The following is a 60,948-nucleotide window of genomic DNA, read 5'->3' as shown; positions in this document are numbered from 1 at the left end:
ACCCTGGAAGCTTCTTTTCTCCCTCTGCCTTAGTTCTCAAAAATGGCAGGAATCACACAACATTTTGCATGGATTTTGTAAATAGTCAGTAGAAGCCTCTCCATTTTAAAGGCACAAATAATTTCCCTCAAATTCAAAATTATACAAGTATTTTAATTTTACATGCTCTAAATATTGCTTTCCCACAATTCACGTAATTCACAATAAATTTCACAATTCAGCAATGTAAGCTTAGAACTGAATCTGAAAAAATATACACACTGCCTCTTTCAATAGTTTCTTCATCATTCATCTTCGAACCCACAGACACAATAACACTGTCATTTTCTTCTCTTTGCCCCTTTCCTTCCCAGTACATCCATACCTTCCTCCATCTGCTTCTGGTTGCTTTCAAAGACAGGTAAAAGTCAGCACACTTTGAAGTCTCACCACCACATGTTATCTATAACCACCGGAAAAAGAAGGTGATTTGGTCCTCTCTAGTGTTTATTGAAGATCTTTTGTTCTCTCTCCCATGACTATGAATGCAGACCAGCTCCTTTATTTAGCAAAATGTTCAGTAGTACGAGTAGTCTCCCAAGCTAAAACTCCTATCTCACAGCAACTACTGTAATAATTTTTTAAGATGTTCAGTAATGCAGCAGTAATGAGCTGATTTGCCCAGATATGGAGGGTAAACTTAATTTCATTGGCTACAACATGATCAAAAATTCTGGAAGCTCTGGTTTTAAAAGCAATCTGTTAAGAAGCCTCCAGCAGACAGCCCTGGCTGAGATACTCTGCTGATCTCTATATTCTTCATGCTGATATGTAAATTACTGTTAAATTACTGACCACATGCATCCAGAATTACATGCTTCCATACTACGTTGGAAACTTACTCCATTAACCTTCAGAATTCAGTTAATATCAATCCATGTTTACCACATCATTGCATTTATCTTTTTCCCTAAGATGCATAAGAAATGATATGACACACTGATCCAAGAATAACAGGAAAAATAAACTAGCATGTCACTCCGAATTTCACAGGTAGACTCCATGTGCAAGTCTCTGATAATTGAGACTTGCATTTATTCACTCACGCCCTCTAAGTTTATAATATCAGGGAGTCTTACTTGAAATAAAAGAAAATTTAATGTATTTGGCACATGCATTTCTGAAACAATCTTTAAATTCACATACACAGAAGTTACATAACTAAAAGGAGAGAAGACCCATTTTAAGTGTTTCCTGCATGATGCCTGTATTCACTTATCCAGCTGTCAATCTTACAAGCTTGCATTTTACGTGTAATCAATTTACTTATTTTCAGTATTTCATTAGTGAAATAATAAAGCAGACTCCTTTCTCCCACACAAAATTACTTGAATGCAAACCAAGTGAACTAAATGTAAAGGTGAACTTTTTATGTAGTGTACACACTCTAAAACCATGCTTATGCCCACAGGAATTGCATGTGGCTATTTAACATGATTAATGGAGTGAATTTATATAGTAAGCCTATTTTTCTATATTAGTGTGTGATAAAACTATGTTCAGCACATGATAAATGCCTTTTCTTTTCCTTGATTGTCTCTAAGCAGACGACATAGAGAAAATGGTCACTGAATGAAAAAGCAATTGTACTCAATAGAAGCAGTAGCAGCAGAGCTGGCTAACATGAGACAGCACCAGGCTTCTTGTGCAAACTGAAGAAATTCTTTTTGCATGCAGCTGAAAATTACACAGATGTTATCTACCAGAAAGAAGAAGAGGATTTAAGAAGAGGATTTGTGCAGGTAAAAGCATTTGAGGGTATTTGTCCTAGTGTAAGGATGCAAAAACCTTCCTTACTAGGTAATCCAGCATGCCTCGGAATACAGGAATGTTTGCAGTGGGGAGAGTTCTGACTACACAGTATCATCCATAGAGAAATGCACAACATTATTTGAACACTGTTGAAGCATTTGGAGTATCTGAGATGTGGACAAGGGTGAAACACAGACTTATCTTTCTCAAAGCCTGGTCAGTGAGGTTCAGAGAGTCCCTGCATCTTGCTGACATGAATTAAAGGTAAGAACTCTCACTAGGTCACAGAAAGAAGACCTCAGCTACAGAAAACATAATCAAGTTACTGAAGTCCAAGAGCAGTTAAACATGGGCCTCCATTAAACTATACAGTCAGAGCCCTTTGCCAAAAACAGAGTTAAAAGTGAAGGGGATTTTCTACAGTTCTAATATTTACAGTTATTTGTACATATGTACATATATATAAATATTTCCTCATACCTGGACGATGTGACAATAAAGGGATAATTTATAATTACAAATAAAACATTTTAAAAACGTATAACTATACCATGAAAGAAACCTTTTATTGCTTGCCTTCCAGCCTTATTCTCATAATCATACTATTGCACACATCTCCACATTACATGGAAGATCTACATTTATATATAAATATATATGAAAATAAGGATATTCTTTATTTTAGTTTTGTAAGTAAAGTGCTCTTTTTAACTACTGTTGATGAGAAAGGCTTAATCTGAGAGTTTAATCAGAGGGACTTAAAGGGATACACACCTTGTCCATGCTTCTCCCTTTATTTTTTGGACTTCTTTGTTTTGCTGATTTTAACTCTGTCTTAACTGTTAATGCAATTCATAAAATGCATTTGTGACCTTGGCATCTATACAGTCACACAGAATACAAAACAGAATCACATTAAAAGTAAAGAAAATGCAAGAAAATAAAACAACAGATAAAAGCAGTGTTCTTTTTGTTGTTTTTAGCACATTTCCATGTCTTAAGATACTCTTTTATTTGATTTTTAGAAATATTTTTACAACTTTGTTAAACTCTGAACATACCTATTTTATGCACTATACTCAAGTACTGTACAAAACTGCAATAAATGACACTATACGACTACATATGTCTACTAGAAGACATCATCATAAAGGTGTATCTTTTTCTAAAGGTCAACTAATAACTGCTAATGTATGTGTGAATCAAAATATTTTTGATTGGCCACATATACACTAAATTCTAGATGCAGTACACAATTACTACTTAGGTCATGATTTACCAGGCCTTCAGGGGCATAAAGAATCTTTGCAAAGGCTCAGATGAAAAACAATTTTACTGATCAGTATTAAATGTTCATATAAAATTGCAAATGGCAGCTCCAATTTAGTTATATTCATATATATGAAATACATTTGATACCTACTGACGATGCATGACCCTTTATTAAAAAAATAACATTCAAATCTTAGCAAAACCATTTCTAGTATACAAAGTCCTTGGAAATTTATGTCAGCGAAATGTAAAGTTGCAATTTACAAAAGCAGCAGTAAATTTTATTCATATGGACAATTTCCTTTAACTTAAATCAAGAATTCTAATTTCCTGTGAAAACAATGCTTTCTGGGAAAAATGCAGGCAAATCTTTTAATGGCAGATTTTAGAATAACACTAAGCAAGGGAAAAAAAAAATGTACTATGTTACTGATATACATAAACCTGAAAAATTTCTGAGTGCTTTGATGAACCTGACAATAATCTAATTATGAACAAAATCAAGAAGCAGAAAAATCCAACTTTGTTGAGCCAGACAACCTGGTTTAGCAACATCAAACTAATAAAACAGTGAAGAGTGAAAGTTAATTAATATTAGAAATCTGATTAACACTAACTTTTCTCTGAAATTAACTGTAGTAGTTTATTAACAACTTCAAACAGGACAGAAGTAAGAAATTTGTGGCTTTTGCAATACAGTAGCCTTTACTGCCTCCTCAGCCTAACTAGTATCCAGAATTATTGTGAACAACAGAACTGTACGTTCTCCGTACTCTTATGTACATGGGTACTGCTATTGTATGAAACAATTACACTCTTTTAAAAAAATCATCTTTAAATGACAATTTATTTCATTAAAGTAGAATTAGTTACTTTATAGAAAAATATTTTAACTTTAAATTAAAAAAATACTGTTCCTAAATAATTATGTAGGATCATATCTTTATTTCTTTGTACGGAGAGAATATAATTCTGTATATTTGAATCCTAGTTTAATAGAACTCCCCTGGGTATAACTTTTAAAGAGTTGGCTATATTTGCCATGGGTGCTATCTGTTTACAGACCCATGAATTAACACTGTGTCCCTCCTTTGGAGATACACAGATAAGACATCTATATACACTCTGTACATAATGGTTCACAGATTAGCAGTTATTAGTCGTACTGTACATAGCAGACAACTTATCCGTTTAGAATGTTTTAAGTCCTCAGTGCAATTCAGGTTTTAGGTTGATGGTGCAAAGCCAAGTAAGACAGGCTCTCTGTTTAAATATGTAGCCCAGTACACTAAATTAAAAGTACCAAATAAGACTGGAAACACTATTCTAGACATTCTGTCAATTTTACTAACACTGTTGAATGTCTTCTTCGCTTCCTGTGGCTTCGCTTCTGGTTTTGCCTTGTTGGGTTCTGCAGTTGTAGCACTCTTGGAGATGGTTGGTAGCACTGAGTCCTTGGTAATATTTGGAGCATAGTTGGCAACAGCCACTGCATAGGCATTGTTTTTCTTAATGACAGATGCTTTTTCTTTTTTCTATTAGAGACAGCATGAAGTTAAATATTTAATGTTCATTTTCCATATCAGACTTAACATAACAACATTGCAAATGCAAAATACACAACGAATATATTAAAATGAGTGTCAGGAATACCATAATGATAAATTTAAATATTCAGAAAAACCTATCCAAAAAGAAGAAATATTCTACGTAAAGATTGCATTAAAAACATGGTCTCCTACACGATCCATTAAAAATCCTACTTAAGTTATATCAGCAAGAGTCTGTTACCGTGATTCTAAGGGTAACTGGATAAGTCAGTCTTACTCAAACAGCTACAAAATCACATAGATACCTCTTAAATAAAACTCACTAGAGTTTAACAATGTCCCAAGAAAGTTCTTTTATGGGATAATGATTCTGAGTTTTAACTTTATGTTCTTGATAAAATATATACATCTTTTATTTTCACAGATATACTTTGTTGATATCAGTAATAATAAAATGCTCTATCAAGCCAACTCCTTTGGGAAGCATAACAATAAAGTATGCATCTCAAAGTCAGCTAGAGTCTCTGAACTGGTTTAAATTGTTGAAGGTTAAAAGACCTGCAGTACATTTCAACATAACAGAGGTACAGGAGCATAAGATTACTCTTTCAATAGTGAGTATACAAAGCAGGTAGGCACATAAAGCATATTTTATTCCTTCTATATATAAAGGGGTTATACTTTGATTTCGTGCATATACCTTCAAAGCTAATTCTTAAAAGTTGTCCCAAGGTATAAAAAGAAAAATTGAAATTGGCTACACTATTTCTAATACAGGCCAGGATGCTGTTGGCCTTCTTGGCCACCTGGGCACACTGCCGGCTCATGTTAAGCCGAGCATCAGCCAACACCCCCAACTGAAAACACAGCTAAACAAACTTTAAACCAGATGTTTCATAACACAGTCAAATTTTACAAGATATTATAAAATTAAATAAATATATGGAAGGAATATACAGGGTTTTTTTTGTTTGTTTTTTTTTATGACTTCCTTTACTCCAGCAAGCATGCATTTAAGATTTACCCCAAAAGAAACTCGCAGACAACCCAAACAAGGGCCAGCCATTTAACAAAATTCTTTCTATATTTGTATTGTGTACAGCTAGATGGTTAGGACCTTGTGACACGGAGTAGTCACAAGCTATGGGATAATAATCCTGTAACAGGCTTTCCTGTTAACTGCTGTGAACATCCTCCACTTCCCTCAGAAATCTTATCAAGTGGTTATTGTTACAAGAGAAAACTATCATAAGCTGATAATGGGGTGCAAAATAATAATTAAATACTGCTAAAAATTGAAGTAACCTCATTTTGAAAAATAAGAATTCTTATATAGCTTTTTCTCGCACAAATAATGTGGTTTTAAAAAATGGTCACTTGATAACTATGACACATAAATGATGCGGATATATATGAAAGTGTGTATATATTGCATATAGAATCATAGGATTGCTCAAGAACATCAACTCCAACTACAACCAAACCACTACCCTAACAATACACCGCTAAATAGTGTCCCTGAATACCACATCCAAATGGATTTGAAATATATTCAGGGATGGTGACTCAACCATCTCTAATAACAATATGATGAAGAAAATTAATTACTTCTAGAAGTTCTAAATAGTATTCTCAGTCCTACTTTATTAATCCTTTATTTTTCCTCACTAATCAGTGCCTCTTCTTATGATTTAAAGATCACGTTTTCTAGTGATAGCCAATTTTAAAATAAAAGCGTATTACAGTTGTTTACTACATTTGATTGGAAATAGGGCTATTTCCTTAGGACTTACCTTATCATTCACTACACTTTTTCCATCCCAGGCCCATCCTCGTTTTGTGAAATAATTTACAGTTGCAAATTCTATTAATGCAGAGAATACAAATGCGTAACAAACAGCGATAAACCAATCCATAGCTGTTGCATATGCTACTTTAGGGAGTGAATTTCGAGCACTGATGCTCAGTGTTGTCATTGTCAACACAGTAGTAACTCCTGTAAGGGAATAAAAAGAATTTTATATGGATTTTAAGTGTTAAAATACAAAACAGAAAAACAAAGTGAAAAAACTGCTTATCTAAGGTGGTGTCCTATTAAAGGCTACATCTGGAGTTTCTTTTTAGCGTTTAAGTCCAGCTTCATTATTTAAAAGACAGTTTTTAAAATTACTTTAAAATTTTGTTTACAGATCTCTTTATTTACAGATACTCTTTTACATTTTTTTTCCTTAGGTTGTATACAGCTGTTTACCAAACACCTTCTGGTTTTACTGCAGTGGCTTCAAGTCTGGCATCCATCTTTCCAACAGTATCATACAATCTGACACATTTTTTTAGTAGAAATATGTAAATATATATGTTTTCAATTAGCTTTCTTACTAACTAGCCAGTGACAGTTGAAGATGTAAACAGGTTAACTTTTCATTCAGGTTTTCAGAACAAGAATTTTCTTTTTTCCCTGGAACAGCATACTGTTTTTAACAGGACAGATTATTAGAACTGTATGTGATATATCAGAAAATAAGACTTGATGATCTACAAGTGCTGTACAGTTATTAAAAGAACTTTATAATGCTTAATGAAAACCCAGTAGGAAGCCAGAAATTCTACAAAAAATCAGAAAAAGGATATCTTGTAATGAAAAATGAGAATGCTATTCTGAATGTTTTAGCAAGAAGAAACTCACAGCCAGAAATGAAATCTCCATTCCTTAAGCAAATCAGTTATTACACTCGAGGCTGAATCACACTTACACAAATTAAACTATTCCCTTTGTGAAACACCATTACATACATTTCCAGCAATACAAGGTGATATCACAGATCAGCAAACCTGCACTCCATTGACAGGCTAAGGAGCTTCCATGGCAGTGAAATTAATAACAGCTTCAACTGCAAAATTATAAAATTGTTGTCATAGGATTCCCCGGAGAGAGAAGTCACTCTCCATAAACCAGATCCTCTGTTAGCAATCTTCCACTTGGGTTCTGCAGGATCAACCTAGATCAGATTTTTCTTCTGCTAGAAGAAAAGCATTTTTAACCTCCATGGAAAAGGGAAGAGAAGCAGCAGCTACACCTACTCAGACCACTGCAGGCTTTGCAGTTTCTATCCTTTCTGTAAAGAACTTTCACCTCTGTGGTTACAGAGGATGACAGAGAAAAGCTAAGTGGACTCAGCCCGTCTGTTCTCCCTTGAAGTGCTTCCAGAGGTCATGATTCTAAAAGGAAGACAAGGCACAGAAAGATCCTGATGATTCACTCAGTATCCACAAATCTAAGCAGACATAATTCACTAATTGCTATTTTTCAGACTTCATATATTAAAGAGCTAGATTTGGCCTGGAATCTCTTGTGGCACTGTTGTGATCAAAAGCCTGTACAATGACAAGGAAGCACATTTGACTGTTTGAAAATGGGTAGACAATGTAATTCACAAAGAACTTTTTCCTCCTCTGACACACAACACATGGCTTAATTATTTTCTGTACTTCAGGGAAAATACAGTCTATCATACATTCAAAATTATCACATGCAAATTTTAACACAGGTCTTGAGCCAGAGAGAAATAACTTCAATCACACAGAAGCATCAGTAAAGTGATTGTTTCTCAGAGATTAAGTGACCTTATTCACATGCAAATATATGCAGTTGATAAGGTAGCGTCCTGTTCAGGACCTAAATTTTAGAATAAACAAAGCTTCTTGAAGATCCACTGGCTTCTTCAGAAATCTTATTTAAGATTAACTGTTGACCTTTTCTAGTCTCAATTAAAACAACATGAATTTACATCTTGCATCTTACTACCAGTTGACAATTTCTCTACAAAGTTCAGCAAGCTGCAACTTTGTGACTCAAATGCTAATCACACCGTACATTGTCAGACAGTTGCCAATGGATTTTAATTTATTCCTTCATTCTATAAATTAAAGATATCAAGTTCATTTAACCCTCTTTTAGAAAAAAGAATGAATGAAAATAACCTGCCTCCTTGTCACTGCTTAGACTATAACGCTAATGCACTACGGTTTTAATAAAAGGCATTCTCCCAACAATAAGAGGCAGTCAAAACAATCTCCTACCCTAAATCATATATTTCTCCAAACAGTCTAAATAATTTCACAGGCTGTGTAGAGATGGCATGTTATCTCACTATGATGAGGAGATGTACAGATTAAGAACTATCTTCTATAGCTTGCCATCCAAAAGATGCCACACTGCTATCATATAATGGCACTGTATTAGGAAAACAAGGGCAAGCATAATCTTACAAGGGGCAACAAACACTCATCAGTTTGTTTTTAAAAAAGGTCAAGAAAAGAAACTTTAATAGATCATTTTGATAACATTTCCCTTCTCTTAAGAAGGTGAAGTGTTGCATACTTGACAGTAAATATACCCCAGTATTACTACAACTTTCCTTCTCAACAGTATATACCTATAAAAGCTAAAAATCTTTTAACTCTTCAGATGTATCCATTCAAGCTGAGAATGGAGCTATCTGATTGCCTAGGATTTTACAGTGGAGCTTTTGAAACTGCATCTGCTCAGTGAAAACAAGATATCTATCTACAGGACTGTAAAATTTGATGCCTTTCATTGACACTGAACTTGCATGTGTGAAAAATACTGGCTTTGTTTCATTCTGGATGCCAGAGTGCATGGATACTATTTAAGAACTGTTTAAAGTTAAGCAGCTGCCTTTCAGCAAACAGTGTCTGTTACTAAACAATATAGGTCACAGCCAGACAATGACTGAAGAAGTAAAGTGAAAAAAACAAAAATACCTAACTGAAAACATAAAACGAAATTGAAGGAGCTGGCACATACATATGGAAGTTAAATTCAGTGATGATGACCAGGCTTTTACCCATGTATGTGTGCAAATTCAGCCTATTCCTTAGCAGGGACAAGTTCTTTCAGATCCTAATTCTACTTCTTGTGTAACAAATTCATTTTCTAATTTGAACAGATTTAGTTGTCTAAATCACATCCTAGCCTTATTGTGTTGGAATGTAAACATCCCCTTTTAAAATGAATCTAACAAATCACCAAAAGGACATTCTGTAACAAAGTAAGTACTTCAGCTTTTCAAATAATCTGTAAAAAGTCCTTAATTTGTGTTTCAGTTCTTAGAATATGCTGCTCTTTCCACAACTTCATCTTTTGTTACACAAAATATCACACAAAAAAATTTTGGTTATTGGTTTTTGGGTTTTTTTTTTTAGGTTAATTAGATCACTTAACCAGGTAAAAAATACTGAATAGACTAATATAGAAGAAAGCATTGGCTGTTCTCTCTTTTATGAAAACACATACTACTAAAATCCTCCTACTTCAGTTTAAAAGGTTGGAGGACTAAATAAGTGTAGATAACCTCTGGAGATAGTGTGATATTAGAGTAATGGTGTATGCCTTTTGACGATACCCCATACTGTTTATGTGCATATGCATTATATGAGAATACAGTACAAAACAAGCAACAACCTACAAGCTAATTTCCAAAGCTGAATGGCAAGTGCAGTTTACTCCAGCTTCCACACCAGTCTTGTATGGTTATGCTCCCACTAGCACACGAGATACAGTCCTGCGACAGCACTGAGCTGGGAAGGCATTAGTTTGTTGGCAGCCAGCTCCGTCTCTAACCAAGCACTACAGTTTAGCATGTGTGTCTGCCCACCAAATATCACTAGAGAGCTGTCTACTGCTAACAGAACTCCTTGACTAAGAAGCTATAGACTAAAAGTTCTTAGTGAAAGGTTATCTCTAAGAGCACAGAAGATAAACTGTGGCCTGTGAAAGGCATAATTAAAGACTGTTGAGACTTTTTTTTAAAAACAAAATAGGAGAAAGGTACATGTAAATACAGAATTGTTCAAAAGGCAGAGTCCTTACAATTCTCAACTACATAAAAAAATATGATCTATATGAACTTATCTTAGGATCCTATTTCTGTATTAGCCTGTCTACTTAAGGTCTAAATATATTTTTGTTTCAAAATATATATTAATATAGATTCAGAAAAGTTAAACCAAGAAGAAACAAAATGTAGGAAAAGGAACATAGCACAAGAATAAAACGAGAACAGATTTCAAAATTTAAAATTCTGCATATTGGAAACGTACCAACAAAATAATACAGCTATTATTTCTCTTCTTGCTTTGCACACTTTGGGCATAAATGAATACATATCACAGAATCACAGAATTGTAGGGTATGGAAGGGATCTCCAGAGATCATCTAGTCCAATCGCCCTGCCAAAGCAGCTCCCTAGCCCAGATTGCACAGGTAGGCGTACTGGCGGGTCATGAATATCTCCAGAGAAGGAGATTCCACAACCCCCCGTGCAGCCTGTGCCAGTGCTCCATCACTGAACTGTGAAGAAGTTCCTACACACATCCTATGCTTCATTTTGTGGCCATTTCCCCTTGTCCTATCTCCACACACTGCTGAGAAGAGTTCAGCCTCATCCCTTTGCCTCCTGCTCCTTAGATATTGATAGACGTGGATCAGATCCCTCCTGAGTCTTCTTTTTTCAAAGCTGAACAGACCCAGGTCTCGTAGCCTTTCTTCATAAGGCAGGTGTTCCACATCCTTTATCATCTTTGTAGCCTCTGCTGGACTCTTTCGAGGAGATCCCAGTCTTTTTTGTACCCAGGAGCCCAGAACTGGATACAGTACTCCAGGTGAGGCCTCACCAGGCCAGAGTAGAGGGGGAGGATCACCTCCCTCAACCTGATGGTCACACTCTTCTTAATTTATCCCAGAATAAGAGAGCACACCGAGAGCACACTGCTGGCTCATGGCCAGCCTGTTATCCACCAGGACACCCAAGTCCCTCTCCTCAGAGCTCCTCTTCAGCAGCTCATCCCCCAATCCGTACTGGTGCATGCAGTTACTCCTCCCTAGGTGCAAAACTCTACACTTGCTCTTGTTAAACCTCATCTGGTTCCTTTCTGCCCAACTCTCCAGACTGTCCAGGTCTTGCTGAATGGTAGCACAGCCTTACAGCATGTCAGCCAGTCCTCCCAGCTTTATATTGTCAGCAAACTTACTGAGGATGGACTCTATCCCCTCATCAAGGTCATTGATGAAGATGTTGAACAGGACCAGACCCAGCACTGTCCCCTGAGGAACACTGCTAAGTACAGGCCTCCGACTGGACTCTGTGCCACTGATAACAACCCTCTGAGCTCTGCTAGTCAGCCAGTTCTCAACCCATCTCACCCTCCACTCATCTATTCCACACCTCCTCAGCTTTGTTGTAAGGATGCTGTGGGAGACAGCGTCAAATGCCTTGCTGAAATCAAGGCAGACTACATCCACTGCTCTCTCCTTATCCACTCAACCTGTAATGACATCACAGAAGGCCACCAGGTTGTTTGAGCACTACCCTGGTGAACCCATGCTGACTACTCCTGGTAATGCTCTTTTCTTCTTCTGGAGACAGCAACCAGGACAAACTGTTCCATCACCATTCCAGGGATGGAAATGAGAACGACTGGCCTGTAGTTCCCCAGATCCTCCTTCTTGCCCTTTTTGAAGGCCACTGGCAATCCTTCAGTCTTGAGGCACCTCTCCCATTCTCCAGGACCACTCAGAGATGATAGTGAGCAGTTCAGCCATCTCCTCTACAAACTCCCTCAGCATACGTGAATGCATCCCATCAGGGCCCATGGATTTATGTACACTGACACTGCAATCTTCCTACAACTATTCTAATATTCTTATTCCTATCCCATAGGAGTTTAAACACTAACTACTGTTCTAAGAAAGCTAATTTCTCATTTTTTCATCACTTGCTTCTAATCTTGCTATTCAAATACATGCTTCTAAATGTTATGACCCATTAAAAATGAAGTGAGAATTCAATAACCTGCACAAGATTAGCTTTGCTAATATTGTTGACACTAAATGCAGAACAATAAAAACATTACTAAATGAAACAGATCATAATCTTGCACTAAATGAAGACATTATAAACCAGGCTTATTCCCTTTCATTAAAAACGCAATCAAATAGTTTTCAAATTGGTCTCCTAGAGAAAACACATCCAATATTTATTAATTAACAGTGATAAATTTTCTTCTTCCAATAATTTAAAGCAAAGTTGAAACAATAGAGCATTAGGCCACAGTTCTTTTGGGATATCTTAGGTCAACAATATTAAATAGATGCCATAAAAAAAAAGATTAAGGAGCTCAACTATAAAAAAATACTCATTATATCAAGTCCATATTGTTAACCTACAGCTTGAAAGTACATCGCGAGAGAAAAGAGAAAATAGTGGCTTCTCTCAAACATAAAATACAAAATGCTGTGTAATGCTTTGAATAACTGGAGGTTACATTTCTTTGAAGAAACAGTACTCAAACATTTAATCCTTTCCAGGATTAAGTAGCTCTTCCAGGATTGGTAACTCTTAAGAAGATACTTTAAAAAATTTCATCCATTCTTAAAAATACTCTATCAAAACTAACGCTTTCTTCTTAATCATATTTTTAATATCTTTATAGTCACTATACAATGCAAATATAAGTATCTAGCCAGTAATCAGTTCATAAAACTTAAATATGATCAACACAAATGTACAGTAAGCTATCAAGTGCTTACACTCCATGCTGGAAGCACCTGATTTTGTTAACTTATCAGAATCCCTGTGACACTGGGTGGTATCTACCTGAAAGCAACACTCAAACAAACAAGACCCTGAATGAATCTGTGCAGCTCTATCAAGCTTAATTCAATGAACTAGAAAACTTTTAGAGGCAATAGAGGAACTTTGTTATACAGGTGTGGATAACTTAATGTTTTCATAACATATTTAGGCTGGAGACAAGAGGGTGAGAGAAATCCCAGTGACAACTGCTGACAGTGGATATGGAGAAAGGCTGGGAGATTCTCCTGGGGCTACATGATTAGAACAACTATTGGCAGCTTATGCTGACAATCTCATTTAGAGTGTAAAAAAAAAAATTAGAAAACATCTCCTGTGGCAATATCCGACCCTGTGCAGAAGGCTAAGCATGTGGTGCAACTGCTGCTCCGTCAGGCAGAGACCAGAAACATCAGCTGCTCAGTGCAAGTGTCCTGGGTTCATGGATCCAGTCCAAGCTGGTCTGGAGGGGTTGAGGCCATGACTGGTGCTAAGGTGTATGCATGTTTGATAGAAATAAAATACTAGAATAGATATTACCATATCCTCTCTATACCTATTGTGCTTAGTAAGTATATCTCAGATTTTATGTTACCAGATAGTATGGTTCTGCTCTTGCAGCCACTCTACTCAATTTCTTCAAGAGATCCTGACACCGGCAAGATGACCATGTCACTCTGTTTACTAGTACACATTGTTCATTATCCAAAATGCACTGAAGTCTCACCCAATTAAAAGTGACAGGCTGATACACAGATATTACTTCTTTCCCCAAAATACAAATAAAATAAAAAATAAGGAACAAAAAAGTTGTATGCAGGAAGGGAAGTAACATTACAGGAAAAATATCCTGGAGACTTATTGCTGGTGATACTATAACAGTGCATTTTAGGAAGAGGAGATGGAAGCTGTTGTTGAACAAACTTGCCATGGTGTCCTAAACGTATAGGAAGTGGTACAGAATCATAGGGGTTGTAAGGGACCTCAAGAGATCATCAAGTCCAACCCTCCTGCCAAAGCAGGTTCCCTACACCAGGTTGCACAGGTAGGTGTCCAGGCAGGTCTTGAATATCTCCAGAGAAGAAGATTCCACAACCCCCCTGTGCAGCCTGTGCCAGTACTCCGTCACCCTCACTGTAAAGAAGTTCTTGCACACATTTGTGCAGAACCTCCTGTGCTGCAGTTTCTGTCCGTTCCCCCTTGTCCTGTCTCCACACACTGCTGAAAAGAGTCTGACCTCGCCACTTTGTCCCCCACACCTCAGATATTTATAAGCCTGGATCAGGTCCCCTCTCAGTCTTCTTTTCTCAAGGCTAAAGAGACCCAGTTCTTGTAGCCTTTCTTCATAGGGGAGATCCTCCATGCCCTTCGCTGTGGCCCTGCGCTGGACTCTTTCCAAGAGATCCCTGTCTTTTTTACACTGAGGAGCCCAGAACTGGACACAGTACTCCAGGGTGAGGCCTCACCAGGGCAGAGTAGAGGGGGGAGATCACCTCCCTCAACCTGATGGTCACACTCTTTCCAATGCATAACAGAATGCCATTGGCCCTCTTAGCCACGAGTGCACACTGCTGGCTCATAGTCAACCTGTCATCCACCAGGACACTGAGGTCCCTCTCTACAGAGCTCCTCTCCAGCAGCTCATCCCCCAGCCTGTACTGGTGCATGTAAATATTCCTCCCTAGGTGCAAGACTCTACACTTGCTTTTGTTAAATTTGATCTGGTTTCTGACTGCCCAGCTCTCCAGCCCGTCCAGGTCTCGCTGAATGGCAGCACAGCCTCCAAGCATGTCAGGAAAGGACAAGTATGGAGGTACAGTATTTGACATTGTACTTGCAAGGCCGGCAAGGAAGAAATTCATTTAATAAATGCATTTTGATAAACAGAAATGTACAAATTGACAGAAGAATTTGAAGAAAGAAAATACTATATCTGTTTGTTACTTGACTAGGAAAACATGGTAGAATTCTAGTGCATCTAAAACCACTGACCCATTTCATCCGACTTCAATCAGGCTCATATTCAAACCTGCAATTTTCACGATACTTTCTGTGGCATTTTGTCTACGAGGAGAGACTGAGTGCTTCATTGTGCATGACTTTATATCCATTTGAGTATGGCATATTTTTTGAAGACTGTGCGGTGTTTACTGATGACTAATCATAAGATTCTATACAGTATGTTTGAAGAAAGATATTTCAGAAAACAATGTAAATTTATTTCTTTTCAAATGGAAAATTTACAATTATCTTACATTCTATGAAAACTTTTTCCCGCTTATAAGGAGGTGAGAATATTGGGACAGTTCTCACTTGTGCTAATTTCTGAAAGCTTTGGGATTCCCTGGAGTTCTGTAAGATGCTGTTGAATGTCACTTCAACTAAAAATAATATCATATTCTACAAAGTAACTGAATCAAAAAGACTTTACCAAGCACATTTCTGAAATTTTTCCCAACAGCTTCAACTGTTGCAAATAATGCATGCTATTCAGCATACTCACCAAAGACTGTCCTGGCCGGTACAGATTCTCTGTTCAGCCAGAATGACACTTGAGAGAGAATGACAGTCATGATACATGGGAGGTACGTCTGAATGACAAAATAACCAATTTTCCTCTTCAAGTGAAAATGAGCTGTCATTACTGTATATTCACCTAATTTGCCACACACACACACAAAAAAAAAAAATACAGTGAAACAAAAAGTTATCTCCAGAAAGTTAAATTCTATGGTAAAAGAGTTTTGTATGTCTGTGCGAACCAAATGTACCAGAATTAAATTGCACAAAACATACTTTGTAGAAGTTATCCTAAAGTATATAAAATTTTTAAAATTTGGGTACAACTACATCGTATTCCTACTGAGATCCATGAAAGATCAATATTTAGGAACTTACATGAACTGTTGCATGTCTTGACAAGAATTTCAGTGCCGCAGGCTTCTTCACATAAGCAACCCTCTGCATTCACACAAAGCACCCTAAGAACTCTGTCTACTGTCATAGAATCACAGCACTCCATCACAGCCTGGCATATGTAGGAAAGTAGTTTAGAGCCAGGTAGAAAAATCCAATATTTAATACCAAAAATACGCTGACAGGTAAAAATGGTTGAAACCAGCATACTTTACCATTTACTAGACAAGAGGTGTCATTTACCATATGAAATTAAACAACTATCCAAGCCTTAGGTTACAGATGTTAGTAGTCAAGACTGAACTCCACAGAGTATAAAATAATGTCACTGGGGAAAAGTTCACTTCTATTATTATCTGCTCCTTATTGACTTGAAAGAACTGGTAAAATGCTGCTGTTGAGTTATATGTAATACACATTAATAAACTATGTCTAACTATTTTCAGCTTACAACTACTCTGAGCCTAAGCTCATTATAGCAAAGTGAGTACATTTTATTCAAACATTTTTTTACTAACCTGTACTTGATTTAACTGTCTCTTTTCCAATTGTTTGGCCTAAAAGATCATACTGATTCAATCTTGAACCATCTGGTGCCACTTGTACAGAATCGGAAGCATTATAAGTCCAAATATATGTCACTTCTGATGTTGTGTATGCATCTGCAGAAATAAGATATAATATTACGTCAGTAATTTTAACAAACTTCCATCAAAACTAATCAAATTAGAAGAGCTACTTAACTTTCAAAAGAAAGCCCCCCAGAAAACTAAAATGAATAGCAAATAAACACTTGAGTATTTTAAATAGCTTTACTGTAGGATAAATGCTTATGGCTACATGGGAACAAGGCATGCATTTGTGCTTTTATTAACCAGTTTATTGGTATAAATTGCAAACAATAACTCTTTCGTAGTGTTAAAAAAATTGTCACAGATCAGATATGTATGCATCACAGTAAGTCAGATGAAAAGAACAATACTGCTCTGACCTTCTATTTCCCTACTCTCCCTTTGGTAGTGTATCACAAACATTTTGTTATTAACTGAAATTCATACCTAAGTGTGGGGAGACAAGTTCTGTGACAATGCTCTTAAAAGTCTTGCAGAAGCTAAGACCTATAACCTGTGTATCCTCTTAAATTTCAATCCTAAATATTAGATCTGAGATACATATTGACATTAAGCGTTCTGCTTTTTCATTGCATTCATCAGCAAACATACATTTATCCTGGAGTCTGTCAAAATAAACTAAAATGGAAGCAAATCAACACTGTATTTTAGATGGCATTAATGTTCCCCCAATGAGTAAAAAAGAAAAAGAAACAGAATATACCTTGCAAGTTTTTCTAATCTAATACCCTCATAAACAGAATATGGAAGGAAAAGGGTAAAACACTTATGGAAGAAACTGTGTGCTCACTTTGATTGAGTGAGACAAGTACATTTGAAAACTTAACCATATCTGTAGTGAAGTAAAAATAAAAAAGCACCATTTCTGCCAGATTGCAAACATTTTCACTTGAGAAATCTCTGGAGGCCTTGAAAGATGCTTCTTCATTCAACTTGCCATAAACCGTAGGGCTAACATAGCAGGCAGGCAGCATGCAGAGATTTTTAACGCTTCCCTTCGAAATGTCCATGTTCCCACAAGATGCCCACTGCTTCAATGCAAGTCAGTAATCTTGTCAATTTCTGATTTGTCCCTACACTCTCTACTGCTGGTCAGACTTTTTTGATGAAGAAAGGCAATTTAATAAGCTACAGCTTCTCCTGTACACCCAGCTTGTCTCTTCTCTTGAGTACAAGAAAGAAACTGAGACAGTCTTGCAGGCTGATGATCCTCTTATCAACGTAAGATTAGCAGAATATATGAGGAGCTGTGACAAATACATACCATTGGCAGACTTGCCTCAGCTAAACCAAATCCTCAGGATTTTGGCTTATTTTCACCACTACTCATCATTTAAATTCAGTCCCAGAATGAAAGATGAAAAATGGAGCCCTAGAAATGAATTCTAGTTAAAGAAATGAGTAGGAAGCCTTTCAAAAGGAACAGAAATAAGCCTTCAGTGTGTGCCAACTGTCTGGAGCACAGGTGACTACAAGGAGAAAAGAAAGAGCTTTTATAATATCTTTTTCTCACAGTTACAGTTTTAATTCTGCTTTTTGCTGGAAATGCTGAAGCCACAGGCAGATAACAAAGAACAAAATAGTAATGAAAACAAATAGGAAAAAAAAACAACAGCAAATCCCACTCTTACACAAAGTCCAAAATACCCAGTCAGAAGGGTCTACAACTCAGCAGTGTGGATCAAGTCATAGTATGAAGCAGCTGCTAGGCCTGAGTATCAGTTTCATTATTATACGCATTTATAGCTTTTTTATTATTTTGAGGCTACACTGAGTCTTTTTCTCCCTCATACATGTAACTTACTGTGCATATGAACATAAATATTATTCATCAGTAGCTGTTTTTGGCCAATGTCTCTAGTGTTATTTAAGTTGTATTACGTAATACAAATGTAATAAAATATTTAGTGAGAAAAAAAAATCTCCATGACAAAACTATTACTAACTTTTACCACCTTTTATCTCTACAGTTATGGCCTCCCTTTAGTGAGGCGGCATGGTCAGAAACATACGCTTGATTTAATTTCCTCTTATCTTTTTCTATCAAACTCCAGGGAAATGGTACACATCAGAGTTATGGAGAGAATGCACACAGTACTTTAAGAGTGTTCATCTTGTGAGTGATCTTCTTAACGGTAGCCTATCACCTGTTCTCCAACCTCCAGTGGCTACAGTAAAAAATAAAAGCAAGAGTTTATTGGTATTCTATTGTTTCCTTGAAGAAAGATGCCATTTCCTGGGACTGACAGAGAATATACACTGCAAACAAAAAGATAATAATTGCAGTGAAAAAAAACAGGAAGTATATACAGTGCAATCCTAATTCACAAAGAAAAAGAAGACTGCTATACAGGTAAATTAATTCACACTGCTGTTAAAAATAATAATGAGATCAAAGTCCACCTATCTTACTTGCCAATATGCTAGTGAATTATTTTTTTTTTTTAACCACAAGAAGCCACGTGTTGTTGCCTAAACTAAAGAATGGAAAGGAAAATACGATTAAAGAGGAAGAAAAGCTTCCAATAAATGGAGATGTTCCTCAAAGCCTTTACTCATTCCTCATTAATACAATATAGACATTCTATGCAGGCTACAGGCACCTAGGTTTGTATTCATCAGCATGGTTAGTATTCTGGAATAAAAGCAGATCAGTGAAGTGTTGAATTAGGCACACAGTATGTATTGTTTGAAAATACACTAAAAGATAAAATCAATTGCAGTGTATCCAGTTACAAATTAAAAAATATATAAATAAAATAGCACAATCTTGTGTTTTAAACCTCCCTTGTAACAACTTTTTTGAAATGAAAGTGATGCTTGAGCAATGTTAGGTTTTCACTAACCAAAGCTCATACTTCTAGTTATACACTTACAGCTGCCAAATTTCAGTGGGCATGAATGAGCATCCATAGGGAAGTCCTCCAAGTGCATTGGACATTCAGCTTGGACTGTAAGCCTAAAAGGCAAAAAGACCACTATGCATTGAAGTCAGTCAGCAGGACAAGAAAATCAGTTCCACAAAAATGAACAGTTCATATTGATTTAGGAGATGAAACTGAAATGTTATATTAAACTAATTAAAATTTAAATCAGCTCTTGCTTCCTCCCTTTTATGTGTTCCTTTGGAAAGCATTGACTTATCACATCAAAAAAATTAAAACAGCCAATCTCAAAACTATGAGGAATGGCCATTTAAATGAAAATATAAATTATGTAACTGAAGGTTTTTTATGAATTATCATTTTCTTCTCATAATATTCTGAGGTACATGTGATTATATGGCTCTGAAAATATCATTACAAAAATACATAAAATACAGTTATCTTAGCAAAAGACTTTTATTAATTTTAAGAGTTTGATTGAGAAACTGTAGAAAAAAATGTATTCTTTTAAAACATCGCAGTCATTCATTCTCTGTGTTACCTGTGATTATCCTTTTAATTTATTTATAGGCATGACAACATGTTAGTAATACTTCACCTTTGCTCATCTGGTGAAAAATTCCCAGTGATACTGCAGTATTAAATATGTGGAGTAATACAGTAAAACAATTTCAAACAGTTTGAACAAGTTTTGACATAATTTTATTTCCCATTATTTTTAACTCAGCAAATTAATTAATTAAAGCTCTGCTTCTTCCTGTCCTGTAATTCCCCTTTGGGTTGAAGTTTTCCTGAGCTTTATGTTGCTCTTTATCCACCCTCAAATATCAACTACATTTTCCTGCACTCCAAGTGGTTCATATTCATTGTATTCCCAAGCAGATGCTCCAGTTTTCATCCCAAAATATTCTGTTTCAATTTCCTCACTCCCTAAGAAAGACTTTCTGAAGTCAGGAGGAAGAGATAGAAAAGAGTCAGCAAAAGGCACAGGAGAGTGCTTCATGAGTTCATTACTTTAAATCACACTATCATTTTAAAAAGACAGACAAAAATAGAGACTTAAAATCTCTGCAACAGGAGCAGCTTACACATGTAGTTTACTGTCTCAGAGGAAACATAGAAGTCATAAACTTAAATAGAAAGTATTCAGTAATTCTAATTGACTTCATCTGCTTTCTTGTTATTAAAAAAAAAGAATTTCAAACATTTTTATTTTTCTAGAATACAACTAGAGCATTTTCTGGAGGCAGAGAATTTTAGTCAGTTTACAGAGAAACAATTGGAAATATTTGAGATCAGTAGTGTAAACGGAGGTCTCAATTTATTTCCAGCACACTTTTCTGAACATCATACAATATGATTAGCAGCCTATCCTTCAACACTCAGGACAACAATGTATGTGTAGGCATAATTAACAAGCCAAGCCATTTATAACACTTAGAAATGATTTTTCTAACCAAATTTAATATATTTTACCAGACGGCGCTAATCATTCCCAGAAGGAAAAATGAAATATCTAAATAAAATCCTGTCATTAGTTATAAATAAAATAGTAATTAGAGAGTAGAGTTCTTGTGGGAAGAATTTAATACCATGCTGCTGAGTGATAGAGAAGAGCCAGGGAGCAATGTCACTTTAGGAAGCAATGGGAAATCCTCAGATTTGTCCCACAGGAATTTGGTAGGACTCATCCAAGGAGATAACGTAGCCAATAATCCAGCTGAAATACCTCTACAAAAAAGCTCAAGCATGGGAAAGCACAGAAAAAGAATTGGAAAACTTAGTGTAGTTAGGAAACTATGAACTAACTGATACCACAGAAACCTGGCAGGACAAATCACACAACCAGAATACTACAATAATGGACTGCAACATTTTGGAAGATATAGGCAGAGCAAGAGGGGTCATGGAGTTGTCCTCTGTGTTAAGGAGTGAACAGATTCCAAATATCTGTCTCTAAAAAATAGCCATGACCATGTTGAGAGCTTGTGGGCTAAAATTCAGGACAGGACCATTTAAGGACATCTGGTGGTCAGGATCTATACAGACCATCTGACCAAGGATAGCCTCTTTTATGAAGCCTTCTTGCTTCAGCTTGACCTCACTATGGCCTTCCAGTACCTGAAGACAACTTATTAGCAGGAGGAGTACCAACTTCTTCTGTGGTCTGATAATGACAGGACAAAGAGGAACTTTACAAGAACAAGGACTTTAAACTAAAGGAAGGGAGATTTAGGATGCATGCTAGAAAGAAATTCTAAACTCAGAGACCGATGAGGCACTGGCTCAGGCTGCTCAGATATGTTGAATGTCCCTTCCCTGGAAGTGTTCAAGGTCAGGATGGATGGGTTCCACTGACCTCAATAATAAATCTGCCTAATGGTTCACGTGGTCTATTGTTGTGTGTTGCAACAGACAGAACTTACATGCAAGTTTAATTGCTCTAAGATAGAGTTTTAAAATTGCTAAAGATAGTCAAGAGTTTACAAACAATTCCCATCTAAAGGCCTCCAAGCATTTTAGTCAGGCTGTCCATATTTTTTAATATGTTGTACGGTCATGAGAACTGAGGAATACATAGAAAAACTGATCTATTTGAATAGATTTGTAACAAAATTGGAAAAGAAACATTTTCTTGGTATTCTTTTCTGCTGGGTTACAAATGAAAAGAGTCTTCTTGGAATGTTACATAATTGATATCTGGAAAAATTGTGTCAAGAAATAACATGAGCAGAAAAACAAAAATGAAAATACATACCTCATGGTGTATAAAAGGGTTCCATCATCTTGGATTCGTAGAAGCTTGTTAGGCATTGTCATGTTATGAGCAACTGACTTCTTCCCATTGTGAAAAAATGTATCTGGGGTCCAGATTTTGCTGGCCATTAAATTGTTCAATCGAAGAATATTCATTGGGCCCTTAAACTTTAACCTCTCGTCCTTCCATCTCTGACGGAAGAAGACATCTATTGTGTATTCCTATAATGGAATAAAGATAGGCTTTTTTTTACTATGAAAAATTAATCTTTTGAGAGTTTGAGGAATAAGCCTGAGAAACACTGGTTGTAAAATCCCTTAGGCAAAATTGTGTCAGGGCAAAACAACTATCACAAAATTGTCTGTGTGTCAAATCCTTTCAACACTTAGACTTTTATACCTGACACATTAGTGTATATGGCAAAGGTAATTTCAATGAAGTTAATTTAAACTAAGGAGTAAGAAAAAAATACACAGAATGATATTATGCTCATGCAGAAGATGCACCTGTAGGAGGATGATCAAGCATTTTAAGAACATGGAAAATTGCTGAAACTGAAAGGAAATAAAATGAGGTTATTAATAAATGGCACATTATATGCAGGCAGACTGATATAAAGAAGAGTCTTCCAAACCAAGATCTGTAAATGCATAGATTTTATTAGCAAAAGTATACAGACAAGGAGCTGATGAATAACAGGTGGTCTACACTATCTGCTGAACTCTAATGCCTAATCTTGAGAAGAGAAAAGAATACAAGCAAAATAGACTGATGACGTGGATCAAATGCTTGCACTAGATATTCCATTTGCTGCTTTGTGTTGCTTATCTAAAAAAAGAAAACAAAAAAATGCCATTCTGACGATGTAAATTCACCAACTTTAAACTGGAACTGTAAATGGCTTTATTTGTTTGTTTATGTCAGCACAGCATATTAATTTGAGATAAAAGATCATAAAAGTTTTTTGGAATTAAACTGTATTCTGTGTACTGGCAAATGTCACTTTGGAGCAATTTCAATGTTATTGGACAAGTACAAAAGGGATCTATGATTTCAAAACATGATTATATTCCAATAGCCTGTACCGCTGCAATGACTCTGCAAGTGATAGATTTCAAGAAAAATAGTACTTGAGTATATTTTCTTTGAATAGGCAAGTTCTGATAAATTCCCATCAGTGTCAAATATTATGTTACCTTAGTGCAGAAGCAATTTAAAGGAACTTATCAAGTCCATATCACCTTTTTTCCATCTCCCTTGTGTGCTGATTAACAAAGCTTAATATTTTTCTCAATCAGTCATATGGTTTTGCAAATGAGTGCTGAGCAGAGAGCAAGAAGCAAAAGCTTTTCTCATTTCCTTTTCCTCTGTGAGCCCAGGTGCTACAAGGACCCTTTCCAAGACAGAGACAGAAGCTAAGAGCAGGTGGAATACAGGGAAAAAAATTCAGTTATCTGAAAGATCACGGCCAGGGCAGGAGACAAAGTAGTTGTAGTTAGAAACTGTATTAGGTCCATGGAAGGATCCTTTTAGAATGGTGTGATTGGATGCTTATAAGGTCACCTGACAAAACTCAAACTCATTTACTATCTGCATCAAGAGGTCTTCTGTTACTGTAGTTCAGTTTTGTTATTTTTCTAATTCAAATTATATTTATTCAGATAATAAACAAATCTAACATTACAAGACACTGAAAATTAATTTCTTTAATTTAACAAAAATGTCAGTTGATTTTATCTACAGTAGTATTCTAGTAAATACATATGTAAACTGGCGCTACTTCATGACAAACGATTTCCCTACTTCTCCATTATATACCACATTTAATTGTCCTGTTTTATTTGGTAATCTGTTATTTTATTTGCTAACTCTCCTGTGACCTAAAATCCAATTTACAGATTCCAAGTAATCTAACAGTTCAGTTATGGATCAAGGAAAGTTACAAATCATAAAATCTTGGAGAATCAGGAGCAACAGAAACTGTATACTTCAAGTAACATATGAAATCTGGCTAGAAATATCAGTTAATTCAAGAAAAACAATTGCCCTAAAAACTTTATCATATCTTTCTGAGAGGCTTTGCCAATAAATCCTTGGTATGCATGAGAAGATTGATGTTTGAGGTATACAGAAAAGGAGAGCCTGAGGGAACAAGGCTTTGAAATTCCACTAAAATTCGAGAGAACTGAGAGATAAGTCCTGCAAGATCCTTTGAAAAATAGCTCCTGCATGTAAATGTTTAGAATATAAATCTTAAATTTTTATAACGTCTCCAATAAAGAATTTCAAAGGTTACTCTTCTTCACTGTCTTCCATCATATATAAAAAGAATTACTAAAGGTATAAAACAGAAAAAAGCAGACATGAAATGCCACTAAATCAAAACAGCAACATTTCAAGAAGGCACATCTGATGCATAGCCACAGCTTAGAAAGCAGAATAAGCAAGAGAAAACCTGATCTGTAGCCTTGGAAGGTCGCAGTGATAATTCCTAACTTGTCTACAGGTAATTCTGCTCTCTCTACTGGCAATTTTTTTTTCTTATTCATGATGGAAAACGTTATTTTTCAGAACATGTGTTGTTCTGAGAAGATGGAAAAAGAGTTATCCAAGTTCTGATGTGAATCATCACAAACATCACCTCCTTCCACTCTTGACAACAGCAATAAAATCTCACTTTTCTTTCTATAGATCTCAATGTATTTTGTAAATAAAGTTGCAATTAGGAAGAGAAACCAATGCAATGAGATTAAATTAACTTGTCCCTGCCCATTTACAGTATGATCACAAAAAGCAAAATACAACCCATGTTTTGCATCTCAGTGCCATATTCACCAATCCTTATTCTATTCTACTTACTCTGAAGAATACACCTATGATGATTACACTGTGCAAATTAAAATAAAATTAATAATAATAAAAAAGCTGTTGAAATATTTTGAATCTAACCAATATGATAAAATAGCAACATTCACTAAAAGACACAAAGGTTTTGTAACCCTTTCCTGTTCCATATATGTATCTCTTTGTGGTAAACACTGCATTACGCAGCATTTGAAACTGCATGGTTTGCTGGTAGTTTTCTTTTTAATCCTTAACTGCCTTGTTAAAAACGTAAGTAATGTTCTAACTATCGTTGCATTTCAAAGATACCTGTACTCATTTTTAAATATATAACGTCTGCCAGATATATACAACCTTTAATGCTATAAATAAAAAGTGTCATTATTTCTAAAGAATTGTAGCATGGTCTTCCTCTATTTAAATAACTTCATGGCTTTTGTTACTGCTCCTTCTGCCAACTTCAGTCTTTTTTTCTAAGCACTTGTATGGGAACTGCTGAATCATGGCCTGAACCACTGATTGGTCACCTGAGGTGAGCACCAAGTCAGCCATGGGGCCACAGGTGAAGGTGATATACCTGTGTGGGTGGAAGGGGTGGAGCCTAGTTCCTCCTCTCTCAAACCCCATTTAAGGGCTGACCACCACCAGGGAAGGATCTCTTCTTGGAGATCCCTCCCATGTGGAGTCCTCTGCGAGCCTTGTTATCTTAAAGGTGAGCCATAGTCTCTTTTGTATTACCTGTATAACTGTTTATATAGAACTACTTAAAATATACCATCTTCTATACTATTCCCTGGTGGAGTATCGTCATTAGGAGTTATTTACCCTACATTTGGCGAGCCAGGCAGCTCTAACTAAATCCATAATGTCCTTTATTTGGAGTATGTTTAAATGGGCCAAGGGGGAGAACGTTACCCCCCTAGAACAGACAATCCCTGGTCTAATTCCAGGATTCATGGGGTCACCCTACTATGGATTGGCATCCGTTATTGAGAAATGGGGACCCATGCGGGTTCCAGGGACTGCCGCTCCTTCTCCATCTTATTTGACTGACTACTTTGTAGGATTAGATAAAGACATACTTGTTACCAAGGAGCGGCGGTTAGCTGTCTCTGCAGTAGCCTGGCCATTAGTAATGGCCATACTCAAGTTAGATGTTGCAAATGTTAATATGGAGACTGAAAATCAGTTATTACGAGACCGTATTGAGAAACTGGAACAACAGCTGGGTACATTAACAACCAAAAAGCCTGGCCTAAATGTCCCCACAAGACAAATACGGAATATATTGGTAGAAGACACCCCAAAATCAGAGGAAGAAGACTCTGATATGACAGGGGAAAAGATCTCTAAGGCAGATCTCGAAACTCCATCTATGATGGACCCATTCGAGATTCGGCCTATTATAACTCAAAAAACAAAAAAGGTACAGGATAGACCAGCAGGGGTGCCTCCTGACCAATGGCCCCCTGCAGAAACCTGCCTCCATGTGACCGCTCGTCCGTATACAGCTAATGAGTTGATGGACCTAGTACAACGGTTCCATCAGAAACCAAGAGAAAGCATACCATCATGGCTCCTAAGGTTATGGGATGCAGGAGCTGAAAGTGTTTTAGTAAATGGAACAGAAATGTCAAAATTAGCATCTATAATGATAAACCCGGCCTTGAGACAAAGATTATATGCAGCTGTCCATTATAATGAGGAAAACCATTCTATTATAGATTGGTTGATGGCTGCATGCCGCTTAACATGGCCCAACAAAACCGATATCCCTCTTAATACTGGTTTGTGGTCCTCTATGGAGGACCTCCAGACCTATATCAGAGAACTGGGTATGAGGGAGGCTCTGTATGCGGACACTTTTGAAAGCCCCGATACGGAAAAATTTACAGCGGGCATGAGAGATCTAATACTACAGCAGGCCCCCTCCCACCTATATGGGATGTTGGTTTCCATATTAAATCCGTTGGTGGCATCAGAAGCCATCGTACAGCAGGCAGCCCAGTTAGTAGCAGACTTAGGGGAGACGGAGCGCGTAAGAACCAGGCGTAATGTTTGTATAGTGGAAGATGCTGAGGCCTTCCCTATTAGAACTAAAAAGCCTGCTCCACGGATGCCCCGATCAGGCCCCGTACGGGTATCCCGGAGGACTATGTTTAATGATCTCATACGGGCTGGGGTTGCATTTACCAAAATTGATGGGCAACCCAACCATGTTTTGTTACAGCTGTGGAAACAGCTTAGAAATGATCAGAAATTTCAGAGTGCTCCCAGAAAATCGGGAGTACGAATTATAGAAAAAACACCAACAACAACCTGGAATTTGGCTGACTTTATAATACCGAACAGAAGGAAAAAATATCCGCAGGTGTCACAGGCTACAGTGCCTGAGCCACCTGTGGCAAAAGATTTAGATCTGGCAAAATTCATGGATTAACGGAAAATTCTGGTCCCCATAGGGCCTCTAGCTGTGACCGGAGGCCCTATGTAGAACTAACAATATTCTGGTCCAGGACAAATGTGCAGAAGGTGATGGCTCTAGTGGATACTGGCGCAGAAACATCGATTATATATGGAGACCCAACGAAATTTAAGGGTAATAGAGTGATGATTGGTGGGTTTGGGGGACAGACTATTCCAGTCACCCAGACGTGGTTGAAATTGGGGGTTGGGCGTCTCCCGCCCCGGGAGTATAAGGTGTCGATTGCCCCAATTCCAGAATATATCTTGGGCATAGACATTCTATGGGGTCTGGCTCTCCAGACAACTGTGGGAGAGTTCAGACTACGGCAGAGGTACATTAGTATCCGGGCAATATGGACAATATTGAGGGGCCATGCGAAACATGAGCCCATTTGTTTGCCAAAACCACGCCGGATTACTAATGTAAGACAGTACAGACTCCCGGGTGGGCAAGAAGAAATATCAAAAACAGTGCAGGAATTAGAGAAAGTAGGTATTATAAGGCCTGCACACAGCCCATATAATTCCCCCATATGGCCAGTACGGAAGTCGGATGGAACATGGAGAATGACGGTGGATTATAGGGAACTGAATAAGGTCACGCCGCCCATCCATGCGGCCGTACCCAATATTGCCTCCTTAATGGACACTCTTAGTAGGGAAATTAAAACCTACCATTGTGTCCTGGATTTAGCGAATGCGTTTTTTAGCATACCTATTGCTAAAGAATCACAAGATCAATTTGCATTTACGTGGGGAGGCAGGCAGTGGACCTTTCAGGTCTTGCCACAGGGGTACGTGCACTCACCAACATACTGTCATAATTTGGTGGCACGTGACCTGGCTGATTGGAGGAAACCAAACAGTGTGAACCTATACCACTATATTGATGACCTCCTGTTAACATCCGACTCACTGGAAGCAGTAGGGGAGGCAGCAGATTCATTAACTGCCTACCTAAGTGAAAGAGGATGGGCTATCAATCCTCAAAAAGTGCAAGGTCCAGGACTGTCCGTAAAATTTCTAGGGGTAGTCTGGTCAGGAAAGACCAAAGTATTACCTGATGCCGTCATAGATAAGGTTCAGGCATTTCCAGTCCCTACAACACCAAAGCAGCTGCAGGAATTCCTGGGTATATTGGGATATTGGCGTTCCTTTATACCTCATTTGGCGCAGCTGCTGAGACCTTTATATAGACTTACCAAAAAGGGCCAATTATGGGACTGGGGGAGAACAGAACAGGATGCTTTTCAACAGGCAAAACAGGCAGTTAAACAAGCCCAGGCACTGGGTATATTTGATCCTACCCTTCCAGTTAGCTAGATGTTCACGTAACTCAAGATGGCTTTGGCTGGGGCCTGTGGCAACGTCAGAGTTCTGTTCGGACCCCCATTGGATTTTGGTCTCAGGTGTGGCATGGAGCAGAGGAAAGATATAGTATGATTGAAAAACAGTTATTGGCTGCCTATTCTGCATTACAAGCGGTAGAGCCAATAACCCAAACGGCCGAAGTTATAGTCAAGACTACATTGCCAATCCAGGGGTGGGTAAGAGATCTGACCCACCTTCCTAAGACGGGGGTGGCCCAGGCGCAGACGGTGGCACGATGGGTTGCCTATCTCAGTCAGAGGAGTAGTCTATCTTCCTCACCGTTGAAAGAAGAGCTTCAGAAGATTCTTGGCCCAGTAACGTATCATAGTGATGCACCAAAACAAACTTCGGTTGCTCCACCACAGAAGAGTCCCGTCCAGGAAGGAAAATATCCTATTCCTGAAGATGCCTGGTACACGGATGGGTCCAGCAAGGGCAACCCAAGTAAGTGGAGAGCAGTAGCGTACCATCCTGCCACAGACACAATCTGGTTCGAAGAGGGGGATGGTCAAAGCAGCCAGTGGGCAGAGCTGCGGGCGGTGTGGATGGTTATAACCAAAGAACCTGGTGATGGTATCCTGAATATTTGCACAGATAGTTGGGCTGTGTATCGGGGGCTCACTCTTTGGATCGCACAGTGGGCCACCCAGGATTGGACTATCCACTCCCGACCGATCTGGGGCAAAGATATGTGGTTAGACATATGGAATACAGTCAAACACAGAACTGTGTGTGTCTACCATGTTTCTGGTCATCAACCCCTACAGTCACCAGGAAATGATGAAGCCGACACACTGGCCCGAGTTAGATGGGTTGAGAACTCTCCATCTGAGAATATCGCTTACTGGCTACATCAAAAGCTGCGGCATGCTGGGCAGAAGACCATGTGGGCAGCCGCTAAAGCGTGGGGACTGCCCGTACAACTATCGGACATCGCTCAAGCATGCCGAGACTGTGACGCCTGCTCTAAGATAAGACCGAGGTCGTTGCCTGAAACTACAGCCCATCTTGCTAGAGGACACAATCCTCTACAGAGGTGGCAGGTTGATTATATTGGGCCTCTCCCTCGGTCTGAGGGGGCGAGATATGCCCTAACCTGTGTCGACACCGCGAGTGGGCTAATGCAGGCCTATCCAGTACCAAAAGCCAACCAGGCATACACTATAAAGGCACTCATAAGGTTGATGGCTGCCTACGGGACACTGCAAGTCATCGAGAGTGACCAAGGAAGTCATTTCACGGGTGCAGTGATACAACGCTGGGCAGAAGAAAATAATATTGAGTGGCGATTCCACCTGCCATATAATCCAACGGGGGCAGGCCTTATCGAACGTTACAATGGTATTCTCAAGGCTGCCCTGAAGACAGACTCTCAGTCCCTGCAGGGGTGGACAAAGAGACTCCATGAGACCCTGCGGGACCTGAATGAAAGACCTAGAGATGGCAGACCCAGTGCCTTGAAAATGTTACAAACAATATGGGCCTCCCCACTTAGGATCCAAATTACGGGCACCGATAATGAAGTGAAACCTCAGATTGGCAATGAGAACAACCTTCTGCTCCCTGCCCCTGAGGACCTAGAACCAGGTACCAATAGAATAAAATGGCCCTGGAAGGTGCAGGTAGGACCACGATGGTGCGGCCTACTTGCACCTTGGGGGAGATTATTGGAGGTGGGGGGTTCGGTAGCTCCTCCGGTTATAGGTACATGGCCTACTGAAATAATGGTTAACACTCCAGTCTTCATTGCTAAGGGGACCCCTATCATGTCTCTGTGGCAGATCAGGACACCCCCTTTGGTGCCTGATATAGTCGTACAGCCACAGACATCGGGTCAAAGGGTTTGGTACAGGCGACCAGGGCGTGCCCCTGTACAAGCTGAAGTGTTAACCCAAGACAGGAATACGGCCTGTATCTTGCCCTGGAAAGCGGATCTTCCCCTCTTGGTACCTCTAAAACACTTGTATTACTCCCCATAAGTCTATGAATCACCAGAAGGAATCAAAACAATACTGCAGTGTTCCAGAGTTGTTATAAGACCATGTGAAGCATCTGGTGATGGTCTAACCGGGACTGATGACACGTAAGATGGACCTGCACTGTATGATTACATGCTTCCAGTAGATACCACCGAGCACTGGCCCAAAGAAGAGTTCGACGGATGCGCCGATCATCACTCATATCAGATTACATCAGCATGCGTTGCGACGGGCAATTATGTAAGCGTCGCGATGTATTGGGTCTCTGTATCAAGGGGAACTCACCTTATGGTTACTTGATCAGTGGTTCATGTCGTGAAGGGGTGGAGTGTATGGGAACTGCTGAATCACGGCCTGAACCACTGATTGGTCACCTGAGGTGAGCACCAAGTCAGCCATGGGGGCACAGGTGAAGGTGATATACCTGTGTGGGTGGAAGGGGTGGAGCCTAGTTCCTCCTCTCTCAAACCCCATTTAAGGGCTGACCACCACCAGGGAAGGATCTCTTCTTGGAGATCCCTCCCATGTGGAGTCCTCTGCGAGCCTTGTCATCTTAAAGGTGAGCCATAGTCTCTTTTGTATTACCTGTATAACTGTTTATATAGAACTACTTAAAATATACCATCTTCTATACTATTCCCTGGTGGAGTATCGTCATTAGGAGTTATTTACCCTACAGCACTTAACCTCAACTATTAGAAATTCTGTAAAAAATACTTTTAACCAGTTTAAATCATGATGATGAGGGAAGAGAACATCTTCCTATTCAAATCAATTTATGAAATCCTGCTTCCCTCAATAGCTCGCTCTCAGTATTCATAGACCTAATACAGAATGAACTCAGTATAAAATAAATACTGTGGAGGGATAAGAGATGAATGGTAAAGATACAAATTAAGATAACTTAGAGACTGCAATATATTGTTTACAGTACTGAAAATACAAAGATTTCACATTACCATTTTTTTGTTGTTGGTCAGACATGGACAAAGAGCAACCCTGGAACACAATGGGTGCCTGACGTCAGGGACAGGAATTCAAACTGGACTTACACTGGGAGCTATCACTGGTTGGGCACAGTCTCAGTCACATGCATCTCCAGTACTGATCTACTCAACAGAATACTGCATAAGAAAACAGTCTTTCCCGAAAGAGAAACAAGATAGAAATTATGCAAGCCATCATTTGAGGTATCCTCCTCAAAATTGCCTACACATTTCACTTGCAAAGGCTGCAATCTTATTCTATAAGAAAAGGGAACAAAGCAATCTGTTTACTGACTTTTCAGAAATATAATCAATTAGACAACTTCGAGGCCCTCAACAGCATTGAAAACCAAAGATATTTACAGTATCTGCTTTTCTTTTAGTCTTAACTATTTCTTCTGATATTGAACTAAAATAATACTTGCAGTAAAAATGATTGCTATATTTTTTTCATGTTTGGAAAAAAAAATCACTCAGAAACAGCTTAAAGTTATTTCAAAAAAAATCTGAAAAAATGAAACAGAATGAGGAAATTTGACAAACAGAAAACATGGTCTGGAGTTCAACCACTTCTCTGAAGTACTGTCTTCAATAGTAGTGAGAGATGCTATAACAAACCTGGTCATTTCTGGCTTTGATCTTCAGCTTTCATTAAAATTTGTGTACTGACTATATTTGGAAAACCCAAAACATCTATTGAAAATTTAATTGCAAGCTGACAACACTACATTATTTAGACTACATTATTTAGCAATGAAATGGATACAGCCATCTCTGTGAGCTGAGTAAAAACTGAACAAAAATTCTAGAGTGAAAAACTAGAAGTCTATCAATAAGACATTTAGGAAAAAATATTGTGTAGAAATATACTTAATGATTCTTCTGGGTCCCTTCCAACTTAGGAAGTCCCATTATTCAGTGAAAAAGGGAGAAATACAGATGTAATCACAATAAACAAACCTTTCCTAATAGAACAAATAGCTGAAGTTGAAAATTGAAACATAGAACTGTAAGAAAGCCTGTTAATTTTAATACTCAGGCAAAACTGACGTAGGACCTGTCATCTACTAACAGTTTACCATATCGAAGTAGGTAAGACAGTTTCCAGTGACAATTAGAAAGACTGCCATGAGACAATACTTCACAACAACGTACATAGCGTTCTTCTCTGCAGATCTCATATAAAAGCTCTCAGTAGCTGCATGCTGTCTTACACACAGTAACTATGGCTTGAGGAGCAAAAATATTTTTCATTTATTATTTACATTTTGTCCTCTCAAGGAGAATGGCACCTGTGTGACTATCTTGGAAATTTTAGAAGCTAAAATTTGAGGTGAGCCTCAAAGTAAAGTAATTCTGAGAAAAAGCTGTAGAAGTAACATATTTGCAGTACTGTGGGGTGAATAACTCCCAAGGATGGTACTTGAAAGGAAATAGTATAGATGATGGTATATTTGAATAGGTCTATATAGATAGTTTGAGTAGGTCTATATAGATAGTACACAAAAAATACACAAAAGAAGATAGCTCACCTTTATGATGACAAGGCTTGCAGAGGACTCCACATAGGAGAGATCTCCAGGAAGAGATCCTTCCGTGGTGGTGGTGGTGGTGGTCAGCCCTTAAATGGGGTTTGGGAGAGGTGGAGCCAGGCTCCACCCCTTCCACTCACACAGGTATATCACCTTCACCTGTGCCCCCATGGCTGACTTGGTGCTCACCTCAGGTGACCAATCAGTGGTTCAGGCCGTGATTCAGCAGTTCCCATACAAGTACTAAAACCATAATTACTAGCATGTCTACAAAGCTATGCCACTCTACCAGATTGGATTTAAGAATATTTACTAATTTGGGTGAAAAAAAGCCACAAAAAAAAACAAACAGATAAGCTATTAGTTTTAATTACTTAAATTAAAGACATCAAAGCATTCCCATTTTGTCATCCTAAAAGCCATATTCCAACCATATTATTCTTCACTCCAGAATTTTCAAAAATGAAACATTTTAATTTAACTAGATGTTTTAATTAGCCACTTCAATCACAATGTAACCAGATAACTCTTCTTAGAGAATTCAGAGAAGCTTTGTTTTTCATCTGTTCTGTTCATTTTTTTTTTGTTGTTGTTGTTTGTGTTTTTAAATTATGCAGCTTTCCTTCTCTCAGGCTAATGTCAAAATAAATCTGTATAACTGACCTGGTTGGAAGCCTATAAGACATAGCATCATAATATTATAAAATTACAGCTCAAAAAAACCCAGTGAAAATTAAACCTGCTTAATCCCGTTTTCTTTGCCTCCCTTAGTTCTCTTTAGTCCTCAAAGTGAAGTTGAAAATTGCTTTTATATATTGACATTTTATTTGACATTACATACTGCGATCAATATGCAGTAGCATTTTTCTGACACTTAATATGGGTACAACCATATTTTAGTTGTTGCAGCTCATTTGGAGTGTAGTTTGCAAACAGTCTTGGCCAAAATTCAGCAGATTTGGTAGCTATTTTGAGCAGAACAGAATGTAGAGCATCTTTTTTCCTTTAGTCAACATGTTAATCCATGACGAGGATCATTTTATTTTTATTTTTTTTACTCTAAACATGTTTGCAGAATAATGACAGCTTCAGATTTTACCTCCTGATTTTATCAAACACAACTTCAGCTAGTCTAAAAACTGTCAGAGGTCAGACTTGTCTGGACTTAACTGCATTATGGACTGGAAAAATACAGGCAATTTGAATGAAATCCTACTTACTTTTCCATTGAATGCTCTTAGAAGGAACCTTTAAAAAACTGAAATAGCATTCCCAACATTTACAGAAGAAAATATCTATATATAAATGCTCTCTATAGTGGTTAATATTATCAATTCAGTAAAGCAGTATGTAAATGAAAGAGTACTCGTAATAACGTTGCTTTCACATCTGACAGAGTATGTGATAATTTGGAAGTTATTATTTCAAAACCTGATTGCCCATACATTTCAAAATGATTTACTAATTATCTACTTAACAAGTTAAATTAACCCTGAAAGTTTTAGTAGTAGGTATTAAACTGCTTTTACATACCTATCAAATTTTTTGCAAATGACCTACTTTCTACAATAACAGCTTCCATTCTGGTGTACTTCACACTTCTTCAGTATACACCTCTAAGCACAGCAGCTATAATGGTGGCACGAAGTGACCTGATACCTTGCAGTGCTGTAGTATCTGCCTGTGGAAATGGACATCCAGAGTTCACCACACATAAACGTAGATGTCAGAAACGTTCCAGGAGATAGTGATTTGGATCAGAGCTTTTCACTAGTGCCCCATTTCACCACAAGTGACTTAAACACTCTTTGAGAGCCTTCCTGTGCCTCATGAATCACATTGCCAAAACTGGTTTGACTCAATCTCCCAATTTCACAGGAATAGTGTAGAAAAAAAGCCCATGAAGTTATGCTGTACTAGAGTAACAAAGTCAAGTGATGTTCTTATAATCTCTGCATATAGCTGTGGATAATCCTTTGTTTTGTTTTGTTTTTGTTGTGTTTTTTTTGTTTGTTTGTTTTTGTAACTATAATAAAGTAAACATCAATTCAGAAACTTAACATTACTAGGAAGAATGAATCAGTAACACATACAGTGTCAAAAAGAAAATAAATATGTTTTCTGTGAAACAATTTATCATGCAAAGTGTCAGTATTATATTTATCACAATGGAATCAAAGCTCAAAAAATGAAATCACCACAAAAAATTTAAATAGCAGAAAGTATTGTCCAAAGCAATGATTACCTGTTAATCAGTGAGCAAATACCTTTAAAAATGCACACTTTACTGAAAAGAAATTTAAGCAGCTTAGGTTGTAGAATCAAAATCTTTCCTGTTTTGTATGACACGTATTCTGAAAGTTTTTGTAGGAAAAAAAGTAAATTTTGCTTGGTTTTAGAATATTCATTTCTTACATATATAAATACATGTAAATAATTTTTTAGGTTTTTTTTTTTACAGAGTCATTAATGTTTAAAACTGTTCATAAGAACTTTCATCCTTTTTTCAACACAATTAGACAGTATAATCTGTTTTCTTTATCTCTTTTAGTCTCACATCCATTTGTCTGTTATTCTTGTCTTAATAACAACCCAGATATCACAGGACATTCATGTATTTAAGAGGCCAGCAAGAAATGGCAAGGGCAGATAAGTGAACTTTCTGATTATTCTGTCCCTCCCTTCTTTCCTGTGAGAGGTGTTAAATCCATGATCTTTCTCACTAGTGTTAACACATTCTCTCTAATCTATGTATAATTTGCAGTGAGCTACAACAGACCCCTTGCCTCAGAGCTTTTTCTCTATTGCTGATTTCATGAGAAATTATGGTCCAGAGAAATATTTTAACAGTTTATACATTGATAATGTCACTGACTTTATTTCATTAGCCCTGCTGACTGTGGACCTAGTGACTATGAATACTTTAAATGTCCAACAAAAATAATATACCCTTGGTTTTCTCAGAGTGTGAGGCCAGATAAACCTATTTTCCTGAAACATCTTTTCATGTACTGTCATCACAAAAATTTCTGCTTAAATTCTGTTCACATTTATATGGACTCCACTATTTTGGTAGATTTTTTTCATAATGCCAGGTAACTAAATTGCACTAATGATGCAGGTCAGATCTGTAAAACTGGAGTTGATGAGCCAACTTCCAAGCTATATTTCAAGAAGTCTTATTACAAACTAATTCCAGTCAGGTCATGCAGTAAGTATGCAATTCAGTTTCATCCAAGAGAAATTTCACTTCATTTCAATTTCATTTCACCTGCATCAAGACTGTTCCAGAACATGAACCAACCAAAGTACAGTCAAAGAGGACAACTGGAAGATTCACTGATCCAAACTAAACAGTTAATAAAAATGTATCACACGATGTCTATAATTCAAGTTTCAGCTTTGGAATTTCTGGAATCTGGCACCTCCTGACTCCAGAAACATTATTCCTAATTTGCCCACAGTTAGTGAAAGTTGAATATAAGTTTGAAAGCAATTTTATACTATATTTACTTATATATTTTACCATGGACACAAACTATTCAGAAACTCACCATGTCTGTGTCTGAAACAGGTCCAAAACTGGTCACGTATATGTTGGTGAAGACTTCAGTAATACTATCTGATATAAAAAGAAAAAAAAAATTAAATCTGAAGTAATTCAAATTCTCTATACATAGATTTTTGACATTTTGAGGAAGTTTATGTCCTAATTTTCTTCTTTTCACCAGTACATTGTGGTAAACACTGGAAGTCTCTACCCCATGAAATTATACTGCAACTATACAAAGAAGTTAGCAGAAAGGAGTTTATCCACCTGAGTAGTACAATTCAGTTAAATTACTACACAACTATCAGAAACTATGCACATATTTCTTGTTTTCTAAAAGCAAAAGTAACTACACTGTCTTGGACTTAACAAGGGAATACAGTTCTAAACAAAAAAAGCCTTTGTTGCAGAGGTGTTAGCTCTGTTGTTGCACACCATTCATATTAAAACCTTTCTCATTCAAAGTTGTTTTCTTCATCCTTTACTGCCTTTTCAAAGCTAAAATGTACTACTCAGCAGTGCCCTACATTTTAATAGAGTATGTTTTTACTGTTATGTTTTAATATAATCGTTATTTCCCTTAATACATTATGCTCCCGAGACATTGTTATGATACCGTAAATACTGCAAATAAATAAATAAATGAATGAATGAATGAATAAATAAGTGCTTCCCAATCATTGGAGCCAGACAGCCATGAAATCAGAATATTAAATATTGTACTGCAGGGAAAAATAATTGCTGAGCTTTCTGTCTTCAGTTTTCAATTAGACTAAAAACTGAATGGTATTCACTAAGAGGGACAGCACACACTTGCAGGAAATTTCTCACAGCCATTGCCAGCTGCTGTCTGCATTCAAGAGAGTCAACACAAGCAATTCTCTGCCTTAAAGCCATTTACTAGCTGGGGAAGGAATATTTGAATTCATCTGCACTTTGACTCAACCCAGAATTTCCCATTCCTTAAAACAATATAGCTGCCTGCTATCTGGGTGATCTTGCTACTCTATTGTAATTTTTTTATTTAAGCATTATTAAATATGGATAGTTAATAGTTTCTATATTGTTAAAAACTACATTTTGACAATTATGTAGCACAGAGAGATTTTGTATATTTTACTGAAGTCAGTAATCAGTGCCCTCTATTGGAAGAATTCAGCAGTACTCACCCAAGACTGGAGATGTTCTACCGGCCACTAGGCAAAGGCAAGACTGCTGCATGCACAAAGAGCAGTGTACTGTCAAAAGGATGTAGCTACACCCAGTGCAGAGATGGGTGTGACACAGTGCTTTCAGCTAGCTTCTGGAGCGTAGAGAAGAAACATTCCTACTTTCTCACTTTCAAGGAAACTTCATCAACCCAACACTAGAAACACACTTAATAGAATACAGAACTTAGTAAATCCTTTCCTTCCTAAAATAACCTATCTTGCCAGATTGCTTCTGCTTTTTAAACAAATAAATAAAGGCTAACTCTTAACTATATGTCATTCACACACTCTGAAATTTCAAAATGCACATTTTCCCCTGGACACCAGAGAGATGCTTATTTGTGTGATAGAGACCTCAGTAATTCCATATCTGGCAGCCATACACAGGCTGAGTTGATTTCTACTACAAAAAGCTTACAAACTATTTTTAATTTGATGGAAAACAGAAAGCACTGGGTCTGCACTGTTCTTAATATACAACAAAGATAAAGTAAACATCAGAAATACAATACCAAAACCACAGGTATAGTCCAGAAGTCTAGTGACCATATGATGCCTGTGGGAGAATTGCCATAAAAAGAATTTTCTCTCCAAATGGTTACTTGGCACAGGCTGACACAAAATGGAAAGTGACAAGACAGACTACTCTTCAGGGGGTAAAACAGTGCTGCAGACACTAGCTGTGAAATTTGGCCTGTATGACAACACACAATCCTAATTACAGTTTCATGAAAAATACTGATGTTACAAATATATCACTGATGATCAAGTATCCCAGCAGTAACTAATCAGGACTAATGTAATTACATATATATGTAATATTAAGGAACATTATCAAAAGCCATAAATACATTTGGCAAGTCTGAATTTGCCTCCTTTCCATCCCAAAAAAGAGTTATGGTTGGAAGCACAGTCCTCTTGTAATTTTGCTCTAATGCAAAATGTTTTTTGCATCTAGCATATTTTGTCTTTACAGTTTGCATATACTAAATCAAAGGATGAGGGATCTTCACTTTGGCCTTTCATTTTAAGTTTTAATTAAAAAAAAAAAGAAGAAACATTCCACATTCTAACTTCTAACTACTTCTACTAAACGAGCAAAGAAGACAGATTTAAGGACAAACAATTGACTGAAGTTGTTGAATAGCTATTACAGCAGCTTGTAGAATACTCTTGTTAGTATGACTTTAAATTAAGGTTCCTAATTATCCTTGGATTCGAGAACATGGAGTGGAGAAGGAATGGATGTGGGAAAGAGGAGACATTATCCAGAGATTCTTAGATACAAGAGCCTCATTTTGTGTTATCATAATTAAGATTAGCACTTCAATGCATATAAAAAGTACTGGGGCACATTCTTCCATGATCGCCTCAGGAATGAGAATCAATACAAATTAATTATAGACATTTTTTTTCTGTCCCCAATAAATGCTTTAAGTCAGCATAGCTCCAGGTAGTGGTGACAGCAGAAAGTTCCAATGCAACCAACTGTTATCCCCTGAAGTGAGGATTTATCCTAACTGCAGGTACTCCACCAGGCCACTACTTGTTGAGGACAAAAGAAGCTGAAAAATTAGAACAGATAGGAAGACAGGGAAAAGGAAGGATATAAGAAAACAGAACAAAGGAAGACAGAAGTAAAAAAATGACAGAAGAACAAAAAGAGGAACTGGCAGATTTTTCTTTCTTCCTCCTTTTCTCTCTTAAGATTCTGCATATTTTAAGTTTCTATTCATATATTCTACACACAAGGAAAATTTTTCTTAAAGATGGAAGAAGCAGAAGTTTATGAATAACTCCATTTCTGATCTGTTAATATTAGCTGTCTGAGCCTTGTGTCTACTTCTTCACTGTTAGTTTATTTTACTGTTACAATATTCACCTGAATTACAAACATGAACTCAGTGCTTCATAATCATTATCTATGAAGAAAAAAAAGTAAATACTTTTTTTTTTTGCAACAAATATTCTATTTTTCACTTTGAAAAAATGTCTGTATTAAAACACACCATTTTGTCTCAGTAACTTACTAAAAATAATTCCCAGAAACAAAGCACAGTTTCAGAAGGACTATTGGTTCAGAATTCACCCAGCAGGCAACACTGCTACAGGCTTTTTATAACTCATATTCTGTTAAGAACTACTAAAGTCATCACAGTCCCTGGAGATCAAACAGTTCTGGATCAAAATTACTTCTGCAAAAGTCAAATGAATAAACTCAGCTAACAAATGTTCACTGCAATATGTATTTCTGAAGTCTACTTTTCTGAGAAAAATTAAGGACATGGTAGATTCATGATAAAACGTGCTTTTTCTTTAATCAATATGCCAACACCTCAGTAAAAGGTTGATTTTCAAGAGCTTGTAAATCAATGTAACCTTAGTACTTTTGAAAAACAGTCCAGACAAACCATTTTTTTGGAAGAAGGGGTAGCTAACTCATTTATACTTGTGATCTCTTAAGTTATTCCAAATTGTTTCCTTTTAAAGTTAAGCAAAGAACCACAAACAGGAATGGGTAAGAATAGAGTTTTCACATTTGATTTTTCCATTAAGGAAAAAAAATATCAAGCAGAGAAATTAGATATACACATATAGATTCTTTCATCACATGGAGTACTCTGAAATTCAGCAAATATTGCTTGGCTATAGTAGTACTGTTTTTACCTTTAGCAGTTGTAACTGTTGAAAGAGAAATATAGCTTAGTTTAGGCCAATTACTCAGAAGATAGAAGCTACAAGTAAGCAAGCTGTTTCAGATGTTTTTCAAGAACTGGCTTCAGATGATTCTCTTTCCTTACTTGATCTGTCATGCTACTAATATTGAAAAAATGAAAGAATAATAAAAGTATTAAATACACCAAACTACAGATTTATAAATACTTATCTCTGTTTAGCTGGGAGGTTTACTGTGTGTTTGAACAACATTTAGTATTCTATCTTCACAGATAATAGAATCAAAATATGTTTGGCTGGTTCTAGGTATGCTTAAAATAAAGAAAAAGGAGTGTGCTCATCTTGAAGTCTTCAGATGGAACCATCAGCAAGGTCCCACTCATTTCTTCGCAAGAAACTGCAAAGAAATCTATGAATATGCAGAGGTTATGTTCACAAGAAAGCGGGCTAGTAGACTGGACTGGATTTCATTATGTATTCAAAATTTTAGTCAGAGGAACTAAAACCATAAATCCAGGGTTTGGACAGCTAAAATAAAAGCCAATCTGCTTTTATCCAAAATTATCAAAAGTACATGTTGGTCAAACTCAGCATTTATAATATACATACACAGTTTCTAATGTATAGCATGAAAGCACTTCTCTTTCTCTTAAGAGAATTATTTTAAATTTAGAATAAGTAGGACCCAGGAGAACACTTCAAGACTGTAACTGAAGGGCTGCTACAGCATGTAAAGGAAGTGTGAAAATGAAACACTATTCTTTAATTACATCAACAAAAAACAATAAAAAAGGAGGTCAAGTTGGAGTGATGAGGGAACCTTAACTGAGGATTTCTGAGTTTTGATGGAAATGCTGTCAAAAGGTTGATATTACTTTAATTATTTTCCTATAAAAATTATTTAACAAGAATTGACATTGTTCTGATATTGTAATATGGTCTCCAAGGACTTGGTTGGCAGTGTTGCCCAAAGGCTTTGAAATTGTCATTCATAATACAAATCAGAAGTTGCACAGGTGAAACAGCTAGAGTCTTAATTCAAAACACTTTGAACTCAATGAACTGCCCTTATCTGACAAGTTCTTTAGTGCATCTGTTGACAGCTGAAGTCACTGTTTTGCTGGCAGAAAATAAGGGAGTCAGAGAAGGTCATGAAACGTGGAGCCATGAGAATAGCAAATTCCTCTGGAATGCAGATATTTTAAAGCATTGTTCTGCCAGTTCTTTTTTTTTTGTTGTTGTCTTTTTTTTTTTTTTTTTTGTCGTTTATTTGTTTTGTTTGTTTTATTGACTTTTTTTTTTTTTTTTTTTTTTTGCTGGGAAGACAATTTCTTAACATGAAAGAAACTTCTCTTTCAAATCTCATCTTTAACAGTGCTTACCAGTAAGACCAAGTAATACCTCTAAGAGCTACTATTGTAATAGTTAAGTCTTAGTTACCCACAAAATGTGCACAGAATCTAAGGAAGTTATATCTGCAATTCATATAATCAGCCATTATTTCCACAGTCAGGTAATTTTTTAGATTTGTCTTGTTTGTAAGTTACCAGTGTAAACTATAAGAACACTGTTTCCAACTACCAAAATAAAAATTTAATCTATGAATGAAAAGCTTAGATCCAAGCAATATTTGAGGCAAAATTTTAGCTTTGTCTGTAATATTAACTTTTAACATAATAGGCCTCATACTCAAGTTTTAAAAAGTCACTTGTGGGTAGGGCTGAAGATATAACTTAGGTTTCTGTTCATCTTTCTAACTAGATTGGAGAAGCTCTGCAAAGTTATTTAAGCTACGAGTTTCCACTGAAATCAATAAAGTTAATCTGAATGCCCCCATGGTCCAAATCATAATGACTAAATTTTTCACTTACATTTTGTTTGAATCTCCCTTGTTCCCAAACTACTGTCTAGCACTGTCAGTACCAAAAATTCCCTCACTACTTATATTTTCACCTTAAGGCAAAAATGTCCTGATACCGCCAAGCAGCTTAAAGAACTGGCTTTCAACCAAGTCCCAGTGAATTCCTCAAACTATGTAAAATTACAGATTTTCTAGGCCAAAAAGGCACAGAGAGATAAAGCTAGAAAACAAGCAAGAGATTGATTCCACAGCCTAGCAATACTCATGGGATGTGGCCAAAGTCTCTGCTCAGTATCTAATTATTTATACAAAGCAGAACAATTCCTTCCAAAAACTGAGGAAACATGTCCTGTTTTAGAAAATTCACCTTTGTGGCCAAGCCAGATCCAGATACACAGTAACCTGAGTTCATGTATTTAATTTAAATCATGCACTTGACAAGATTTGCTCTCTCTCACAGGTTTTCATCATCCCAGCTATCAGCTCATCTCACTGCTCATGTGTGCAGGAGCTCATTTCACTGCTCACAAGCAGGAATAGCATGAGCAGGGGACATACCACAGTGAAAAGACAATGTGGAGACTGGTAGCATTTTCCAACCCACACCTGGATGTTTCACCTCTGTTGTCAAGAAATAGTTTTTGCTGCATACCTCTGTTCAGCACTAGTAAATGGTTAGCTGGATAGAACCTTCACTTACTTTACTAGTTTCATGAGCTCTTTTTGCAGACAGTTATGTCCAAACAATTTCCAAGGTTTATCAACACACCTATCTTTCCTTAAGTTCCACAAAAGATAACTAAGTGTTCAAAGTAAAGAATTCCACTGTATATGACATCCATAAAAACAAGACACTGCCAAATAAAAGTCTGTATGGGGTGAATTAGCCACAGACTGTGAGTAGCTCTACAGTCCAATAGTATAAAAATCAGGTCTCAGCCACAACTCTATATTCTATTAAGATGCTTCATACAAAATCCTTTCCCCAGTGGAAAAAAACAACTCTTCCAGAATCACTGAAAGTCCTGCATCTAGTTTACATGATTGGAAAGCAAGAGAGATGGATTCAGATAAAATTTTTCAAATCAAATAGAGAATAAATAATGTTTAAGCTAGAAATGCATTGCATTCCTGACAAGAAGGCCATTTTGTCTGGCGCAGCTCATATCACATCAGAACAACTAGCTTGAATTCTGCTGGTACTTAAACACAAGAGACAGTTCAAAGCAATTCAAAAGTGCAAACAAACAAACAAAAAAAAAAAGATACTCCTTGCCATTACTGCTGAACCTCACAGACTTCTGGTACCTCAAGCAACATTTTTCCAGTCCTAACTTTTCCAGAACCGTCAAGTGATTAAGATAGAAATTAATTGCCTAGACATATTTCTGGATTTTTTTCCCATCTTTTAAACAGAGTATTCCTTCAATTTGCAGGTTCATAGTAAAGACATTATTATAACTTGGATGATTTGCCTGTATAAAAATTTTAGACTATTGGGCAATTATAAACTGTAGTCTTATCTGTGCTACAATGGGAGAAAAAGTATGCTGAAAATATGAAGAAAAAGTTAAAGGAATCATTAGGAAGGGCAATCTAAACATATGGGTAATAGGAAATCTGTTATCATAAATCCAGACTTCCTCAAAACCCAGTAAATTTCAATTTGTTCCATTTTAATTACATCCTCATCCGGAAGGGAAAAAAAGAAAAAAGAAACCAGCTCTAAAAGAAAACAAATATGAGGCATTTTTAGTTTGAGTAATAAAGTTCAGTAGAAACAAGAAAGTGAAAATATAGTCGAGTTTGGTTGGAGTAAACGTGGTCTTACTGAGATAGCTTACTTGAAAGGCTAAAGTGCAAAAGTAAAAAAGAATTTAGCAAACAGACAAGACATTTGGCAGCAAATCAAAACTACACAGCATTCAAAGAAAGATGAAATATCAGCATTTAGCTGTATCCCTTTAGACACTACAGCCTCCACCAGGCTGCAAAGAGATTGCATATAATAACCAAGTTGAGTAACAAATTGGACCACTCCATTGTTTAGATCAACTGGATGAATGTGACAAAGCTAAAATGAAACCTAAACACTGTCTGAAGAATGAGACAGAGAAAGAAAGAGAGAAAAGATCAAGTCTGGAAATGGAAGGGAACACACTGACAAATTAAAGCTGCAGTGATTTTCACCAGTCTGAATCAATGCTGTCACAAGCAGGGATGGCCAAGTTATTATTTCTATAAAACCATATTTCTTAGAAGTTTGTCTTATTAGAAAGAACACTGTAACACATAGGTAAGGCAGAACAAATTTCAAAATTATTTCACATTTGAGAAATTTAGATTTGGAATATTTTTCTCTTTGTAAAATGTTTGAATTTGATGACCTTGGTACTTGAAGTCATGGACATCTTGTCAAATCCTTCTAGGATGATTTCAGGTTTAATCTCTGCTATATTCCAAGTCACAATATTTCCAAATCACCACATTTGACACACGCACACTGCCAGAACCTTTTGTACTCCAAATCACATCTACTCATAAAAATTACTATTATTTTATAACACCAGCATCTCTCAAATTTCTCTTTCTCATGAAGTGGCTGAGTCTGAATTTCTTAAGATATGCCTTTATTGTACAGCAACTCCTGACCTGACTCACTTGATTTTAGCTTTTAGTATAATTGCAAATCAAAACTACACAGAATTCAAATGAGAAATAAAACATCAACATTAAACCCTATTGTATACAGGCACAGTTGTTTTCCTAACCAAGGTCACTCAGTGTAGATTTTCTTCAGATTAGATTTCAGGAATCATTTTTTTTATGCAGTTAACTTGTCAACAGTGAAAGTATGAATTATGAGGCTGCTCTTCCATATCTTTTGACAACAGTAAATTTTCATAATTCTCTGAATGAGGTCAAATCTCTTCTGTAGCAGATGTGAGATGGCTACAAAACTCCTAGCAACACACTGAAGAGAGTGACCAAGGAATTGTGGTAACACACATGTAATGCATACATTATTACACCTTTTTAGTCACATCATACTTTCTAAGCTGAAACAGACACTGATTCAAGTGCTTACTGTGCTTATAATTAAGTAATTAACATGTGGGTGGCATGCCACAGCTCACCAAAGTCAGTGAAAAAACCTTCCTATGACAACTGTGGGCTTCATGTGAAGCCTCTGGAGAATAACTACCTCTGTGGTCAGCCACAATGAAAAGAGCTGGAACCTTGGAGATAAAAGTTGGGATGATGATCTGAGAAGAGTCATCTTCTCTGGTGGCAAACACTCACTGTCACTACTAATCAGGATCTTCCCAAGGCTTACTGCTATCGGAGCAAGGTACGAAATTCACATGTTCCTGTGGGAATCAACAGACTTAAGAAAGCACTGAAAATGAAGATCCTTTCAGATTTATGTATACACGGTTACTAAATTGTACAGTCATTAAAAATAGATCTACAGTTCTTTTTTTCCTTTTGCTAGCTTTCTGCTTTGCATTCAAGCATGACAAAGAATCAGTGGTAGAAAATAGTAACTTTATTTAATGCAGCAGTGTATTAGTAGGTACTCAGTGCATTTTTTGCAGCAGAAGCTTTGAACATATTTTTAGTAGATAATACTGCTCTTTCTTTCAGTCTTTTTCATTCATTCTTAGCTGTCTCGAGGTAACATTCTTCAGACCACTTCTGTCAGGAGACTGGGAGCCATTACTGCCTTTTCTTTCTATTCCCTCTAGTGTATGAGACTTTCTGCACAACATCAGAGAGCAAGAGTAGAAGGGAGTCTATGTTATAATAGCATTTCAGAAGACTGAGATGTGTAGTAAAACAAAAACAAAACAAAAAAAAATACACACCACTCTAATCCATTTATCAACCAGTCAGCAGATTCTATTTTAAGGGATCTTATTTCCTACCATAAGATATCTGAAATATCTATGAATTACAGAAGATTAATATTTACCTAGACTAATCTAGCATTTTCAAAAAAAAATATTAGTGTGGATGTACTCAAGTCAGCTGAATGTAATTTGTATGTTAACAACTCAAAGTACACAGGTTTCCTGAGCACAGAGAAACATTCTTTGCACTTCCTTGATCCCTGCAATTGCTGATATGTAAGGAGCAGAAGAAGACAGGTATGGTCTTTGAGAGACAGCACTAATCAGACTGGCTTCTGATGCCAAGATGTCCTCTTTTTTTTTTTCACATTTTGGGTTTAGCATGAAAATTCATGGAATGACCATGGACAATAAGTTTTTTTTATATAAACAGAACCAACAATGAGTTCATACTTTGATCCAACAGAGATTCATATTAGTAGTTAAATGAAACAAGTAATCCACAAGTGAACTAAAAATAATAACACAGAGTTATAAGGGCAATCCTTTTTAAATCCCAACATGTTACAGTATTGTCAGTTTCTCTTTTGCTACATAGTTAATAATAAAAATGTTCTGACTTTAAGGTTGTGTAATATGTGCCTACAAAAAGTGTACTACAGACCTCAAAACTACCATGACTGAGTCACTTGAATGTCCCCAAGCTGCTTTACAGATAGCAGCATTTCCCAGAATCTCTTTTAAAACATACTCCCTGAATACTCCCAGGAGTCTGGATTAAGCAGCATCAAATTTATCTTTTATGGTTGCTGTGACAAAATAATTCCCCTCTGGCTGTCCATGGAACTTTCAGAACCTGTTCAGGCTTCTATATGTGGACAGGCTATATAAATGTGATAACGCTTGCCTTTTAATATTATCAAATTTTTTTACAGGCAGAAAATATTAAATGATTGTCTTGGTCACACAAAACAACTTTTTTTTTTTTTAATGTTAACATGACTTTAATTAGAACCTGTATTATCCAATTACTTAAATTACATGTTCTTCAAAATATATACTATGGCTTTCTGAGGATGCAGATAGCAAATACCACAGAATGTTATTTAAAGCAGTAGGTTAATTTAAACTTAGTTATGTTACACAGTAGCATAAGAAATTATCTATTCATTTTTCTTATGATCATCTGGAGACAAAATACTCAGTAAAAAGGGTATAGAATTCTATGACAGCTTGTAATACCCTGCAGACTGAAAGGTATTAGTCAGGATGCATCCATTCTCTTATCTCAAACAACAGGCATTTATATTTCTCCCTCTCATCATTATTTATTTATTTATTTTTCCTGGAGGAAAACAGTTCAGAAACCGTATGAGGCAAAGTAGAAACAAGTTCACATTTAAAGATCTAGTAGTTCATTGTTTGGTACTCAACACTGCGGATGGTGACAAGGACCTTCAGTGAAATGTCATGCCTCCAGGATGACAGAGGGGTTCTTACCAACATAGCACTGAATCTAAGGCGACACTTCTGTGTTTTTTTTTAATTATATATTCCAAACTATTGTTGTTCCCTAGCCACTTCTCATCCAAAGGATATTCCTTATTCAGAATGAGTGAACCTATAAACTGTGGAAAAATACTATTGACTTCATACAGAAAGAGTAAAAAGGCATCTACAGTAAACATTATACTGTCAGTGAGAAAGAAATAACTAGACAATTAATCTGATGTATTCAGGGCAGGAATTGTCTGTTCAGCCCACCTCTGAATTCTCAAAGTCAGACACAGACTCTCCCTTCTTGCTCTCTGGTGTTGTGCTGAAAGTCTCAGACTAAAGGGTTAACACAAATAGATCCCGATCTCCTTACAGAAATGGTCTGAAGAATCTGTTATCTCAGAACTGAAAATGGATGCAAGAAAGAAAAAGTAGGGAATGTGCTGGTAGACAATTATCTCCCTTAGATGAGAATTAGCACCAAGCAATGGAGACCAACAAGGAGATGAAGTACGCCTAATGACAGCCCAATCATTCATTCACAAAACATATTGTTTTTCTGCAATTCAGGTATTTAAGGGATCCAAAAGATATAATTTGCAAAATTAAAACAAAAAACATGATAAATACAAATGGGTAAATCCAGGAAACTACATTTGCATGTAAGATATCAAACACAAGCAACCTTCGTACAAATCAAAGAAAAATTGCTAAAAAACTGTGAGTTTTCCAGTTGGAATATATTTAATGTATAAACCTCCCATCCAGTATGACTGAGTTGATCATACATTTGTTCATTCAATTGGTCAATGATTCATTCAAGTCAAATCAGTGTTAGAAATTATGAGACCCACAGAAGTATCCAGCATGGTACGTGGGCTTAGAAATATGTATTTGTTTCACCACTATGTGGTGGACCATACTTCCCAGTTACTTAGTCCTTTAAAGGTCACTCCTTCTGCAAAATAATCTGAGTTTTCCAATGCATTTGCTATCTCATCACTGTGAGAAAAGCCACAATAGATTTATAAGGAACACGTACATTTCATAGCATGCATCAGTTTTCGACTGATTCTTACTGAACCATATATCTGAACAAAATGATAGCACTGAATTTCAAATGTAATCAATTATATTACCATAATATGAGATTACGAGACAAAAGTTTCTACAAATACAAAGTAAGCAGACAGAATATTCATGCTTTTCCCGAGAGAATTGCAGATTAGGACTTCTGATGCAGGATATCTACTAGTTCAACAAAATAAACATGCACAGAATCACAGGACAACATATGTATGTACAGACAGACAAATTAATGTTAGATTAAAGTAAATCCTGTATCTGACTGCAGCTACTCAACTTTACTAAAATGTTTTGTGTCCTTTGATGTGTACTATAATCTCAGGTAAGAGGGAGATTGATTTATGGTAATTTCACAGTTAAGTGATCTAATTATTAAATAGCTCTCAACATACGTCAAGGAATTATGGAATTTAAATCAAGAGTTATGTGCTACAGAGTAATCATACAAATGGTTCTCAAATAGCAAAACCACTTTCAAAAGATTAGCAGGATCATACCTTTCTAATATACAGACAATTTCAGAAAACTAGCACTGACATATCCTGCATTATAAGGCGAACTATTACTAGGAAGATAGTGATAAACAAAACTTGTTTCAGCTTGAAATTAATTTAATTCATGCATTAAACTGAAAATGCAGACCTAAAATATGTTTAAAGATTAATCTTGACATATTAAAGTGCTTTGATTATCATTAAAATATATTAGACTTTTGACAATATTAATTCAGAATCTTCTATTGATGCTTTAATTTAGCAGTTTTACAGCACAAAACCGTATCTGATATACCTTGCACAGTTGTTTTTGAGACAGATGACTCATAACTGAAAAAAATTTATTTCAGAAATTTAAATACACACATTAATTCTAATGGTGAAACTGATTATTTTATTCCACTTCCAATTTTCCAGTGGTATCTGAAAAAAATATCATTCAGCTGTCTTAATCTGCAAGGTGTTTAAAAGTGGCCAATGTTTCATGTCACTGTTTTCTCTTTCTCCAGTCTCCATTTCTTTTATCCCGACCTCCTGCCCCTTCCCCTGTTCCTTGCTCACAGTATTTTTTCATCTTGTCACATATTAAAATAAAGCTAGGTTGTTAAAAAGTAGTTTCATATAGTTTCAAAAGTGCTTTCATATCTCTTTCTTCCTAGAGACTTTGAAGCTACTATTAGAACTTAATAGTAGCCACTAGCATGAGCCACTAATACCAACAGCTGATACAGAGACATTGTAAAAAACCAGTAGCTGCAGTCTTGATGTATAGGCAATCTGAGTATTCTACTGCATTATCCTTGTTGATGAAGTACCTCTCTCTCTACATGCTACATATTCTAGAAATTGGATGAACTAGTTTGTGCGCTGACAATTATTGTTACAAGCTGTCATGAAATCGTGTCTCTCCAGGAAAACAGAAGTGGTAATATGTAATCAGGAATAACAACAGAAGCAATAGACCTATAATCTCTAAGTCATAGAATCTTAGAACAACTCAGTTCAAAAAGGACAGGCATCTGAAGGTCCAAGGTAGAGCTGACTCTGGGGATAGGTCAGGTTGCCCAGGTCATATTCTATTTCTTCTTTCTTTTCTGTGTCTCTAAAGATGGGAGATTTCAAGAAAACTCTGACCAACCATTATTTCTGTGACTGTGATGAAAATCACCGCTTTTGGCCTAGTAGTTTTGAGCTTACTTATTAAAGCTAAGGTGAAAAGAGTTCAGATTTCTTCTCCTTTTTTATCATTTTACATGATGACTTATGAGTATAGCGTTTATACATTATTTTCAACCACAATCAGGTTTGGTATGAAGTAGAAGCTTGTTACATTATGCAGAATATAAACACATAGTAAGAGGTATGTCTCATGGCTGCTTTTACTACTAAGGTACTAAAATACAGCAAACAATTAAATAGATATTTGACATTAGAAGCTGTAAGAACTAAGTATAAAATTAAAAAATAAAAGTGCAAAGAAGCTGAAAGTCTTCTGATGTCTACTTAATCCCATGCACTTTGTTTTGATTGAAAATAAAATGTCAATACTTTTGTCAAAAAATTGTTTTGAAAGAACTAGTTACAGGCAACTACTTGCTTAAAGATTGGTCACTGTTGCATAAGCATAAATTAACACAACTAAAACAATGATGTTGACTGATATAAAGTAAAATTTTACTACCATTTTTTCCTTAAATTCAATGTAGTTCTAAGATCCATTTTGCCAACTTTAAGAAGGACACAGTGTTCCGAATATTGTCAGCGTCCAAAATACATTCAGTGAATTTTTATTTTTAGATCAGTGCTGGTTAAACTGTTCCTCACCAAAAAATTTTAAATCTTCAAGTGCTTATAGAGTTGAATAAGAGATCTTAATAGCTTCAGCTATTCTTCTTCTTCAGCTAACACTCTATTTTGGTGTAAAATATAAGATCTGAGAACATTCTGTATGTGCCTTATACCAAGAATTAACAAAACAGAACACTCTAAGACTGCTCATCTCAGCAATAAGCATAGCATTAGTATAGTATTAGTATTTATTAGATAGTATTTTTAAGTACATTTAAGTGTAAACCATAATACTATTTTTAGTTATGAAATCTATTATTTGTTGCTACCAGCACTAGTCAATCTGAATGAAAAATAAATCCTTATTATGGATAGCAAACTGACTGTAAGATTTCTATAATATGGTAAGAAGTCTTACTGGCAAGCAGTAAACACCTTGGAGATCTGCAAGGCCACTGGAATGCACCAGTTCCTTAGTAACCTAAAATGAATAAGTCACTAAAGAAAGATGATGTTTGTCTTAGCCTATCAAATCTGGCTGAACAACTAAACAGTCCTGTCAATCTGATTTATAATAAGCTACAATGATCTCCACAGGAGCTTGCAGATACCATAGTACATACTTTTATGTCTTCTTAATAGCATTTATACAGTCTTGGCGTCATCAGGATAATTCCTAGTATTAGAAGCAAATGCTGATACACTGCCAGGAAAAAAAAAAGTATAGAATATGCATACTCAGTGAACTAGGAGATCCTCTAAACAAGATCCCTTATAGGCATATAAACTTCACAGGAACATACCTAGATTATTTATTAAATGTTGTGAAGCATAACACCTCCTACAATCACAATATTTTGCATAACTGTAATAAATTTATTTTTCACATCTTCACTGTTGATTTATCCAGTGACTTTCATCTTAAAGAAAAGCCCCTCAGCCAGTGCTCTATTCTATAGCAACTTCACTGGTTTGATTTTTAGCAGAAGAAAATTTGAGGGTTTCTTTTCTTTTTTTTTTTTCTCCATAATTATTCATTCCATAGAATGCTTACAGCTACTGAGTTAGTTCTGTTCTTGAAATTTAACAACACATGCATTCCCTGTCTGACCAGTTAAATGCAATTTTCTTATCTTCTTCCTTACTGCTTTTCCATTTGTTTACAAAGGAATCTTTTTTTGGTTGATATACATTACCTGCAATTCTAACATAAATAAATCTGAGTCTCTTTTGGGCTCCTCTGAAAGCATTATGGTCAGATTCCAAGTGATCCTCAAAGAAAAACATACATAAAAGTGCTAAGGTAGCAACCAGACTATGCAAGTGAATACTACACCTTTTCTTCTACAAACAGTAGCAAAAGCTTTCCTTTAGAACCATTAGTGAAAGCTTCCCTGTAGTGTTATGCAGCAAAAATAGTCCAAGATCCTTCTTTTAAGCTGCTCTGAATGTGTATCAAGCACAATGAAATTGTCAAACACCTCCAAAATTTTAATTCCCAGATAGAGGACAACTAAAGTAGCTACAAAAGTTTCTGAAACTGATTCAGAACACTCTGAATCACAGCAACATATAAATATACTGCCCTAAACTTAGCACAAGCCAGTTTATCAACATATGATGATGGCCTTGTTTCCTAGCAACTGAAGACATACAACTCTTTGATATTCACGTGTGGATATATATATATACACAAAGCTCTCCTGCCTTGGGAAAAAGAAAAGATTCCCTTTCAGTTGATATACTGAGCACGCTATACACAACTTGTAATCAACGAGTTTGATTCTTCTCACTACTACACTACTTCAGTTCAGTAATATATATCCAGTACTGCAAAAATGGATGGGCACACCCTTAAGTGTTCGCTGCTCGTCATCTCTCTGATCAGCAATAATCTTTCTCAGTTCTCTTTGATATTCCTGTTAAGTGAAAGGTAACGGAGTTTCTTGCTAAAGCAATCCAAAGATGTGAAAGTCATCTTATAGCTAAGATGGATCCTCCAAAATGGAACCACAGTGAAATTTAGTTTTCACCTACTTACTCTCTGATCTTCCTCAATTTCTTTTAATAACCAACATTGATCTTTGTAATTACAATAAGAAATTGTTCCTGAAGCTGGTTAGACTGATTAGTTTGTGGAAAGATTCTCAAGTGGTACAAATTTGTGAAGCTCCTTTCCATGTCAGTATTATCATAGGATGGCTTGGGTTGGAAGGGATCTTAGCTTCACTTAGTTACATCTCTCTTGCCATGGGCAGGTTTGGCATACATTAGATCAGATAGCTGCTGAAAATCGGTTATCCAAGCTATAAAGTCCAGTTCTCCATCCTTTTAATATCCAAATGCTATTTTCTGCCCTTAACACATTTTATTTTTTAATTAGCTCATGTATTCAATTGTATTTTGTAATTTGGGAAAGGAGGATAAACAAAAACTCTACAGCTGTTGCAAAAGAGCAACTTCAAATGTCAGATAGGAAAGCAGTCTAACTAGATACAGTAAGATAACTGAAGTACCCAATGTAAGATCAAAATCCCATCACCATTTCCATCCTCTCTCCTTTACTTCCTCTTTTCATACTTAAAAGAAGATATTGTTTAAACAGAAAAAGTATGTTATTTCTACTATGTTTCATATACGTATCAAAATATTCAAAGAGTGGAATGTCTTATTCTATGACCCTGTTTACTTTAATTATAGCTGTTCAAGGGGCAAAAGAAAGCAGAGAGTACAGATGGTTTGAATGTAGCTTTATCTCAGGTTTACTCTGTTGTCTCGCTGTTTAAAAATCTGAAATCTCTTTTGCTTCCTTGCTTTGTTTTAGTGCCCATTGTTTTGTGGTTTGTTTTTCTATATATTACTAAAAATCAAAGTATTTATTGAAAACTGGAAACATTATAGAAAGTAAATAGAAGTAATTACCTTTCTGATTTTGAAGAATATCATTAAAAAACAAAATAAATAAGTAAATAAATAAAATCAAACTTCTTATGATTTCTCATTTGCAAGTCTGTATTTCATTCAAATTAGTGCTAAGCGACACATTCATTGTGAATGGGAGTTGTTTTAAAACAGAACTTCACATTTATTTTGATGTTTGAACAGAAATTACATGGAATGTTCAGGTAAAATAGTTCATATTGAAAATGCCAGTGTAGTCAAGGCTGTTCCAGCTGCAATCCAGTGCTTAGCATAATATGAGTACAGAGAAAATCTTATCTACCCTTGAATACTCCCACATATATCCACTCCCATGTAGTACATCTGGGTATCGCTTCAGTAATATCAGACATCTCTAACTTCAGAGGACAGTGCAGTGTCTTCTTTTTACTGCCCACACCCATTTTGCAGGTTACTGCATCACTATAGTGATCATGCATCACTCAAGGATGCCAGGTGCTAGGAAGTTTCCAACAGACATAACTTGTTTTTACAGGACTGCTGCATCAACAGTGAAAGTTAAAGCTGTCCTAATAGTACATGCCAAATAATTCAGTTCTGAGGTGTATCTATATATCAGTAAAGCACCAAGATACACACTATAAACACCCACACAATATCTTATAGTAATATAATTCATAAACCTATCTCTAAAATCAAGAACAAATTCTCAGACAACTACTGAGTTCAATCTATATACAGTCTTTCAAAGAGCCTGTACATTTCTATTTTATTGTCAATAATTAGCTAAAATAACCAACTAGCACTTTTTATTATTAAAAATGTTTGTGAGCTGAATAATTATTTACAGTGAGACAAATTTTGCTGTAAGACATCTGAAAATGTCTTTCACAGAGGGTGAAAGTGGGTTGGTGAATAACTCTTGCTTTCACAGAAAGGCTTTAAAAGAATCCATCTCAGACCCTGGAATGTTTTGTTTTACTACACTGTGATCTCAGAGTTAGCAGTGAAGCTACTATGCCAATGGAAATGTTCTACTGGTTTCAACTAAATTATTTCAGACTTCCATGAATGCAACTGGAACAGAAGTGAACTTAAGTTATATTAAATTAATGACATACGGCATGAACAAAATATTGTTTCTAAAAGGCAAAAGCCCTTTTAGAAACTATTAGGACTCACTAAGCACATAGTGTCTTTAAAATAAAAAAAAAATAATAATTTTCATTTTTCTTTTTGGAGTACAGAATAATAAAGAAAAGCAAATAAAATGCTATAAAATTCCTGAAATAGATTACTCAATAATTACTAAGCATTATCCACAACACTGTTTGGCATATTAAGTACCATGGATTATCTGAAATGAATCTTATAATAATTCTTTTAAACTATCTGAATCCATCAATCCACAACTGAACTATTCCTGCAGATTAACATTAATGCATCATGAATCATCACGGTTTAATATGCATGACACAGTTTCATTTTACACATGTTCTGCATGGGTTGATTGCTGTGAATGCCAATATCAAACAGATGTTAATTCTTTAATTTTTATGCTCCCAAAGCATATTTTAATTAAGTAGGAGGCCTGACCAAGAAAAAAAGGGAGATATTTGAAGTAGATAAAATGGAAAATGTAAAATAAAAATATGAGAATATTAGTTCTTAGATTTCATCCCATCAACAATTAAAATTTCAATTTCAAAAGAATACATGACATGCAAAGGAATTGCCAGCTGCTCTCACTAAATGGCATATCTTTTTTTTTTTTTTTGTAAACAGTAAAATATTTTTTCAATATTTTCTTAATAAAATCCATGATTTTAAAAGCTCCACAAATTAAACTCAAGCTTTGTGATATTGAATGCTTCTGTAAATTACCTGCAAGGCTTTGTATGTTCATACTATGTCTAAATTATTAAAATCAAGTATTCTGCAAATAGATTGAATCTCCATGTAAATATCACTGTACAGACTCATATCTATAATGCTGCATGTCTTATTTTATGGATTATGTAAATAAAAAGGTCCTGAATGTAGACTATTTCACAAGCTTCCACTGTACCAGAGGTCAGAAATGAAAATGAGAAGATACTTCAGGCATTGATGTATAACAAGGAAGCTGTTGCCAGGCAGTGCTAGCTGCCACTTCATGCTGTGCCAGATGCAAGCCAAGATTCTCCAGAACCAGAGCAGCAGAAGAGCCACAGGTCAGGATGGAAGTGTGTTAAAAACTCTGAGTATTAAATAACTCCTAATTTGATCAAATTGAGTTGTTTGTGTAATTTCCATGGAAGTCAGAGCAGATTTCTAGCTTTGATCCTGATCTTACTGAAGTCAATGGGAACAGAAATGGCTCCCAGGAATTTTGTACTGTTTTAGCAAGTTGAAACAGCCTCCAGCTGAAAATTACCATTATCAAAACTATTTTGAAAAATGATGATAGTTTTGTTATTAATACATAAATATTTCTGTTACTGGGAATAAATAGCATATAAATAGTATTAAAATCTAGACATTGTGCCCCTCTCCATACTGTGTAGATCATTCTGTGCAGTAATGCTTCCCAGAACAAATAAACTGTTTAAATACCTCACTTGCATACTTACACAAGCCAGTATACAGCTTAACTGACATTGTGGAAAAACAAAACAAAACAAAATCAAAAACAACAACAAAAACTGACAGCCATGATGCAAATGCAGTGAACTTGGTCCTCCAGCATTCCTTCCCCCCAACACACACCTTCCCCTTTTTTTCTCCAAATGGACAAAAACATTCAAGATATCTGGAAACGAAATTTTAATCATCCATCATAACCTAATTTTAAGGAAGTAAACAATTCAACATTCCCATTGGATTTACTGGGACAAGGAGTTAATCTAAAATGTGGATTCTACATGCCATTAAAAAAACAAACAAACAAAACACTTGTGCAGATGTCTGTAAACATCACACTGCAGAGAATAAAGCTCACATTGCTTCTTCAACCAAAATTCCCTGACCAGAATAACAGATTTAGATGTTATTTCTGTTTTCATTCTATTTCACTATGTTAAATCTCCAGATTTTTTTTCTCTTTAACTTAACAAATACATGTAAAAGTGCCTCCATCCCATTCATAGATGTTATATTCCTCAAACTTCAAGTGATTCATGGATGAATATAGAGTTATAAATAATTTATCAAAATACATATCAGTTGTTAGGGGGAAAAGAAATCCTGAAGGAAGAAAATCAGTGCATAAAATCTGAACAGTATAACTGACTTTTCAAAATCAATCTTTAATTGTTTTTATTACCTCCTAATCCAGGTCTAAGACGATTATCATAACCATCCAGAAGTCTGTCTAGAATTCTTGTAAAGATGGTGATGTTATTCTTAGCTTCATCTTCCAGGGAGTCAGCCAGCACTGATCTAAATGGACATTTTACATTTTAGAAGATACACTCAACATGCAGTTTTTACAGGCTGGCCTTAAATATTTACCTTGCTGCCCTCTAACGTGAAGGGTGTAATTAAAAACACAGAATTTAGGTATAACATTCAGAAACATAATAATTAATGGCACACCACTTAAAATTTCCAGCTAGTCATTTTACAGTAGTCTCTAATTTCAGACAATGCTGCATCACAGTAAGGACCACTACAAGCCCCACTAACACATTTGGCTGGCCAGGTACAAAGGCTTGTGATCCCCAGGTCCCTCTGGCACGTCACTCCCACACTACTCACTGATAACCCCAGTTCTCACACATAAAACTGTCTCCTTCCAGCTCAGTCCTATCTGTCTTCACCTAACTGTACCCTATCTTTGGATAAATGCTGTGGATATGCCTCCACCCAATGGTCATGTTAAGTACATGACCAGAGAAACTAACGAGGGAAAACTCCAGCAATCATGCTCAGGGAGTCCTCTGATGTCAGTATTCAGTGGGTGGGAACAATGATGCTGACTAGCGAGCTGCAGGATAGCTGCGGATAGCCTTCCTGTTTTTAAAATGCTGTTTTGATACAAAAAGCTCTACCTGACATTTCACTGGGTGCTGGCAAACCTTAAAAAACTATGATAGAAAAAAAAAAAAGAAATGAAGCATTAAGAAGATTCTACAATCACCAATTGCATCAAACTTTCCCAACAGATAAAGAGATATTCTAGCTTTTATGGACTGTGCATTCATGGAAAACACTAGGGGTTCAAGCAGGAACCTGGTGTTCAGCCCGCTGTGGTTCTGAGCAGTCCTCCCAGACCTGGGCACCCAAACCAGAGGGCTTCTGTACCAGGGAAACCCTGCATGCAGAAACCCTTACACATGCAAATTTTAAGTACAGTGGGTGTGAAATGCATGAGCTGAGCTCATCTGTCTTACCTACTTAAAACCAGAGTATTAGTATCAAGAAAGCAGGTCATCATTCCCTACATGCATCATGCCACATTTGTACTCTTTGCAGCTATCTACTTGTTTATGATGAAATTTTGTGTATTTCTTATCTCTAAATAAGCTGATTAGGACCTTCTGGATGAATAATTATACCATAAAGACAAGCACATTTTCTGAGTAAGGTAAGGAAAAAAATGATTAAAGACATAGTATTTTGCTGGTCCCTGACTCAACAGCATGGAGGAAGCATTTAAATGTAAATCATTGCAGTCTGTCTTTCCATTACACAGACCATGTAGTCAACCACAATCACAAAACTTACAAAACAAATATCAAAATATCTGTAAAACAACTGCTCTGTGAATTTATTCCTAATTACTGGATAGGTCCATTTCTTAACTGTATTTATGTGCTCTACGTATCTGCCATTTTTAAGCTTGTTTTTGAGATGTAACTGGTTCTTGAAGTCATGATGCCATGACAAAACTGGCTCATTCAATTATATCCAATTAGGGTCAGATCCTGCAAACTTTACTTTGGCATAAACTCCTTCATTACGCATGCAGCCTCACTGACGTCAGTGAGATTACTCACTTGAGTAGGGTTTGCAGGATAGGATCTGGCCCACTGTGACTCAACTAATATTGCTCTGTAGTCAGGGACAAAGTGAAATAGGAAATACAGTTTCAGGAATTTATTTTGTTCTCTAGAAAGTAGAGAAAAAGTGAATGCAAACGTTTTAAAACAGAGGGAAACTACATTATTTATGATGTGTACCATTGTAGGGCAAGACCTGCTGCAGTGAGAACCAGAGCAAGTAAATCAGAGTTACAAACTACAATTAACTGCATGTTTAGGGACCGTGGGAAACACAAAGCTAATTATTTAGTTAAAATTATCTTCTGCGGTGTCGTCACTCTAAAAATGGGGAACTTAAAACAGAATTTAAAAGTTGATTATTAAATTAAGGCATTGTTTTATTGTAAGCAATTATGAAGTTGTATGCTACCTCCACCTAGAGGTACAAAGCTTAAGTGTCATCTGAAATTCTGTTACGTTGACCAAAAAAAGACACCAAAAAATAGACATGCCCAATGTAAAAATAATAATAAAAACGAGGGGAAAAAAATCGGCATTATTTTAGAGACCATGAATTGCCTTTTGATTTCAGAATCACCTATTCTCCGTCGTAACTGCTCTGCACAGCACACAATCACTGCAATAGGGTAACTCCAGTAAATAAAGCTCTCAATACAACGAGGCACTTAAAACTCGGTGCTTCCTCGACACCACGAAATCAAACACCGGTTCACGGTCTGTTGCAGGACAAGTTAAGCCCACAGCATTAGCTCTGGATACTATGTAACACATATGCGTTATATGCATGCGAGCGGCTAAGAGAGGGCTTTTATTACGTTGCTCCTCGCTCTACTTTTATAACCCCTCACGCAAGCCTACCCACAGCGCCTATGCCTGCGCCGAAAGACGCATCGAGTATCCTCACCTTGTGGGCAGCCACGCCAGCAGGGCGAGGAGCAGCAGGCGAGTCCCGCGGGGTGCCGGCTGCCTCTTCATCGCCGCGCTCCGCACCACCTGCAGCCGCGGAGAGAAACACAGAGCCGCGCTCAGCCGCCGCCGCCGCCGCGCTCCAACTTCACCCGGGAGCGGTGGCACTTCGCGGGGAGCGGCGGGTCCTGCAGCACTTCGCGCTACGGGCAACTTAGTGCATCTCCATCTTCCCCGGCGATCGTGCTCTTTGCGAAGAGGCAACGGATGATCAGAAGTGGCATGTGAGCAGACGCATCAGATGCTTTCCTCTTCCGTAAGCTGAAAGCCCCAAGACGAGCGGGGAGGGGAGGCGATGGGGGAAGAAGAGACACACACACAAAAAAAAAAAAAAAGGAAAAAGAAAAAAAGAAGAGAGAGAGAGATGCGTGTCTCAGAGCGCGAGGTTTAACCATCTCTAGTCTCAGTTGGGGGCACGCCGGGGGGACCGCAGGCCGCTGGGG

The 60,948-nt window shown here is 36.7% G+C and overlaps 1 protein-coding gene across 1 annotated transcript; it reads right to left on the bottom strand.

Moving 5' to 3' along the window:
* Nucleotides 1-2,772: 2,772 nt before the first annotated feature.
* On the bottom strand, nt 2,773-60,709 carry GABRA2 (gamma-aminobutyric acid type A receptor subunit alpha2). Its single transcript, XM_065737071.1, has 9 exons — nt 60,444-60,709; nt 57,859-57,974; nt 37,191-37,258; nt 22,459-22,679; nt 19,692-19,774; nt 16,702-16,845; nt 15,771-15,923; nt 6,407-6,609; nt 2,773-4,598 (listed from the first exon to the last, which is right to left on the bottom strand). The coding sequence occupies exons 1-9, from the start codon at nt 60,512-60,514 to the stop codon at nt 4,290-4,292; spliced, it is 1,368 nt and encodes a 455-aa protein (XP_065593143.1). The 5' UTR covers nt 60,515-60,709; the 3' UTR covers nt 2,773-4,289.
* Nucleotides 60,710-60,948: the final 239 nt, after the last annotated feature.

The sequence above is a fragment of the Cyrtonyx montezumae genome, unplaced genomic scaffold (assembly GCF_038088225.1).
Source record: "Cyrtonyx montezumae isolate F1298 unplaced genomic scaffold, pur_monq_1.0 scaffold_2, whole genome shotgun sequence".
Taxonomy (NCBI): Eukaryota; Metazoa; Chordata; class Aves; order Galliformes; family Odontophoridae; genus Cyrtonyx; species Cyrtonyx montezumae.
This window is presented reverse-complemented; position numbering and strand designations above follow the sequence as displayed.

Coding starts and splice junctions, on each gene's coding strand:
- GABRA2 (XM_065737071.1), bottom strand. CDS start 60,514: ATGAAGAGGCAGCCGGCACCCCGCGGGACTCGCCTGCTGCTCCTCGCC. Junction 37,259..57,858: donor TCTTAGACCTGGATTAGGAG/GTAATAAAAACA, acceptor TTTTTATATCAG/ATAGTATTACTGAAGTCTTC. Junction 6,610..15,770: donor ACCGGCCAGGACAGTCTTTG/GTGAGTATGCTG, acceptor ATTCCCTTACAG/GAGTTACTACTGTGTTGACA.